Source organism: Coptis chinensis, chromosome 6, assembly GCF_015680905.1.
Source record: "Coptis chinensis isolate HL-2020 chromosome 6, ASM1568090v1, whole genome shotgun sequence".
Classification (NCBI taxonomy): domain Eukaryota; kingdom Viridiplantae; phylum Streptophyta; class Magnoliopsida; order Ranunculales; family Ranunculaceae; genus Coptis; species Coptis chinensis.
Genome location: NC_141461.1, coordinates 43,052,066 through 43,113,444, shown reverse-complemented (window position 1 = coordinate 43,113,444; position 61,379 = coordinate 43,052,066). Strand labels below are relative to the sequence as shown.

The window sequence follows — 61,379 nt, the reverse complement described above, 5'->3', positions numbered from 1 at the left end:
TTCTAATGAACTTCGAAGTAATTATCACCTATACTCGGACATAATTATTTGATATGATTTAAAAATAAATAGACTCGGAATGAACTATAGACACATTGATCACGTGCAATTACTGAAAAAAATTGAAAATCCCGATATAAATTTTTTCATAATCCAATATATTAAATAACTCGTCATTGTAAACATGAATGAGATCATAATCTAAATGTTTATCTAACTCATTGTTTTATATGAGATTAGTAGTATACAATTGAAACCGGATTTGGGGTTCGGTTTTGATCCGGGTTTGGTTTCGAGTTTTTTAGCCTTTTAACGAGTTTAGGGCTAAATTATCGGGTCGGTCCGAATTTAGAGAGTGTGACCAAACCTTATCCTATGTATTTCGGTTTGAGTTCGGGTTCGAATTTTGTCGGGTTCGATACGGGTATTTTGTTCGGGTTTTGGGCGGGTTTCGGGTTTCAGGCAAGATGGGCTATACTCGGTGCCCTTTGTATAAAGGTCGCGGCATTGACACCCCATAAAATGGAATTGGCACCTCTTTAACCAATTCAAAGGTACTAGCACCCTTCCATTAATCACACAAAAAACACTAACGGCAAGCAGTTGCCGCAAGATTGTACAATCTATGGCATCGGGTTGCCGCGAGATCTCATATCCCACAGAAGGTGGTTGTCATGGGTCCTTTTTTCTTTTAAATTTTTTTTAATAACCACCGTAAAAAAAGTTAGTTGCCGCGAGATGATTGTGTTTACTAAAATGGAGTCTTTGCTTGTGTTAATTATCAAAACTCTTCTTCATTAATTTGATCACAAAATTTTCTTATAACATATGAAAATATTTGCCACGATATAGCAAAATTATGGCTCCATTGTACTTTTTTTTTTGTCATGGTTTTGGTGTTGTTCTTGGAGTATATAAAGAAGTTTTAAAGAAGAAAATGAGGTATCCATATGTCGTGTGTGTTCAATACGCAAAATTTGAAGTGAAAAAAAACAAAAGACACAAAAAAAAATATTTCACAGCAACTGCCTGCCGTGAGATATAGGATCTCGCGGCAACCTGATGTCGTAGATTGTACAATCTCGCGACAATTGTATGCCATGGAATATGAGATCTTGCGGCAATCCGATGTCGTAGAACTATAGACATGTGGGGTGTAAAAGAACATATAAGGAATAACCATATTGTTTTATATTTTGTCAAAGGGGTGCCAATCCTATAAAGTGGGGTGCCAATACTGCGCCCCTTTGTATAAACGCACCAATATTTTTCTTTGATTCTGCTCCCACTTTAGCAACACATTAGAATTGGCCATGTTAATCACTTAATTGTTAACCGTTTCAAAAAAAAAATTACAGGAAATAAGCAAAAAGGTCCAATTTCCAATTTTAAACATAATCTAGGACAGTCGGGTTTTGAAACCATTGATAAGGATATTTTTTCGAGTATAACTACTAGAAAAACCTAATTTCACGTTTTAATTATTAATAAAGACTGACTTGACTTTTTTATATTTTACTCTTTCCAATTTTACCTTTCTCTATATTTTAATAGACTTTGTTGGATGTCATCTCAATTTAGATTAGATTTTACCCAACTGTACTTTCTCTGTTGGATTTCATCTCAATTTAACTTGGATTTTGTTAGGTTTGTCAAAGATTTGAGTTTTTTTAGTAATTGGATAATGAATTTATTGTTGGGTATTATGAGGTATGCACAAACAACCGTTCATACAAGTTTGTTGGGTAGTATGAAGGTATGCACAAACAACCATATATACAAGTTTACTATGATACTTGGTATGCACAGATATCCGTGCATACCTAAGGTGGTAACATTTCTTGTGATGTTTGGTATGCATAGACGACTGTGCATACCTAAGGTGGTATGCATAGACACGTGCAATTGTGCATACCATTTCTCATCATGCTCGTTATGTACAGTCGTTTGTGCATACCTAAGGTAGGATGCACATACACTTGTGCATACAATTTCTCGTGATACTCGATATGCGTAGTCGTTTGTGCATACCAATCTATTACGCATACCAATTTTTAGGTATGCACAGACACTCGTGCATACCAATTTCTTCTGACAATACACATGATGCTTAGTATGCACCGACACATGTGCATACAAAACATGATAAACTCACTTCTCGATCTCTTACCATCTTATACTTTATATTTTCTTTATCTCCATTATCTTCTTCTTCAATTTCATCTTCTTCACGACGATATTTACAAAGAATTGAAGCTAATTTGACATCATATCGAGATGAATTTCTTCAAAATGAACACCACAAAAACTTGATTATCTAATCTTATATTTTTAATTACAAATTTGAGGAGAACAATTTTATCTTCAACTAAAAATTTGTGGAGAAGAGATTCTATTGAGAGTTGGGCTTTTAGAATTGTAAAAAAAAATGAGTTTCTTATTATTTTGGAAATTAGGTTTCGGTTTTGAGAGTGGAGATGAGAGTTGGATGCGTGGGTTCTTATTAGTTTTAGGGTACTATTGTCTATTTTGGACAAGAGTCAATTGTTGTCCTGGATAGTGGTTTCGAAATGAAGTTGAGTTTTCTAGCTATTTATTCCGGAGTTTAGTCCTAACCGGTTTTATTCCCCAATTTCTTATTTCTACTTTTTACCCTTTTATTTCTAACTGTGCACCCCCCAATTTCTCCCACCAAAAAAACCTATAACCATAATGCAATTTTCCCCCTCCCAAAATAAATTCAAACCAAAATTTCAAATTTAGCAGTTCATTTTCTCATTTTATTGCTGGAGTTTCATAAATTTTCATATTTTATATCAACTAATTCATGAATTTTTCTTTGAGATTTTTCATTGATGAACCAATTGCAATAACAAAAAATTTATGAGGAGCCACTAATACAGTTTGGTAAATTTTAGAAATTTGGAATAAGCTAGCTGGTTGTCAACCTGTATCTAGGGTGGAGTCGAACGATGCTTCCTCTTTCTTCCAGTACTGTTATTGGCTTCCGACTCCATGAGAGCAGTCCACATTCTCCTTACCTCTTATGGGTAAGGAGTCAGAACCATGCATGGTATTATAGTAATATCAAAGTTGAAATCCTTGTTTTAGTTTCTAGAAAAAAATGCATAGATGGGTAACGAACTATACCCTTAATCAAACATTGGGGTTTAAACTTTTTTTTGAGCAAGTTTGGGTATCCATGTCTACCACGTTTTGCAACGTTTGGTTCTGTTATACTTCCATCCATTTATTTCACACGTGTCACACTCTTTTTATCTTTCTCTAATTACGTGGCCCTAGTTTCCAATGTGGCTCTTTCTTATGTGGCAAATGGGTATGATACAATACTTATAATGCAAGATTGATTAAGCAACCACACATGCACGAATCACGTGTGATTTCAAATGGTATATTTATTTATTTTGATGGTTTTTTCAAATGGTATATAGACTAAGAAATTTCAAATAAATCGAGAAATTTCAAAAATCAGAGAAATTAGAAATTTCAATAAAGTATAACTAAGAACCCCTAACTCCCCCTTAGTTCTTGCTCCACCACCCCCAAATTAGATGCACACTACTTTGACAATGTCATCTTCGAAGAACTCAGTCAATTCGCGCAAATCTTGCCACTGTGGTGCTCCTTCTCCAATACGAGTGGCTGGTCCAGATTCCCAAAATCCAGGAAAGAAGTTTTTTGGTTGTGGACGGTATAATAGGGAGACCAAGACTAGAGCATGTGGGTTCTTCGTCTGGGATGATGAAGAACAAACAAATCATGAAGATGCCCATTAAGAAGATGTTTTGATCGCTGAGAATAGACAATTAAAATTGAGAATTATGGATTTGGAGAAGATGAATGCACTTCTGTGGGCCAACTTGGAGAAGAAGAATTTCGAATGGAGGCTGAAGAAGGTAGTAGCTATCTTTGTTCGTGTAGTGATTGTATTTTGGTTGTGTTTTCTTTGAATTTGTAAGAACAATTTGTAATGAGAAGATTTCTAATGAGAATGAACGCAGTTACATGGATTTCTACTGGCTTTCTGCTTGAGATTTCTAAATAATTATTTTTCTTCATAGCATTACATAGCAAATTCCAAATACACGCATTCATCTTTAAAAAGCATTACTAGAAGAGGTTGATTCTGCTAAATATGATTGCCCATAGTCATCTACACTCCCACTGTCCAAGCTATAACAATTATCACTATCACATTGCCCACATGAACATGAACTATAGGAGGTTGATTCTGATGGAACAGAAACAAGAAGACCTTCACCAATCACCTTAGTTCCTTCCAGTTGTTGGCACACTTTTTTTCCCTCCTTGTAAACTACATTGGTTTTCATCATGTTGTTGCTGCTACCCTCAGCTTTGGGTTTTCGGTTTGCAACTCTCTCTATTCTTGAACCAGTTCTAACCCATGATGCAATGCGCCCCTTACCCTTACTAGTATTCTCCTTGTTCTTCCCCTGACCATTATTCTCCTTCTTCTTGCCAGTATCAATTGTTTTTTTTTTTTTGAGATGTTCATCAATGGTTGGTTTATTTTGGTTTTATAGATAAGATAGCATTGAAGAAGTCCACCAGTTTAGTATTGGGAAGGGAAAGATGCAGTTGAAATTGAATAGTATAGGCTAGGCAATGTATAGGCTACAGAGGGAGTACATCTTTGGGTAATTACGAGAATTTGGAATTGAATTGACCCTATGCATGGGGTTATCTAAAACAAAACTAGAAGAAAATTTCAAACTAGAAATAAAATAGAAAAGAAACCCACCAAACCCTGAACAAGCAGTAAAACAAACATTTTATAACAAGAAATAAGATCAACATGCATCAACAAACTATTTTAATGTTTTCCATGTATCCAAAAGAAACATCTAGAACAAACTCCAAAATGACCAAAATAAAGATACATTAATAAACATGAAACATCAACATAAAGATATCCCAGAACCAAGCTACAACATCAAATTTTCCACTGCTACTTCATTGCAGCAGATCTTGTCTTCACACCTGGAGTAGTTGCTCTTGCATCCATAGTTCTTTTTCTAGTTCTTTTGAGACCCAGTGTTGTAGGTTTTTTCTTGTTAGGGCTTTTTGCAGGTACCGCATTTGTAGTTGTGGAACTTTGTGTACCAAGATGAGCAGATACTTGAGTTGATGTTGTATCAGTTGTTTTCTTTGAAACTCTTCCCATTGGAGCAGTTGAAAATTGAGCTCCTGATCTGGTCCCTGATGATGGTCCGTTAGAAATTTTAATAAGTGGCCCTTCTTGTCCTGGAATCTGCATGACATAAGCATAAAACAATAAACTCTAGAAACTAAGCTTTACACTACAGAGAACCTACAGAGAATGGTAGCATTTGAGGCCCAGTGTATTACCTATAAAGAAATTTCTAACTATATATTATCTTAAGCATTTGAGGCCCAGTGTATTCAGAATAATACATTACTGTATTAAACTCATTCTGTGATGCTTTCTCTGTCCCACTAGATACTGTTGCCTTCCCCTTGTCCTTTTGAGCAGTGCTTGGTGTTGCATCTCCCTTACCCATACTAGTACTTGATGCTGCCTTCCCCCTCCCTTTACTAGTGCTTGGTGGTTTATTTGTCCCCTTGGCAGTACTTGCCTCCTTCTCTTTTCCTTTGGCAATGGCCTCTTTTCCTTTGGCAGTGGTTGCTTTCTTGGCAGTACTTGTTTCTTTCCCCTTCCCCTTAGTTTTAGTTCTTCCCTTACTCTTAGTTTTTAGCCTTGAACTTGGATCTTCAGTTGGAGTAGTTGTTGGTTCTTTTTCTTTTCTTGCTTTCTTGGTTGGCTTGGAACTTTCACTTTCAACACTTACATCCTTCTTACATGTTGTCCTATTATGGCCAAGTTCCTTGCACTTTGAACACCTAATCAATGTCCCCCTTTTACTTAACTTAGTGCTACCACTACTACCTAGTACTTCATGATACTCCTTCCTTCTTACTTTCTTAGGCATACCTGGCATTCTCCTTGAAAGAGGAGGCAAGATAATCTCTCTATTTATAACAGGCCATAACTTCTCACCATTCAAGGGTTTCATGAAGTGATTGTATGCCTTTTGGTAAACTTCAATTGTGTAGCATCTGTGTACATATATGTCGGGGTTCTCCTTCATTGCATAAATTGCAGCTCTTTGCATGACGGCAAGGTATGCCAACCAACTCCCACATCCTGCATGCACAACTCCTAGTTGCTAAGTCAACCACATACTTGTCATCTCCATGACTCACTTCAAATGCATGTTGACCACAATCTTGAGGTACCCAATACCTAGAGTGCATTTTGTTTTCCTCCACTTCACACCTTTGTTGGGGAGTAAAGGCTGTCATGCCAACCTTCTATTATTTCTCTCTTCTTTTGCATCCTAACCATTGTACCCACCCTTATATCCTCCAACATTGCAATAATATCCTTTGACCTGGCCTCAATAATCACACCATTATAACACTCACACATATTGTTTTCAACATTTTCACAAGTAGAAACAAATGAGAAATAAGATCTACTCCACTGCTGAGGATTTTGCTTCTTTAGCAAATACTCTTTTGCATCTGGATCATATGCTGCAATTTTAGACATCACCTTCTGAAACTCTGCATGAGTTGCAGCTTTACTTGCTTGCCAAAACAAAACTTTGAAATGAGCACCTACAATAAAGCATAACTCATATTAATTTGAATTTCAATTAATTTCTTAAACTGACAAAACAATAAAAACTTAATGTAAAGGAAGAATGTCAACTTACCTGAGAAAGTCTTCCTGAAATTTGCATAGATATGCCTTGCACAACATCTATGTTCTTGCAAAAAGGCAATCTCTTTTATAACTCTGTCTAACCCCTTTTGTTGGTCTGTTATCAAAGTCAAACCAAGACCTTCAGACTAAATGTAGATCATCTATCAACAAGTCAAGAAACCATCCCCACTCAGTGTTCTCTCCTTCCTTCCAATGTGCCCCAAGCAATTGGATACATCCGTTATTACCATCCCTACCAACAAATGTTAATAGTTCTCCTTTTACAATAACCCTTAAGAAAGCAACCATCTAATCCTATAACAGACCTACAACCTTCAATAAAACCTTTCCTGAGAGCATCAAAGCAAATATACATTCTCTCAAACACTGCTGGATACAAGAGCATAGGGTTCTCTGGGTTAGTGTTCTGTTGACATTGTCTCTTCACTGTAATCTTAATAGTTGAACCAGGATTCTGCTTTGATATTTCAGCACCATAGTCCCAAAGCTTAGCATACACCTTTTTTTATAACCTCATCAATTTGTCCAAAAGCATGTTGCTTAGCTCTATAATACTTGAATTTTGACACATTGAATGTGAATGTTTGCTTGACTTCTTGTACCATATCCTTCACTTTCCAATTTGGGTTCAGCAAAATCCTGTCATACAAAGTCATGCCCAACCACTTGGCATCAGCAAGTTGGATAGTCAAATCCCTAGAACAAGTGTGCACACCTTTGTTATAACTCTTTATCCGGAAGCTATCTTCTAATTGCATTTTACTTGCCCACAGCCTCCACTTACAACCCTCAGCACATTCAGCAAGTATTTTACTCTTTTTATTCACAGTCATCCAAACAGGGCAACCTTTTGCAACAACATAGTCTTTCAAAGCCTTTTTCAGTTCTTCATTAGTCCCAAACCTCATCCCTAACTAAAACTCAAAACGTTTGTAATCAATGCTTGGATTAAATATGGGAAACTTAGACTTCGTCTAAGGCTGAGATCACCTTCATCATCTTCTTCAGGGCTGTCATAGTCAGAACTATCTGGACATTCAATGTCTTCAATTGTTGTATCACCCACACTAACACAACTTGGTCCACTACCACCTTCACTTCTATCTCCAACAATTACCTCTCATTCTACATCTCCATCAGTTGGTTCAACACCTTTCTCATCACCATCAGTACCCTCAGTCACTTGTTTCTTCTTCTTATTCTTCACTTCTAGTAGATTTTTCTGCCTCACTTCAACAAGCTTTTCATCTAAATCACTTAGATGATCCAAACTTGCAGCTTCACTCACATCCTCATCACTCTCATCATCTACATAGTGTATCTCATCTTCAGAGCTAGAGTCTTCAGGTTCAGGTTTCACCAAGTCCACCATGTCCACCATCTTCACCATGTTCAATATACAGTTCAACCTTACCAGTCACCCTTGCAATTTTCATCATTTCATTTGTACTACTATCATCAATGACTAATCTATTAGAAGATGTGAAAGTCTTTCCAGGATGGGCATAGTACATCTTAATCATGTTAGAAATCCCTACAGACTTCACCATATCCAGTAGCTCAAAGAAACAGAACTTATTATAATCCACTCTGTAAAAGTATTCTAGTTTATATCCCTTATAATAAGGTATTGGCTCAGACACAAACTTCCCCCCATGGTAAAGTTCTATGCAAAAATCTGGTTCCACTAGAAATAAACCTTCCAATATATGATCCACTGAACAAAACAAACAAGACAAAAGAAAATTTTAATATTATTTGACTGAAAACATACAAATATAATTGATTAACTATTATAATATACCCCACATTAACAAACAACAAACCAAAACGTACACTTTAATATTATTTTACTGATAACCTACATAACTAATTGATTGACTGTTGTAATATACTCAACATTATTATTCAAATGAGCACTGAGAACAAAGAAACTAATTTTCTATTATTCTAGAGTGGGAATCGAGAAGCTTTATGCTAAATAACACAAAATCAACTATTATTCTATTGAAACCCTAGAAAATTGCACAAACCACAAAAAAAATTACTCAATAGAAGTAACATACTTGATTCTCTAACGAAATCACAGTCCAATTGAATATTACTTGTCCTTTCTCTTCGAATTTGTCCCCCAACGTGCACAATTTGATTTTTATTTGGACATCTCTCAAACTAGGGTTTTGTTTTGCGCTCAGACAGAAATTGGGGGGTTTTTTCGCGCTCAGACAGAAGTAGTCGGGTTGTGTTTCGGGCTTTGTTTCAGGTTTTGTTTCGTGTTGGCGTGCTACATGTCAAGTTAACATAGCCACATTGGAAACTAAGGCCACGTAATTAGAGAAAAATAAAAAAAAGTGTGACACGTGTGAAATAAATGGATGGAAGTGTAACAGAACCAAACGTTGCAAAACGTGGTAGACATGGATACCCAAACTTGCTCAAAAAAAAGTTTAAACCCCAATGTTTGATTAAGGGTATAGTTCGTTACCCATCTATGCATTTTTTTCTAGTTTCTAGGATAAACTATGTAGAGTTTTTTCATGTCTTTAAAGAATGTCATAGAGCTAGTTGTTGATTACTTAGCAGCTCTTGGTGTATCACAAGGATGTTACTAAACAACAAAATCCCCCCCCCCCCCAAAGCTAAACTTCAAACCATTGTGGAGGAGGATAGAGACGATCATGTGTATTTAAGACAATAATGAAACAGGGAGGCACTACTACAAAAATACACATATACTACGGTAGGTCTGAATTTATATATCACTGTTTTTACAAAAACAGTGACCAATATCCATATACCACGGTAGAAATTAGTTTAACTTTTTTGATAGTGGTTTATGCCACTAGTTTGTGAAAACCGTGGGATCTAATATGCCATATACACGATGTAACCTGTTTAGCTTCGATATCCCACTGTTTCATGTAAACAGTGGTTTATATTTTGACTAGAGTTAGTGGACCGTGGCGATAAAAACTTATGCCCAAATCATCTCGGGAAAAAAAGTAATATATCCACACTCAAAACCACCCCTCTTTTTCTCTGCAACTTCTGTTCTCTAGGGATTGGAAAACCTCTCAACTTCATTTTCATCATCAGATTTTGTTCTTAAGATCCCTCCTTCTACTCGTATTTCCAATCCACTCGCTGTCGCCATTACTTTCCATTACTAAATCTCGATCTTTCAGAAGAAGAATTGCGAAGAGAGAAAAAAGTTTTGAAATTTGAGGAAGAAGAAAAATATGGGAGAGAAAGAAAGGAAGAGAGTTTGAATCAAAGTTGTGTTGGTGTTGTGGTGTCTCCAACTTCTTTTACTATACTGTTTAGATTTTGGAACCCTAACTTTAACAAATCAGTTAGAGCTTCTCGATAGGTTTGTGCCTTTCGAAAATGGTCTTGCTCACTTCATTTTTTATTCTCAATTTATCTGGTAAGAATTTCTCGTTTTTACTTCGAAATTTGATGTGTGTGTGTTTTTTTTTTATTGGGATTTAAAAAAATATCAATTAAATTTATCATTTTTACTTCAAAACTCATGGTGCATAATCAGTGTTTACTTCAAAATGTAAAGTGTGAACTTATTCATGTATCTTTTAGACCACAGTCATAGGTTGATATCATCTGATTCTTTAAGTTGTTCATATGTCCTTTGCTTTATAAAATTAGTATACATAATCTATATGCTTCCTCGCCAATTCACGAAAATTCAAAGGAGCTCTTCTCTTGAACATTCTTACAAAATAATATGCTAAAGTTCCATTTAATTTCTCTTGATCTTTTTTACTTGAAAATACATATAACCGTAGCTCATTGTTTGTTCTTGTTTTGTACATATTTGAAAATGGTTACACTGTACATTAGTAATAATTAAAACATTTTGAGGACCAAGTTTTACATTTTAGGGTTTTCCTGGTTATTCTGCATATTTAGCAAAAGTTGACTGATTAGAATAAATCAAGGTGATTCAAGGGCTATGATTGTTTTAGTGGTAAAGATATGTGTCTTCATTGGGTAGAGATTTTGGTGGTAAATTAAAACACCTACCAAGATAACCATATCTTTGAATCACACATAGTTCTAATTTAACCAGCAGAATTTTGCATCATTTGCATATTACCAAGCGTCGAAAATTGTAATTTTTAACATGATTGCTCCGGAGTTTATTTGTTTTGCTAAAGTTTTGAGTTTAAGACTTCTTTACCTGTAGAACTTATGTGGTCAACGCATCAATGGTCTTTAGAGACCTGTGAAGTGCCCCAAGGTGCGAACTTTTGATAAAAATGGTTGCTATTCAAAACTCATTTTTACTGCTCCTTTGAAAAAACCTTGTAAGGCTTCTTGGCAATTAAATTTGAGAGGGTTGGACACTTCAAATGGGTCCACTTTCTTTTCTTCCTTGTTGATTTGGGAAAATTATTTGTAGTTGTAAGTCTGAAACTCATATTGCACACTCTATAGATAGCTTGTCTTGTTCCTTAATTCCTAGTTTGCTTAACTGTTTTAATGTGTTGGTTGGATGGTTGTCCATGAATTTGAGTGACCAATGATTGATTAGTTGTCGATGGTTGAATGTTTGTTTTGGAGTTTCCATTCGACGTTGATGTTATCTTGAGTTCTTGGCATCTCTTATGCCTTTGAATAATGGAATCAATCCTAGTGAGGAAACAACAAGCTAGTTAGTAGGTTGTCTGCCACCATTAGAATTTTAAACCATCTATCTTATATGAGGCTGCACATTATTCTTGAATTGAAGATGAGGCGCTCATTTTAAAATCAAGCTTTTCATCACTATATGCATGAACGTGTTATGCTATACATGGAAATTTAATTTTTCAATGTCCCTTTTGTGGGGGCATGTGAATGTTATGCAAATACTTTGATCAGTTCATTAAATGTGTATATGTTATATCATTAGTTTGTTGGTTTACTAGTTGTGGTCTGCCAGGGGCAACAGCTATGAGCAGTTGAATTGAAGCTCAAATTTGACATAGTTAGACTGTTAATTACTTTATAGGTATGCTTGTTTTACTTTCATTTCTTGTAAATTATGTTATATATGTAGACTATGTTAATTACTATTTTTCTGTATGTCTTCCCTTAACTTGCATACATACATACACATGCTCCTCAATGTAATGCTTCTAGGGTACTATGATACAAGACATTTTCCGACAGGCAGAGTTATTTGGAGATGATATTGAAAGTGATTTAATGGACATATGTACCATCGATTGTGTAGATTTTGTATATTTGGTGGCATACTTGAGGTCAGAAGATTTCGAAAGTTTTAGTATTGGAGCTATTGTTTTTGTTTAGTACCCTTTTTTTTTATTTATGATGGTGTTTTCTTTTTGTTTATTTATTTATTTTGTTTTTCATAATTCTTTATGATGAATTTGCGAGTTGTCTTCCAATTTGTCAATCCTTTATCCTTCGGGGCAGAAGGTGATGGGAATGAGAAGGTTAAAATTATTATAGAAAGTCTGTGGAATGCAACCGGAAAGAAAGTTGTTCTCATCCCTTACAACCCAGGGTAAGGATATTGATTGGTTGTACACAACTTCAAATGTTTTTATATTGTTAATTTTTTTTTGCTTGCTAAGTAAAAAGTTATATTAAGTAAATTTAATGAGGAGTGTAGTTTCTTTTTGCTTGCTAATTTAAAAAGTATATCAAGGACAAGCCAAGTAATGACTTATAGGCTTGGATCTGGGTGAAGCAAGAAGAACTGAAGGTCATACCCCAAACATCAAGAATGTACTAGTCTTAAACAATAACCATGTCTAGTGAGGATTGTTGATCAAAATTTTGTCACTAGCAGCACCATGACACCATCCCTTATCATCTACTACGCTTAAACAATAACTATGTACTATGGTTGTTGTATAGTGTTAAGTTTTTATTTCTTCTTTGCTTGATTTTCATTAACTTAACATGTTATCTTGATCTTTTACTCATTTAGATGACAAATGTAGCCCTTAAAGATACATATACACAAGATGAGCTTTATGTTGTTAGACTTCATATTATCAAGTTCATCCACCCACCCAATTTAGGTTCGAACCGGCTGAGGATGACGTTATGTCTTAGTGGATGTTTGGAAACCCACCGTCCACCCACCCACCCACCCAATTTAGGTTTGGACTATGTTCTTTTTCCCCCTAAACCGTAACTTATGCATTTAACCTAACTAGCTAGGAACACATGTATATATATAGAATCTTACCATTTGTTTATTGTTGCAGGTGAATGCTCAAGAGATGACAATTCTTGCACAAACTGAATAACCAGATTATTGGCGTAATCAATTAGGTTATTATTTTGATTTGTACGAGGTGGAACGAGTAGATTTGAAATGTCCTTTTCTTATTGTACTCTGAATAATTTGAAATATTGAAATATTAGTTTACAATGGAATTTCATGTTTGGTAGACGTCTAAATTAGTATCTTTTTTATTACTTGCGCCATGTTTTTCTTTTAAGTTGGATGTGGAATGTTATATCACAAGTCTGCAATGAACAAGATGGAAATTGGGTTCAAAATCTGTTTTGCAGGTTTGTTAGTCGGGTAGGGATTTGATTATTGAATTAAATGGGGTTTCATTTTATTTTATTTTTTTCATCATATATATATATATATATATACCATGGTTGTAAGAAGACTGTGACAATTGTTGGTTCACTTGAGCCACTGTTCTCTCAAAACCATGGTATACATTGCGACTTAGTTCAGGAAGTTATTATACCACGTTTTCTTTAAAAACCGTGGTAAATATGGATAACTTATACCACGGTTCTACTAGGATTATTAGTCACGGTGGCTATAACCACGGTTTGAAAACCATGGTTAAAACCCTTTTACCACTGTTAAAAATAGTGGTATATCAGCTTTTCCGTAGTAGTGGGGACTGAACAACCCCAAGCCCTTATTAAAAAAAAAAAACTAACTGTAAAGTCCTGAATTATTATTAAGGGTAATTGTGTAAATTTCATATCAAATCTAGGGTCATTTATGTAAATTGGTCGTCGGGTTTATGTTTCAAACGTCGTGAATCGGATGAAACTTAACTCCGACTCATAAGTCACGTTAGGTAAGCGACCATAGGCGAAAAAATTTGACCAAAAATGGCGGTTAAGCGGTTTTCTCACGCGTCTTGAAAATTTGCACGAAGTTAACGACTTACACGCATGATTGGGTCATCATTATAGCTGGTGAGATAGAATATAGAAGATTAAATTTAGCGGGATAGGCGAAAAATAATCAAGACGCTAAGTCAATTAGTGGGGGTTAGCGTTGATTAGGACCTTAAGAATGTATTGGGCTTGGGCCTAAATATATCGCCCAACTAGAGAAAAAAAAAAAAATCAAATCGCTGAAAACCGAAAATCGCTGGACTCAATTCTCTTCTTCCCAATTAAAGCTATTACTAAAACCTAGGAGAGAGAAATCTAAAATCGCCCAAATCTAATCGATTTCACCCAAAAATTCAAACACCCAATCACTAACAACACTCAATCAAGTGTGAAGAGTCAAATTGATTGGAATTCCGTCATACCGCCGCTGCCGAGTGAGTTTAACTTCGTTTCAAACAAATTTTTAAAACTTATTTCGATAGTTTGTGATGTATTACTGAAATTAATGGTAGGGGGAAAGTTTAATGGCGGCAGTAGCTTGTTTGGAGAGGGAGAGCTTGCGAAATTGGTGGAGGAGAAGCTAGAGTGGAGCGATTTTGGTGGAGCAGCAAGCTAGGAGCGATTTTGGTTGCTGATTCGGTAAGAATCTTCGGCTATTCACTCGGTTTTGAGCAGTTCATGCCAGTTTATAATTGTTTAAGAGTAGATTAAGTAATGAACGATTGATAAGGAAGACAACAGTAAATATTGCGAGAATTTAATGTGAATGGAATAGTGGAATTTGTTGTTGTTGTCGGAGTCGAGAAAAATCTTAATCGTTATTGAACGCGATATAATTGGCGTTGTCGTGTGGGCCTGCAGTGGCTCGAAATAGCCCGTAGACCGTCGAGTAACAAAGGCTTTAAATGGCCCAGAGCTCATGATAACGGTAGTTAGATAAAAATTTACCCGAAACCAAATTCGTAGTGTCGAGATTCTTCTCGACTTACGTTATATAAGAATTCTCGTTCGTTTGATAACTTCTAATGGTCGACGTATATATATATGATGTGTAGGAGTAAATACGAGGGGATTCGGTTAAGCGGGCTCGATTCGGTTAAGTGGGCTTGAGGAGAACGGAGCTTGCTAAGGTAGGAACCTACATCCCAATATATAGTATGCTTATTTTCATGCATGATTTGAATTGCTTAAATTGGAAATAGATAGTTTGTGTATCAACCATGCATGTATATATGATATTCATGTTTTGCATTGTATTTCCTCGCTATAAACTATATATATAGATAGCTTTAAATGTGAAATGAGTTTTCTGTAAAATCGGGTAGCGAGGATTGTTTCTTTGTTAAAAGTGAAAAACTGGTTTTGGGAAAGGTTAAGCGTCTCTTGTCTCGATGAAGGAGACAGAGATGGATTTTGAAATCTTGGTAAGAATTACCCGGTTGTGTCTATAATTAGGAGGCGAGGTTCCGGATTTTTCCCGAATGGGTGTTGTTATTTTACGATGATTAAGCCGTTTGGGAATCATCGGTTGTTATTTACTATGACCGCCCGTTTGGGAGTCATATGTTGTTCTACTCGAGGATGGGAAATCCGGGAACTCACACCTATATAATCAACGCTTTTAAAAGAAAAACTAGATATGTAACTAGAGTATTTGGAAACAATCGTAATACGAGTATATATATATATATATTACTATGTTTATCACGAGGGATTTAGAAAAGGAACCGTGAATTCCTATAAAGAAGAACCGTTGTCGCATTTCGGAGACGGCGCTTAAGCTCTAGGATTTCAACCGTGGTGTACACCTTCGGTGGTGGGCCACCTTTAAAGGGATGCATCACCGGATGTAGTCCGGAATTCCTTTTCTACTTTTCTAGATAACCATGCTTATGCGCGTCCGCATTGTATGGTGATTAGCTTGTGTGGGGTTACATGCTACCTCGATGAGGTTTAGACGCCGGGAGAGTGAGAGTTTAGTCCACTCTGGATGTGTGTCGGGATCCCGAAGCTGCGCGATCGTCGAGCGGTTGACCAAACCGTTAGGTGACAGCCGTATGGGGTCGTGGTCACAGGCCCATCCGAGCCCTAAAAGCTTTGGGGATTTTGTGTGTATACGAACACAACAACGGCATTTCATCTCCTGCCCGGCCGTAAAATCGGGAAAACAACGGTGCATGGTTCACACCGGAAGTAATCTTGAACCGAGATTGCCCGCGGATCGGGTTAGAGAACGTCGTTACCTCACCATTCTAATAGGATCACGGCGCCACAATAGTTGTATGATGGTTGTGAAAGATATATTTGAATATTAAAGAAGCATGCCGATATGATTTATGCTAGCTAGTGATGTATTTATATAGTCACGATATTTTGATTCAGATTATAAAACCTGCATGTTTCAAATGATTTCTATAAGTAGAATATGTATTGGTTATGTCGCGTTTCTCTTGGGCATAGTTGTTTGCTCATCCTACTTAACATTTCAGACGAACCAGTTGCGAGGAGGCTTTTCCTAACCCGACCCAAGAAGTGAAAGGGATGGCCTGGCCACGCCTTAATAATCATGGGCGGCTTCAATCGGTGTTCAACAAAAGGAATTAATCATTTTGCTTTGGTGTTGGATAAAACTTTTTAGCTGGGATATTGATCTTTCTCTTTTATTAAAATTTTTTCAAACTTAAATATTTATGATTATTTTGGCTTTCCTCTTCATCTTCCTCAACTAATCGCTTTTTTTTAGACAAAGACGGCAAATGTGGAGTTACAACATTTGAAGCTTGTAACTAGTTGTTTGTGACTCTCCACATAGTTAAAACTTCGTAAGTATCAAGCTATTTGGTAATTTTATTTGTGTTACTTATTTCCTCTATCACCGTAGGAAATGATGAAGTTTGTATCTTTAAATGTTGAAGCTTGTTTTTTTTTGGAGTTACAACAGAGGTCAAAGTGCTTGCAAATCATTCAACAAATTTCTTAAACCATTTTCACTCAACTATAGAAGGTAAAATCATATAGTGGGTTTCCTAATTTTTGTCTTTACTTTTTATTGTCAAGTGAAATATTCATGGGTCATATGTTTTTGTCCATGTCCACGTGTTTGTGCTTTATGATTATTGTAGGTTTGGTTTAGAGAATTGAATAGTATTGCTTTGTTCAAGCTTTACTGCTTTAACGGACATGTTTGAAGGCGACTTATATATAGTGTCTTGAACAACTTTGTTCTTGGACCCGACTTATATTTAATGTAATGTATAAGCTAAGCATGACACATTGACGTGATAAGTCCATCCACAAACCGAAGTACACACTTGCAGAGAGAATTATATGTTTTTAACATATCAACACACCATCCTTGAATTAGAAATTATTCATAGTGATAGAAAAGTAATTAAATTTGGTTGTTTGCACATGTGGCAAGTTGGGGCAGCTAGTATGGAGTGGCACTTGATAAAACAAATCAAGCTCTATATTTGACCCCCAAAATGGAGTGTAGTGAGTTGTCAACTTGATATAGAGTATGGGTTGGTGTGGAAAATTTGAGCTGCCCACTCTACACGTGGGACAATAGAGTAGCATTGAAGATTCTCTGAGGTATCATTGAATGCCTAGTTAAAACTTAGGATTCAATCTCATTTGTTCTCTTTGTGAGATTGCCTTAAAAGGATTTGACCACCACGACTTGTTTGAATCGTCTAATGGTTCGATGAACATGTGAGGCTGACTACATCCGAACTAAACACACAATTAAATTTGTAGAGGGTTTAGATTATAGACAAACTATAGAAATTACAAAGTATAGATTGACTATATATAAAGTTCCAACCCCTTGCAAAATTTTATTCCATACTAATCATAGTTTATGTTAATTTGTTAATCGGGTATGGTACTTGGTACTTAAATGTGTATGTGTCATTCTTGCTTTAGAAAACTGATTTTGAGCTAACGGAACTTGACTGTAAAACTTGTTTTTATCTGGTGTATGTCTTTTATATTTGTTCTAATCAAAGTATTGTACTTGAATGTGTGAATTCTTCTATTTATGTGTTGTCCTAGCTTCATTTTAGATGTTTGTGTGTTTCCCTTGTTCATTGACCTGTTTACTGCTCATGTTTGAGACTATTTTATTTATTTTTTCTTGTTGTTTATCTGCATTTTGGATGTGATTAATGTGAAATCTAGTATTTGTATAAGTTATCTAATTATCTAGGACTAATTGTGAAGTAATAAGAGAATTGAACGTTTGTTGTTTTAGCATGTTAATATTTGCTTGTGAATATTTATAAGATGCTTTTAGACTTAGTCCAAGATATATACATCGTGGTTTCATTCTGTCCTTTGGAAAACGCTACTAGGGTAGTAGGGTAGTCATCTTAAGGAACCAAAATAATATTCAACCTTGATTGGTAGAAGAAACCTTCAGGGTGTAAGGAAAACTCAACATTACAACTCCAGTCAACCTATTATGGTTGTGAACTACAAAGAGATAGCTCAAAGAGAGAAAAAAGCTCGTGAGACAACTGATGCAAACTATGTGACCGTCATAGAACGACTTGATGAAGAGTCTAGTGCTCGAAAGAAACTTGAGGAAGAAGTAGAAATAATGTGGCAAGAATCTTCTACTAGGGGCAGTTCATCTCAAGCAAATTATATATTATTTGTAATGCTAGCTTAATTTTGTCGTAATTGCTTAACAAAAGTGGACATTGGATATAGCTATCTTATAAAATAGCTTGTATTGTATGTGTATAGTCTTGGATATAGATATTATGTGATATGAGGCTACTAGGATTGGGAATGAATACAAAGGCATGTGACTACTTTAGTAGGTCATTTGAAACAAGGCATAGTTCTCTGGTATGTGTAGATGGGTTGGGCAATAGATATGGAGTTAGTTTCTAACCAAATGTTTAGCCAGTTCTTAGCTTGTGACTATGCCCAAACCTTGAGTGTAGATTCCTTTAAGATAATTCATCTCTGAAAATTAAGCCGAGTCCAGCACGGCCTAGTTTTCTGAAAGGAGAACCATCGCAGTATACCTTGATTGTGTCATTGTCAGTGGGATCCAAGTGACTTGTTTGATGGTAGTGGCTGGTTTGGGTCTACATTCAATACCAAGATGATGAAGAATGACAAGATCATGAACTAAATTGTTCTTGGTACCTTGACTTTGATCTGCATATAGCCAAGAACTAAATGTGCTCGATCTCTGTCACCTCCATTATCTAACAATAACTTACATAAGCAGTTTTATTGCATAACTAGTCATAAATTTGATATTAAAAAATGGGGACCAGTCAGAGTAGCAATTTTAGTAAATAGGTTAGAAGGTAGATTTATAGAACTACTAAGTAAGGTTGGTAAAAACTAAGGCATTGGAAGAAAATTAAATATTTTTTGCTCTTGTGTATACTCCTCTTGCTCTTGTATATATGTGCATCTCCGCTGCTGCTTCTAGCTAGCTGCACTCTCTTTTTTCTTTTTCTTTGGACTTCAAGGCTTTATTTTGTGGGCTAAAAAATAGAAAAAGGGGGAAGTAGGGTTTATTTTGTGGGCTTTATTAGTTTGGTACTCAAGTGATCTGGCACTTATCAATCCTTCGTTTATGGGTGTATTTGAAATATGTAGGGTTAGATGGTTTTGTTGAGGTTGTTCTGGTAATGTGGAGATGTATGTATGTTAGTTGCATTGTATAAGTCGTGTATTAAGGTTTCTGGGATGTGTGTATATTTTATAGTTTTCTTCTTATTCAAGGATTAGTTACTTGACTTAACTAGCATTGGTCGAGATGGTTAAGTAGCCGGTTCTATGAATCAATATATCTTTTAGTAGTTGAATTTATGACTGAGGTATGAGGTTTTATATTTGGTTTGGATGTATTCTTATTAAATTTTTAGGTTATGGCCGGGTTTTATATTTATGAAATGTTGAAAATATGAGAGGGACTCATTTAATTTTTTTTCTAGGAAAGTCACGTATATTAGGTATATAGTTGCTTGAGATTTGGGGCGTTACAGAGGTGGTGTCATGACTCATGACATGATTATGTTGTTCTATGGGACATGTTGTAAGATTGTTATCTGTCTTAGTTGTTCTTTCTTTCTTTCTTTCTTTATGTTTTTTATTGTGTGGGGATGTGACCATGTGCCGTTTGGATTAAGTTAGGAATTAATAATAATATATCTTGCACGTTTTTACGCATAAAATACTTTGCGGCGTGTGTATCATTGTATTGAATATTGATTGTATATTTGTCCTTAGAGAGTTATTGTGTTATCTTAATGTATGTAGCAACCAATGCGATGTCCACCAGTTCGTGAAGAGTCACATGTAAACCTTCCTCCATCCGCTAGTTGTCTAGTGAGAAGTTTCGTAACAAAAAGAGTGGTAGCACTTGGACAAGTCTGTACCGATATGGCATCATATGCAGCTTCCTATAACATCCGCATTGATAAGATACTTGACTACGATAGTCCGCTTTATGATAGAGATGGAACGCTAGGAGATGTCGAGCCTGATGATATCATCAGTTGGTCAAGGTTGTATGTACTTATTTCTTGATTAAGCCCCTTGAAGCTCCTGCCATAGAAGTGAGTTTATTTGGTGCTTTTTTGTTACTTTTGAGACGTCAAATACATAGGATAATGTTACACCTCACTCTACTCACACTCTCTTTCTCTAGGTCTAGCCTCTCTTTTCACAATGAATCCTCCCCTTTTCTCTCTCTCTTTTCTTTCTCTTTATACTCCTCTCTTCTTTCCCCTAGCCATCCATCTGTCCCTTGATCTCGCGACACGCCTTCTTCCACGTGTAGGGTTGCCGTACAGTAATTTCAATTCCACAGACCGATCATGTGCACCACCCCTCCGCAATATATATTACTTCGGGTTCATCTCACCGTTGATATATCACATCCCAGATCCTACCACTTCACTGCCCCTCTCGAGGGCCGCAATACTTTCGGTGATCGGGGGTTGAGTCCCCTCACTCTCATTCTTCGATGGTCGCGGTCCACGTCACCCCTTCTATACCACTGGGCCACGCATGTTCAGCACGCGTAAGGGGTCAGTGCTCCTTCGATTTCTGTGTATCCATGTGTCACTTTTTGGCTGGTCCTTTTTGGTGTCTCCTCGATTTTAGCACCTCCGAATTACGGTTTTACCCCTCCCCTTATAAAATCCCGCTCAAACTTCCTTCTCTCTCATTCAAACTCTTCTTCTCACGTTCTGCTTCCTATCTGCTCCTCCCCTTACCTTCGTTTCTCCGATTGGTGGTTGTTGCTCTTTGTGCTTGTTCCACTGCTTGTGCTCCAGCACTGGACTGATTTTTTAGCATTTACAGGTTGGTCTTCTTCTCAAGCTCTCTCTCTCTTACACTATTTTCTTTTGTTACACTGTTTCTATTTCTCTTCCCCCTTTTAAAACTATCCATCTTCTTTTTCGGCCTCTCTTTCTGATGTCAGACTCCGATTCCGGCCACTCTTACACCTCTCCTTCTAATACGGTGGCCTCACTCCCTCCCCTTGATCCATCCGAGGCTCCTTCCACCTCAGGGCAGCAATTTGCTCTTCCTCCCCCACCTCCTCGTAGTCGTAGACCTAATTTAGAGGTGGTCAAGGCCACTTATGGCATCCTCGCTAATGTCATCCTGGAACACGAGCCTGACCTCACCTACTTTCCACACTTAGTCCCTTACAAACTGGGGTGTCTTGTAGCCACGGTCGAGCAGATCGTCGCTGGCCTTCGTTCCCTCCTTGTCAAAGTATCGGTAATTTTTGGCGAGTCATGTACGCCGCGAACCACTACAATAGCTCCGGTGTGCCCAAAATAACATGTCGCGATATGGTCACTCATTACTATATAAAAAGAAGCACCAAAGATGTCGATTGTAGGTTATCATTCCTTTTGTGTCCGTCCTCTAAAATGTCGTTTATCCTTCGCGTCACCTCTTCGGACAAGACGTGGCACCACTATCCGCTTGTACATATCTGGAAACTTTCTGTCCGCGGATCTTCCGGCCCCCTGACTTGACTCTTAATCATCTCACCTTTCTGCCCAGTGGTGAGTCTCCCTTACATCTTTCCCCTTGTATGAGCAATTCGTTATATGAACCCTAATGTTATGTTTTCCTTTCTCTACGCTCAAAGGTTGGAGACCGGATTCAAAATTGCGCATTTATGTTGACGTGAACTCTACCATCTTCCAGAAGCTCCACGATTTAGGACCTTCTCAAGCTGCGGTACTTGGAGTTGACCCCAACACTTGCACTCCGTTGCTATAGGACCCTCAACTGCAAACCATCGGTGCTTATAGTGCCCCCTTTTACCGTCCACCCCTCCTAAAGAACGCCAAACCTCGGGCTTCTCCTCCAACACAATGGCCCCACACCAGAAAACACCACCCACTCCCGCTAATACTCGCGGTTTGCGCATCCCACTCCTCCTTCCCCATCGCCCGCCCTTCGATTCTTGATCCTATCTCTGGTTACTTGGGAGGACCAATACCTTTCCCCTCTCTCTCCCACCACGGACTCCCCACTGCTTTCGGATATGAGCGTCTCCAAGAGGAAGTTGTTTGGCAAATGACTTCGGATAATGATCACGGTGATGAAGTCATTCCTACCGCACCCTCGATCCACTTCTCTATCTGGACCACTTCTCAAGCGTCCGTGGACCTCTGCGTCTGATGAACCAGTCTCAACTGTCAATGCTCCCCTTCCCACCACTCCTGCTCCTCCTGCTCGCCATACGTAGTGGCCTGGAAAAGAGACCGCGGAATCCCCCACTGCTTTCCGCCCCATGTTCAAGGTCCGCAGCCGTACCGTCAATGTTAATGACTCGGCCTTGGAGAATCCGGTAGTGGCCTCCTCTCTGTTCTATAGGTCCCACCTTCCCAAGGACATGGCATATGCATAAGAGGGCACATTTGATCAACACCGGACCTCCTTCTACACTGGCTAGGAGAAGGTGCTCTTCACTCTCGTCTTTCTCTTTGTTTTTATTTTCACCCTAAGTTGTGTTTAACCCCTCTCTTCTTCTTAGGTGAGCCTGGATATCTCTTACATGATCCGCGGCCTGTTCGGCGCTAGATCCAAGGTGGAATCACTTGAGGCGGAAGTCGCTCACCTGGAGGTCGCGGCCCTGGATAAGGTCAAGGCTCAGGATGAGCTCAAGTCTGCTGAGGCTTCCCACCAGGCATACATGGACAAGGTCAATGATCACCTAAGCCATCAATGAGAGACACTCTTTCAGCAGCATACCGAAGCCATGGCCACCCTCTCTCAGCAGCACAAGGACGCTACTGCGGCTCTTCTCCAGCAGCATGAGTCGGACATGGATAAACTTCAAGAGTGCTTTAAATCCCTGGCAGACAAACGGGTGGCTAAAAAGATCAAGGAAGAACATGACCGCCTTATCAAAGAGGGTCATCTGCTTCCTGAACAGCCTGCCCACGTTGATGGATCCGCGGTTGCACTAATCCCCGGGATCCGATCCCACCTCTTTGAGGCCTCGAATCTGAAACTCTTCGCGACAATGTGGGTAGGCTATTGAAAACAAATTGCGGATGTGGTTATCGAAGAAGCCGCGGATGCCGTGATTTCTGAAAGTGTTTAAATGTTGCACCTCTTGTATTTTTGATCCATTTTGCTACTATGTATTCCCTGGTAACCTTGTCGTATTTCGCTACTATGTGTTTAAGAAGTGTCAAGTTTTTTACCTTCCCTTATGCCGCTGTCTTTCCTTTGTGCTTAACTCTTTTGATGAAAAAATTAAATTCACTTGCGTTGCTTTTGGATATGTTGTTTTATGGGCTCGAGCTAAGGCCATTGTATTGTTCTCTTTGCTTTGGGGGACCTTTATGCTCCACTCGGACCCTCATGTCAGCGAAAGGGGAACTCACCTTGTCCCTAGTTCGCTTCAAACCTCACGTCCGAGGAGGGACAACTCGTCTTGCCCCATTTGGTGATTGGACCTCTTGTCCGCGAATGAGGCAACTCATCTTGCCCCGATTCGATCTGGACCTCACGTCCGTGAAGGGCTCATCCCCCTCACAGTCTCTATTCTGATGCTAAATCAAAACTCAGAGCAACATTGTTCTCTCAAAAGTGTCATGGTATTATATATTTATAAATAGCTTAAGTCTCTGGTGACAGACTCGTATTACATTCAATTATGAAACTTTTTCAACAGTCTCACATTCCAAGGCCTCTCTATCAACTTTCCTTCTATGGTTTGTAATTTGTAGGTGCCTGCCCCTCCAACGTCTACCACATCATAGGATCCCTCCCAATTCGGACCCAATTTCCCATCGTTTGCTTTCTTGGTATTGGGGGTCACTCTGCGAAGCACTAAATCCCCAACTTGGAATCGTCATGGCTTAACCCTCTTGTTGTACTGCCTTTGGAGGCGCCGGTGATACTCTTCCAGCCTTATGCGCGCGGAATCCCTTCTTTCTTCAGCCAAATTCAAGTCCCTAGACAATATGCCCTAATTCAACCCTTCTCCGATAGCCCTTGTTCGGGTTGTAGCCACCACCATTTCTGATGGTATCACTGCCTCTACGCCATATGCTAATGAGAATAGAGTCTTCCTGGTGGTTGTCCGTGGTGTAGTTCGGTAAGCCCATAACATATGGTTCAACTCATCGGCCCACTCCACCTTCTTATCTTCCAACTTCTTCTTGAGATTGTTTAGTATGATTTTGTTGGAAGATTCAGCCTGTCAATTACCCTCGGGGTTGTAGGGGGCCGAGAATCCATGTTTCACATGATAGGCTTGTAAAAAATCCTTCACCTTGGACCCTGTGAATTGGGTTCCGTTGTCCGTGATGATAACATACGGCAACCCAAACCGGCATATGATGTTCTCCCACAGGAACTTGACCACTTGCTCCTCCTTCACCTGCTGCAATGGTACGGCCTTAATCCACTTTGTGAAATAGTCGGTGGCCGCCAACATGAACCTCCTCTTACCGCTAGCCATGGGCAGTGGACCTACTATATCTAGGGCCCACATCACGAACGACCATGGGCTAGACACATTATGCAGCGGCTCGGCCAGAGCGAATATCAATTGGGCGAACCTCTGACATTTCTCACATTTCTTAGCAAATTCTATAGCATCTCTCTTCATGTGAGGCCAAAAGTAACCCTGTGTTAATAGCCGATGTGCTGTGGTCCTTCCCGCTGAGTGACTACCGCAATTAATCTCCCCCATGCAACTCCGCTAGCACCTCTTGTGCCAGCCTCGGCCCTAGACATTTCAGTAAAACCCTACCTTTGTGAAGTTTGTTCTAACCTTCTCCTTTCATTCTTCTCAATCACATCTTGTCCAGACAAAAAGTGTTTGATAGGCTCCATCCATCCCCCATCCTCTTCTGCGGTATGCAACACCTCCGTAGGTTCCTCAGTACTCGGTCTGACCAACCTCCCTACTTTGATCGTTCTCTCCTCTGATCCCGGCATGGCTGCGGCTACATAAGCCAGGGCATCTGCATGCCAATTCTCCCTGCGATTCAAATGTACAAATCTGACCTTTGTGAACTTCGCAGCCCACCTATGCAAGACTTCCAAATACTTTGCCATTGAGGACACCTAGCTGCAAATCTGCCGTTCGCTTGGCACACCACCAGATTTGAGTCTGAATATATCGTAAGTTCCTTCACACCCAAACCCTCAGCCATCCTCAAACCCGCTATTACCGCCTCATACTTCGACTCATTATTAGATGCTGCGAATCCCAGCTTCATGGTTTGTTCTATTATATTATTTTCCGACGTAACTAGCACCACCCCAATTCTGCTGTCTGCATCTGTTGCAGATCCATACGCGAACACTCTCCATCCGTTCCTCTCATCCCATGGATTTAAGAGATCCTGTTCCACTTCTCGTTCGGGTTCTAGGACCATCTCTTCCCCCCACATGGGATCCTCGGCCGAGAACTCCGCTACCGCCTGAGCTTTCTCCGCTGTCTTGATCTGATATTGGATTTCATATGAACTTAACATCACGACCCATTTCAGCATTCTTCCGGACTTTTCGGCCTTCAGGGCTTGTTTGAGGGGCAAATTTGTCACCACCACCACCGCATGAGCTTCGAAATATGGTTTCAACTTCAAGGCTGAGAATATTAATGCCAAAGCATACTTCTCCACTCGATTGTACCTCGTCTCAGCATCTAACAAAGTTTTACTCTGGAAATACACTGGTTTTTCCATCTTATCCACAACACGAACGAGGACCGAGCTGATCACGTACTCCGTAACCTCCAAATACAAATACAGTTTCTCTCCTATTTCGGGCTGCGACAACAATGGGGCCTCACCAAGATACCTCTTTAATTCCTGAAATGTCTTCTCACATTCCGATGTCCATGCGAAATCCGTGGTGTTTCTTAACAACCGATACAGCGGCCTACACTTATCGGACGATTTTGAAATGAATCTGTTTAGTGCCGTGACCTTTCCTGCCAGTTGTTGTACTTCCTTAATAGTATGAGGTGAGGGTATTTCCACCATGGACCTTATCTGTTTGGGATTAGCTTCTATCCCCCGCTGAGTAACAATATAACCTAGAAATTTCCCCGTGGTCACTCCGAACGTGCACTTCTCCGGATTGAGTTTCAAATTGTGTGCTTGCAGTATACCGAATGTCTCCCTTAGACCTTCCAAGTGCTCTTCCTCTGACATACTCTTTTCCACCATATCATCTATGTATATCTCGATTCCCTTTCAAATTTTGTTCTCGAACATTTTCTCCCCCAACCGTTGGAAGGTAGCCCCTACGTTTTTTAACCCAAATGGCATTCTCGTATAGCAGTAGGTACCCACCTTCCACCACGAAGGACGTCTTTTCCTGGTCCGGTCCATACATCGCCACCTGATCGTATCCCATATAGGCATCCATAAATGAAAACATTTTGTATCCCGCGGTTCTATCCACTAGCTCATCTACTCACGACATAGGATAACTATCTTTAGGACATTCCAAGTTGACATCTGTAAAATCAACACACATTCGAACCTTGCCATTTTTCTTCGATACCACGACAACATTAGACAACCAGTCCGTGAACTCCACTTCTCTGATGATTCCCACTCCTTTCAACCTGGCAACCTCCTCACGAATCCCCTCCGCGTACTTCGGCCTCACACTTCTCATCTTCTGTCTTACTGGTTTTGCACCTTCCCTCATATGCATATGGTGGCACGCAAAACTGGGATCCAACCCTGTGATATCCTCTATTCCCCACGTAAAAACATCCCTGTTCTCTGACAGATACTGTATCAACTTGCTCTTCCACTCCTCAGGCAAATTGGACCCTACCGACGTAAATTTCTTTTCTTCTCCCACCCCCAGATTCACTACCTATACCTCGTCCAGGGTCTTTGGTCCCATTATTACCTCCGTCTCTCCTTCCACGGCAGCGCACTGTGATTGCTATGCTTGCCTCTTCCTAGGGTTACACGATTCTCCTCCAGGTCCGCGGACCATCCTCTTAACTGTATCCTGATGGCTATTCTTAGAAGCCACTTGATCACCACGGACTTCATACATTCCCGTTGAAGTGGGGAATCGAATTACCTGATAATAGGTTGATGGCACCGCTTTCATCTCATGGATCCACCTCCTTCCCAGAATCGCATTGTATTGGGAGTTAGAATCTACCACCATAAATCGAGAGAAAACCATCACCAGCCCTGTCGTCATGGGTAGCAAAAGCTCTCCCATAGGCTCTGTGACACTCCCATTAAACCCATACAAGTTGGACCGCAGTAGCCTAAGCTTCCCCGGGTCAATTCTCATTTCATCTAAAGCTCCTAAACGAGCAAGTCCACTGCACTGCCACTATCAATCAACACCATTTTGACTATCTAATTGCCCATCGCCACAGTAATGACCAACGCATCCTCATAGGGAGTATCAACAGCTCGGAGGTCCACGCTGGAAAATACAATCCTATCTCCTCCGTCCGTTGACCCTGAATTGGATTGCGGACCTCTTGACTCATTGATCTGTTGTATATTTACAGTTCTTCTCACCTTTATCTCTATGAGTGTTATGACTCATAACTTCTCTGCTGAAAATAACATTAATAGTTCCCAATATCCTCCCTTAAGCTGGCCCCAGCTCCTCATTGGGGGCCCCGGCTACAAATTCTCTCATCATTCCCTTCTCTACCAACCTCTAAATTGAACCAACCATTTCAATGCATAACAATCATTAGTCTCATGATTGCATACTTGGTGGTACACACAATACGGCTTGTTCGGCATCTCGATCGATGTATTTCGCGGTCCCTCATATTCCTGGACGTTCTTGATCAGCGGCAATATCTCACTCAATGGCCTGTTCAAAGGCGTATGTTCGAGCTCGCGGTATGGCTTTCTTTCCCTTTGTTCCCTCCGCGCTCCCTCTCTACTCCTTTTTGGGCGCGATGAATATCCGTGATACCCTCTATTGCCTCTATCCGACGACTCCGTCTTTCTGCGATCCCCTTCCTTTTCCACAGATGACACTGCCTTCGCTGACCTTTTAGAATCCTTCTGCATTGTGTCATCATATCTAATGTACTTTTCTACCCGCGGATACAACTCGTGCAAGGTCACAATCTCATTCTTTGCAACGGATTGATGGACCCCCGTTCTAGGCCACAGACCTCTTTCGAATGCTATCACTGTCGTTCTTTCATCCAAGTTCTCCACCTTCAATGTCTCGGCCTTGAAGCGACATAGATAATCCCTTACCGATTCCGTAGACCTTTGCCTGACATTGAACAAGGTCACGATGTCCACAACCCACCTCTTTTGATGTATAAAGTGGTCTATAAACGCCTGCTCCAACTCTTGGAAATTAGTTATACTCTTCGAAGGCAACCTATAATACCATTCCGATGCTCCCCCTTTAAAGCTAAATGGGAACATCATGCACCGCAACCCATCATACCGCGCTTCTTGCCAGAGAGGCATTTGTTGCCTAAAATGATGAATGTGATCTGCTGGGTCTCCCTTACCATCGTACCTTTCAAACCTTGGCTGGTTAAACCATTTCGGCACCTCCGAAGCCCATATCGCATCCGCCAGCGGATTGAGATTCAGACCAGCCACCACCTGACTAGCCGCGCCCATTTGGGTTTTTGCCTTTTGCAGATTCGCCTCCCGGTCATTGTTTATTATTTCCTAAACTTGCTCTATTGTAAGACCTGCTACTGGATTCTCGACAAGGTCCGGCCCCTCCTCTTCGTTGTCGGACTCCTCACTCGCTTATGCTCTCCCTTCCTCCTTTGCCATTTCTCTTTCTTTTCTTAGTGCATCATTCTCCTCTCTCAATCTCGCGATCTCTTCCTGCATTAGTCGTGTCTCCTCCGAGGCCGACCCCGCGGATGTCTCCTCTCTTTGATCTCCCTCTTCATTACTTACAACTTCCACCTCCAACTCCTGCGCCACCGCCTTTCGCGGTCGGCCTACTCCTCTCTTTCCAATTGTAGCCATTTCCACGTTGCTTTGCTCTCTCCCCACAGACGACGCCAAATGTTACACCTCACTCTACTCACACTCTCTTTCTCTAGGTCTAGCCTCTCTTTTCACAATGAATCCTCCCCTTTTCTCTCTCTCTTTCTTTCTGCTTTATACTCCTCTCTTCTTTCCCCCTAGCCATCCATCTATCCCTTGATCTCGCAGCACGCCTTCCTCCACATGTAGGGTTGTCGTACAGTAACTTCGATTCCACGGACCGATCCTATGCACCACCCCTCCGTAGTATATATTACTTCGGGTTCATCTCACCGTTGATATATCACATCCTAAATCATACCACTATAGATAACTACGGTCTTGTAAAGGAAGGAAGTATAGATGTGGTGCTATGGAACTTATGTACGTAAGGATGTCACTTTAGAGATTAAACACCTACTAGCTAGATCTCTATTTTTTTTGCTATCAAGCTTTTGTAAATTTCAACTTATGTATATATGGAAGTTTTTGGGAAAATGAATATGTTGTGAAGTAGTTTTATATGTGATTTTTTGCCGCAGGTATACTTATCAGGTTTGTTTAGAAATATTTTGAAAAACAAATTTTTAATTTTTTTAAAAAAACAAAATTATAGAAAAGGACAACCACTAACAGTTGTTTCCCAAGTTTTAAATATCTTTTCTTGCAAATAAAAAATACAGTCAACAGGAGTTTAACATTAGGTATATTTTCATCAATAAGTATTCAGGGTGGTATGTATCGATACACATGACATATATCTGAAAGAAGAAGAAAGAGAAGAACACTAAATTGAAGGGTTAGTTAGTGTGTTACCCCCACTAGATCTCGATGAGCCAATTAGGATCCCCAACTAGATGGGCAATTAGGGTCCCCCCAAAATACACAAAAAAAAAATACGGTGACAAATAAAAAATACAGTCAACAGGAGTTTAGCATTATGTATATTTTCATCAATAAGTATTCAGGGTGGTATGTATCGATACACATGAGACATACATGAAAGAAGAAGAAAGAAAATAACACTAAATTGAAGGGTTAGTTAGTGTGTTACCCCCACTAGATCTAGATGAGCCAATTAGGATTCCCACTAGATGGGCAAATAGGGTCCCCCAAATTACACACAAAAAAAACACGGTGACAAATAAAAAATATAGTCAACAGGAGTTTAGCATTATGTATATTTTCATCAATAAGTATTCAAGGTGGTATGTATCGATACACATGACACATACATGAAAGAAGAAGAAAGAAAAGAACACTAAATTGAAGGGTTAGTTAGTGTGTTATCCCCACTAGATCTAGATGAGCCAATTAGGATTCCCCCACTAAATGGGAAATTAGAGTCCCCCAAAATACACACAAAAAAATACGGTGACAAATAAAAATACAGTCAACGAAGTTTAGCATTATGTATATTTTCATCAATAAGTATTCAAGGTGGTATGTATCGATACACATGACACATACATGAAAAAAGAAGAAATAGAACAACACTAAATTGAAGGGTTAGTTAGTGTGTTACCCCCCACTAGATCTAGATGAGGCAAATAGGATTCACACCCACACACACACACACACACACACACTAGATGGGCAATTAGGGTCCTCCCAAAATACACAAAAAAAAAACACGGTGACAAATAAAAAATACAGTCAACAGGAGTTTAGCATTATGTATATTTTCATCAATAAGTATTCAGGGTGGTATACACATGACACATACATGAAAGAAGAAGAAAGAGAAGAACACTAAATTGAAGGGTTAGTTAGTGTTACCCCTACTAGATCTAGATGAGCCAATAAAAAATACAGTCAACAGGAGTTTAGCATTATGTATATTTTCATCAATAAGTATTCAGGGTGGTATGTATTGATACACATGACACATACATGAAAGAAGAAGAAAGAAAAGAACACTAAATTGAAGGGTTAGTTAGTGTGTTACCCCCCACTAGATCTAGATGAGCCAATTAGGATTCCCAACCCCCACTAAATGGGCAATTAGGGTCCCCCGCAAAATACACAAAAAAAAAATACGGTGACAAATAAAAAATACAGTCAACAGAAGTTTAGCATTATGTATATTTTCATCAATAAGTATTCAAGGTGGTATGTATCGATACACATGACACATACATGAAAAAAGAAGAAAGAGAACAACACTAAATTGAAGGGTTAGTTAGTGTGTTACCCCCCACTAGATCTAGATGAGCCAATTAGGATTCTCCCCCACTAGATCGGCAATTAGGGTCCTCCCAAAATACACAAAAAAAAACACGGACAAATACAAATAAAAAATACAACAAAGAGTTTAGCATTATGTATATTTTCATCAATAAGTATTCAGGGTGGTATACACATGACACATACATGAAAGAAGAAGAAAGAGAATAACACTAAATTGAAGTGTTAGTTAGTGTGTTTCCACACACACACAATTAGGGTCCCCCCAAAATACACACAAAAAAAAACACGGTGACAAATAAAAAATACAGTCAACAGGAGTTTAGCATTATGTATATTTTCATCAATAAGTATTCAGGGTGGTATGTATCGATACACATGACACATACATGAAAGAAGAAGAAAGAGAAGAACACTAAATTGAAGGGTTAGTTACCCCCAACTAAATGGGCAATTAGGGTCCCCCGCAAAATACACAAAAAAAAAATACGGTGACAAATAAAAAATACAGTCAACAGAAGTTTAGCATTATGTATATTTTCATCAATAAGTATTCAAGGTGGTATGTATCGATACACATGACACATACATGAAAAAAGAAGAAAGAGAACAACACTAAATTGAAGGGTTAGTTAGTGTGTTACCCCCCACTAGATCTAGATGAGCCAATTAGGATTCTCCCCCACTAGATCGGCAATTAGGGTCCTCCCAAAATACACACAAAAAAAAAACACGGTGACAAATAAAAAATACAGTCAACAGGAGTTTAGCATTATGTATATTTTCATCAATAAGTATTCAGGGTGGTATACACATGACACATACATGAAAGAAGAAGAAAGAGAATAACACTAAATTGAAGTGTTAGTTAGTGTGTTTCCCCCCCCCCCACACACACACACACACACAATTAGGGTCCCCCCAAAATACACACAAAAAAAAACACGGTGACAAATAAAAAATACAGTCAACAGGAGTTTAACATTATATATATTTTCATCAATAAGTATTCAGGGTGGTATGTATCGATACACATGACACATCATGAAAAAAGAAGAAAGAGAACAACACTAAATTGATGGGTTAGTTAGTGTGTTACCCCCCACTAGATCTAGATGAGCCAATTAGGATTCCCCCCCACTAGATGGGCAATTAGGGTCCTCCCAAAATACACACAAAAAAAACACGGTGACAAATAAAAAATACAGTCAACAGGAATTTAGCATTATGTATATTTTCATCAATAAGTATTTAGGGTGGTATACACATGACACATACATGAAAGAAGAAGAAAGAGAAGAACACTAAATTGAAGGGTTTGTTAGTGTGTTACCCCCACTAGATTTAGATGAGCCAATTAGGATTCCCCCCCACTAGATGGGCAATTAGGGTCCCCCCAAAATACACACAAAAAAAACACAGTGACAAATAAAAAATACAGTCAACAGGAGTTTAGCATTATGTATATTTTCATCAATAAGTATTCAGGGTGGTATGTATCGATACACATGAGACATACATGAAAGAAGAAGAAAGAAAATAACACTAAATTGAAGGGTTAGTTAGTGTGTTACCCCCACTAGATCTAGATGAGCCAATTAGGATTCCCCCCCACTAGATGGGCAAATAGGGTCCCCCAAATTACACACAAAAAAAACACGGTGACAAATAAAAATACAATCCAACGGGGAGTTTAGCATTATGTATATTTTCATCAATAAGTATTCAAGGTGGTATGTATCGATACACATGACACATACATGAAAGAAGAAGAAAGAAAAGAACACTAAATTGAAGGGTTAGTTAGTGTGTTATCCCCACTAGATCTAGATGAGCCAATTAGGATCCCCCACTAAATGGGCAATTAGGGTCCCCCAAAATACACACAAAAAAAAAAATACGGTGACAAATAAAAAATACAGTCAACAGAAGTTTAGCATTATGTATATTTTCATCAATAAGTATTCAAGGTGGTATGTATCGATACACATGACACATACATGAAAAAAGAAGAAATAGAACAACACTAAATTGAAGGGTTAGTTAGTGTGTTACCCCCCACTAGATCTAGATGAGCCAAATAGGATTCCCCTAGATGGGCAATTAGGGTCCTCCCAAAATACACAAAAAAAAAACACGGTGACAAATAAAAAATACAGTCAACAGGAGTTTAGCATTATGTATATTTTCATCAATAAGTATTTAGGGTGGTATACACATGACACATACATGAAAGAAGAAGAAAGAGAAGAACACTAAATTGAAGGGTTAGTTAGTGTTACCCCTACTAGATCTAGATGAGCCAATAAAAAATACACTCAACAGGAGTTTAGCATTATGTATATTTTCATCAATAAGTATTCAGGGTGGTATGTATTGATACACATGACACATACATGAAAGAAGAAGAAAGAAAAGAACACTAAATTGAAGGGTTAGTTAGTGTGTTACCCCCACTAGATCTAGATGAGCCAATTAGGATTCCCAACCAAACTAAATGGGCAATTAGGGTCCCCATCAAAATACACAAAAAAAAAAAACATACGGTGACAAATAAAAAATACAAATTCAAGGGTTGAAGTTTAGCATTATGTATATTTTCATCAATAAGTATTCAAGGTGGTATGTATCGATACACATGACACATACATGAAAAAAGAAGAAAGAGAACAACACTAAATTGAAGGGTTAGTTAGTGTGTTACCCCCCACTAGATCGGCAATTAGGGTCCTCCCAAAATACACACAAAAAAAAAACACGGTGACAAATAAAAAATACAGTCAACAGGAGTTTAGCATTATGTATATTTTCATCAATAAGTATTCAGGGTGGTATACACATGACACATACATGAAAGAAGAAGAAAGAGAATAACACTAAATTGAAGTGTTAGTTAGTGTGTTCCCCACACACACACACACAAATTAGGGTCCCCCAAAATACACACAAAAAAAACACGGTGACAAATAAAAAATACAGTCAACAGGAGTTTAGCATTATGTATATTTTCATCAATAAGTATTCAGGGTGGTATGTATCGATACACATGACACATACATGAAAGAAGAAGAAAGAGAAGAACACTAAATTGAAGGGTTAGTTACCCCCAACTAAATGGGCAATTAGGGTCCCCAAAAAATACACAAAAAAAAAAAAAAAAAACGTGACAAATAAAAAATACAGTCAATAGAAGTTTAGCATTATGTATATTTTCATCAATAAGTATTCAAGGTGGTATGTATCGATACACATGACACATACATGAAAAAAGAAGAAAGAGAACAACACTAAATTGAAGGGTTAGTTAGTGTGTTACCCCCCACTAGATCTAGATGAGCCAATTAGGATTCTCCCCCACTAGATCGGCAGGGGTCCCTCCCAAATTAGGGTCCTCCCAAAATACACACAAAAAAAAATACGGTGACAAATAAAAAATACAGTCAACAGGAGTTTAGCATTATGTATATTTTCATCAATAAGTATTCAGGGTGGTATACACATGACACATACATGAAAGAAGAAGAAAGAGAATAACACTAAATTGAAGTGTTAGTTAGTGTGTGTTTTCCCAATAATACACACACACACACACACAATTAGGGTCCCCCAAAAATACACACAAAAAAAACACGGTGACAAATAAAAAAACAGTCAACAGGGAGTTTAACATTATATATATTTTCATCAATAAGTATTCAGGGGTGGTATGTATCGATACACATGACACATCATGAAAAAAGAAGAAAGAGAACAACACTAAATTGATGGGTTAGTTAGTGTGTTACCCCCACTAGATCTAGATGAGCCAATTAGGATTCCCCCCCACTAGATGGGCAATTAGGGTCCTCCCAAAATACACACAAAAAAAACACGGTGACAAATAAAAAATACAGTCAACAGGAATTTAGCATTATGTATATTTTCATCAATAAGTATTTAGGGTGGTATACACATGACACATACATGAAAGAAGAAGAAAGAGAAGAACACTAAATTGAAGGGTTTGTTAGTGTGTTACCCCCACTAGATTTAGATGGGCCAATTAGGATTCCCCCCCACTAGATGGGCAATTAGGGTCCCCCCAAAATACACACAAAAAAAACACAGTGATAAATAAAAAATACAGTCAACAGGAGTTTAGCATTATGTATATTTTCATCAATAAGTATTTAGGGTGGTATCGATACACATGACACATACACGAAAGAAGAGGAAAGAAAAAAACACTAAATTGAAGGGTTAGTTAGTGTGTTACCCCTACTAGATCTAGATGAGCCAATTAAATTTCCCCCACTAGATCAAAATGAGCCAATTAAGATTCCCCTGCTTCGTACCCGGAATGGCCGGTGAATTGGAGCTTCCATCATCATAGTGCGGGAAAGGAATCACAAAGCCAACTCTGATCCTCTGTTCAGCTACTTGGAATAGTATCCAAAAAAAAAAAAAGCTGCTTTGAAAGTTTGAATATGACATGCGGGAATAGAGCTAGAATCATATGCAATCATGTCAGCAAACGTCCGTTAAAACAAAATTGTATAAATCTTGGATAGATGAGTACGAATTACTACTATTGAAGGTCGTGCAGACAGCTACTTCATCCTAGGTAGATTGTGGTTGTCCGCTACATTCAGATTTTTATAAAAAAATCGGAAGAAGCTGATGATGATGTCACATCCCATCAATAAAACCTGTGCAAGTTTAGATACGAGTCTATTCTTCGAGTGGCAGAATGCTTTCTCTTATCAATAAAAAGAAACAACTCATGCGCTGAGGCTTGTGCTACAGATTTACAACGCTCGTACGGAATTGTAACTAGAGTAATTCCCGTTATATGTACCATTGAAAGAGGAGATGCTTAAATATACCTGTTGATTTAAGATGATTGGTTTGATTGGTTTTATCTTGGAGTACCTTGGTTTGATTGGTTTCCAAGTATTGAAAGGAATTAACACGTCTTGAAAGGAGTTGCTACAGGTCATCAAGAAAGTCAATTCACTTGGTCTCTTGGGGCACGCTCAGAGATTGGCAGAGATTTGAGTCGAAAGTTTTAGCACCGAAAAAGGATGCTCAGCTCATCCCTGTTGTTCCTGACATTTATTTTCAAGAATCTTAGCTAGATATATATAAAATTTTCAAATCTTTGGGGTGTGTCGCCAGTTCCATACTACCATCCTTGGGTTGATTGATATGTCAGTAGAGAATGACAAAATTATTTCCGCATGTTACTTTTCATTAATAAACTGAGGAATGAAACGATTTCTACCATCCACGAACGCCATTTACTTCCTTCTTCCAATTTTGCCTTGATTAGAACATATTGAGCATATGTTTCGTCATATTGAAAATAAGAGATCCACTACATTGGTGACATCCATATTTCGGGATTTGAATAGATGATGTTACAAATCATTTTAGTTTACTTGACAACAAAGTTAAGCCTTGGACTTTTTAAAATCGACCAACTAACCACACTCAGCTCGATCACAAGATAACAAAACCAAGTGACTACATCAAACCGAGCTTACTCTCCCTAACTCAAAATATAACAAAACCCAAGCCTTAAATAAAAGAAAGTGTAGTGACTAGAAGATGGGAGAATTCATGGATGTACTAGTTTGCAATTAGCTTTGCACATGTATTTGCAGTCATAAGAGCAAGATCCACCACAATGAAATGGACACTCCAATTTCATGCCCCTACAACGTCCTTTGCTTAAACAGTGAGCATATTCCTCTAGTTTAAACACACCTTTGTTGTTGCTATGACCTTCTCTTCTCCTGTGCTTGTTATGATGATGATGATGATGATGATGATGATGATGCGTTCTCTTTCTTCTACCTCCTCCACCACAACCCCAACCCCAAACAACTCCACCCCCACCCCCACCACCACTTCCACCTCCACTGCCACCTATACCCCATCCCCAGCCCCAACCATAACCACCTCCTCCTCCACCTCCACCTCCACCGCCACCGCCACCGCCACCACCACCTCCTTGTCTCCCTCTTTTATGTTCATTATGTCTTCTTTCCATTTCATTTACACCATTAGATCCTCCTTCAGTACTATCTTTGTTCAATAGAACCACACTATGCGAAGATTCATCACCATCTTTCTCGCTTAAACTATGAACCCACCATGGATATAATAAACATGCAGAAACAAAGAGCAAAAACCTTAAAGGTCTTACTAATGTAGTCATATCTAAATTTCCGAAGTGAAAGCACTCGTAGGGGAGAGACTCACCTAGCTCTTCTTATATAGTTATATCTATGTTTTAAATTTACTTAGAAGTGAATGTTTAGTACTTAGAAGCATGGCCATTTGGGGACTTTAATTGTTTAACTAAAAAGGAGACAGTTTAAGCTTTTAGCCAACCCGATTCTGAACACTTGAAAGCTGCAAAAAGAGATGGAATGAGAGGTGCCTTGCTTGGGGCTTACTTTGTCCCTACATATGCACTTGCAGCCCACCAAATCAAGCACGTTGTGCACTCAATAACAATAACCGACTCTCAGCCCACTTATCCTCACGCTTGTACATTTTTTGATTTCAGCATTGGGGATTCGTGATTTCAAATGGAATTTCGGAATTCCGTAGAATACTTCAGTTTTTGAAGATATCGAAATAACAATATTAAAGTCGAAAAATGTAAATCTCAAATTTTGGTCGGAATTCTTGATGGAATTTTGGTTTTCGGAACTTTCGGAATTGCGACAACTCCGAAATCCTGAACTCTCCGCCACAAGCCTATATCATGATTGCACCAGCAATCCAACCCAAAAATAGGTTGCCTTGAGGTGGAATCCAGGGACGATCAATGTGGAGACCCAAAATTTAGCCCAATGGCATTTTGTATTATCGTCTTCGTTTTTACGCAAGCAGCCATGGGCCTACTACAACACTTGGTTGGGCCTACTATGGGCCTGACATGCCCCCAATCAAGTGAAACTTACGGAGGTTAGAAACATGTAACATGTACGCGCACCAACCAAATGGTAGTGTCTGTTTCTTCAAACAATAGATAAATTAGGGAGTGACTCTCAAGGACAAAACTGTCGAAAAAGTAATTCTCAAGAATATATTTTTTTTTTCATAACTCACAAGGATCGGGTAGATAAAAGGTCCCTTGACGCGAAATAAAAAACGGATCGGGTAGATGAAATGTCTAGTATACTCCTGACGCGAAATAATTAACGGCCCGGCCCAAACGAAATGACCCGGTGTATTTAGTATGAACATTGAATGTTCATAGTCCTTTATGTATAAACATTCGATGTTCATAGTCATTGGGTATGAACATTGATTGGGTATGAACATTCAATGTTCATAATCCTTTTTTTTTTGCTAAAGGTAATTGTATTAATAAAATAAAGATTACAAAATACAAAAAATCGGATAGGATTGATAGTAATCACTATCTCACAGCAGTTAAGCTCAGTTTACAAATCTATAGTATGTGGCGTTCAGATCCTCAATTCTATGCAAAGAATGGCGGCCTGCCATCCCACCACTTCTTCTCTCCCTTAACCAGGTTAGTTGCTTCTTTGGAACAAATGTCCACGCCAGAATTAACCTCCCACCAGGTGTTAGTCACTATTATCCAGTCCGCTAGCCCTTTCACTTTGTCCCAAGCTGCCCGAACATGCCAATGGACTTGATCCTTCTGAAAAGATTTTACTGCCACAGTAGAGTCGGATTCCACCCAGATTAGTTTCCATCCCAATTCCACCGCTTTTGCGATGCCCTCCACTATCGCAAAACTCTCAGCTATAAAATTTGTTGCAATACCCAGACCTCCGATATATGCGCCAATAACATTACCATTGCTATCTCTAAGGAGCGTGCTGACCCGAAGTTTACGAATTACCTCTAGAGCAACCGCCGTCGATTTACTTTTATCATGTTTGTTGGCAGAGCCACCCAATAACATTCAAAAGTGCGTGGAGCCTTCCTTAACTTGGCCGGTAGCTGTCAAGCCTTCAAGACTGCCAAGTCTCTAGTAGTGTTGTTCATGGGATTCTTCGATCGATCATAAGCTCTCGTAACTGCTCCATAGACTTGGTACATGACGGAACTGATGCTCGACTTCTTGCTGCCATACATGACTCCATTTCTATTCCTCCAAATCGCGACCAAGCAAGAAATAGAAACTGCTTTCCACAAATCCTATAAGAGAAGGCTGTCATTTCTACACTTTATGAACATCTCTTCCCGATTAGCAATCCTCCTATGATGATGCATCTTGTGCACTATGAGTTCCCAGCATCTCTGCGCAAAGCTACACTCAAATAAAATATGATCTTGTGTTTCCTCTGCCACCGTACATATACAACAATGAGACACCATCTTGAAGTTCTTCCCCTTTAATTTCTCGTCAGTATGCATGGCACCGTGGAGAATTTTCCATCCTGTCCCAAGAGTCCTTGGCAGCACCTCTGCTGACCAAAGAAACTTTGCCCACGGCAGCACATTCGCCCTTTTTCTAATCGCGTCATAAGCCGATCCCACTATGAACAAGCCATCAGTGGATTGACGCCACACTCTGCTGTCCTCTCTCTACTGGTCTGGGGTCTCCGATTTAAGCTGATATCCACCCCTAGGTTACATAAAATCTATTTCATAGTTTCAGAGAAAGTCCACTGATTCCCCTGAATGTAAGCATTGAGTGGAGCTTTGAGTTTATGTAGGAGCCTTTTATCCTGGATATAGTTACCAATGATAACGTCACCTATCCAGTTATCCCTCCATAAACTGATACTCTCTCCCTTACCAATGATCCACCCTTGATGAGTATCCATCTCTCTTAGAGCCCATTGTATCCCGGTCCACACTGTAGAACTCTTTTGGCTAGCCCAGCCCCCTGCTTTGTTTCTGTATTTTCCATTCATAAACTCTGACCATTCGATAGTCCTTTGGGTATGAACATTCGATGTTCATAGTCCTTGGGTATGAACATTGATTGGGTATGAACATTCGATGTTCATAGTCTTTTGGGTATGAACATTGATTGGGTATGAACATTGAATAATCATAGTCCTTTTGGTATGAACATTCAATGTTCATACATCAATATATTGTATAAATATTCACCTATTTGAATATGAACAATCATTGTTCATACACCAGCAGAAGGTATGAACACTCATTGTTCATAGTAAAATGACAGAAAGGGTAAAATTGGAAAATATTTATTTTAAATCTGGGCCATTTGTCCTTGATGGTTATTTTCACGGAAGGGTATAACTGGCATTTAAAAAAAGTAAAAGGGTCGGACCAACTTATTTTGTCCTTGAGGGTTCCAAATTTTGAAATAGTGGGTTCGTGAGTTACTTTTCTCCAAAATTTGTCCTTGTGAGTTACTCACAAAAAACAGTGTCCTCTAGAGTTACTTTTTCCCCAAATTGGTCCTCTGGACTATTTTCTTGTAGATAAATCCAAGGGTGGGGGGCAACCTCCAAAGATATGGAATTTTTTTTTAATATAATTAAAAAAGCAATAGTAATTTGCAAGAAAAATTACCAGACTATATAAAGATTCTTTTACAATATCATAAGTTCTATTACCGTGCCCCCTAGTTCAAGTACTGTGTTGATTACTTGCACCCACAAGAGGTTGAATCTGGTTTCTTTTGTGTGCTATGTCTACTAAATTAATCAGGTATTTGTGTTTAAAACAGAAACCCTTAAAGTTTGGGGTTTTTTGCCTTAGCCTCCCAAAGTTTGTACCCACTTTTGTGAAAACCCCCCATTTTCAAAATCATTAGTAAATGTCTCCTACTCTGTCAATTTTTCTGTGTAACAGACATTGGTATTTTGTATATTGACAAATTTGCCTCTAATTCAAATTTGTAAAAACCCTCCATTTTTAACATTTAAATTTGTAAAAACCTTCCATTTAAATTTGTCCCATTTTTCAATCTCTCATTCATTTTTCTCACCAATCAAATTTAACAACTCAAGAAGCAAAACAACTACCAAACAATTAGGACAAACCTATTTTCTTTATTTTCTAAGTGTAAACTATAAAATATACAACAAAAAGTATCGGAATTGATTTCCATTGAGTCAACTCAGTTTAACCAAAGTTGGTTTTAACTCAACTCATACTCAGCTAAAAAATTGCTCCAAATTTTACAAAAATGTAAAACAATCCAACAATTAGGACAAACCCATACACTTCCTCCAGTTCTTTCTAACCTTGAAGATGCTGAAATAATTAGTGTTGGACGAAAACAACTTTACTAGCATCTTACCATTAACCATTGGATTGCTCAGAGACCTTAGAGAATTATCAGTATACGCTAATTCTTTATTAGGAAGTACTCCGGCCAGTAGAGCTTGTGAATTTACAGAATTGAATTGGAGTTCTGGACCTCAGTGTAAACTCTTTCTATGGGAATCTAGCTTCCATATAACACCCCGTCTTTTTTCTTTTATTTTTCTAGTATAATAATAATAATAACAATAGATAAAACAAAATAAAATAGGATAGATATTAATCATAGTTCGTGATTCCGAACGAAACTTCAGAATTTCGCTTGGAATTTCGATTTTTCAAAAAACCGAAATTCCAAATATAATAGGGTTGAAATTTAATGAATTTCGGATTTTGGATTTGTCGGAATTCCGAAATTCCAAACTATGATATTAATAAGGATAGGAAACCCAGTAGGGTTGGGAGATAAACTTTCCTTCCTTGTTTTTAGGAGAGTTTGAAAACAAAAGGAGTTCACACAGAGTTTTAAAAAAAACAGGGAGAGAAAGAGAGAGAGTTTTAAACATAAAGGAGAAGGGAGGCTTCTTGCTGGAAATTTTCTGATAGCTAGCTGATAGCAGGAGTGTATCACGAGTGAGTAGATTAGTTTTATATTTCACGTTTAACTTTACTATTCAAGGTTTCCGCTCATATTTTCGGCTCATTCTTTTGTCATTAGTATTCGTCCTATCGTTGTTAAACTGGTTAAACTGTCTGTTGAAACTCGAAAATCGACATTGAACTGTCGAAGCTTGATTGGGCCCGTTAATGGCGACGCGAGCCCAAACAAACATTTGTCCTGTATATTGTTTGAAACTGTTATACTGTGTTGTTGTGTGGGTTGATTTCGGATTGGTGGTCGAACTGTCGGGGTGTATGAGAAGTCGGGTTTAGAATCGGTGGTTGGGTGCTGCCGGGATTGAAATTGGGTGGGCTATTGAAGCTTGGAAAAAGCTTGAACAGCTATTAATGGCGGCATTAAGAAATCGCCAGTAAAATTTATGTGAACTGATATTATTGTTTTTGTTGTTGATTGAAGATGGGTGGTAGTAAGGGGTTGATGTTGGTTGTTGATGTTTGGTTGGGGGTGTCGTTTGAAGCTTTGGATCCGGTGTTAATGGAGGTCGCGATTGAGATCTAGTTTTTTTATGTTAATTAAGTGAGTTTTTGTGTTTTATAAAGTTGTAGGGGTTTTTGCAAAGAGTGAAACCGATGTGTTGATAAAGTGAGGGGTGGTGGCCGGAAAATTTGGGCTGGTGGTGGAGAAGAAGACCTGTTGATGTGGTTGGGCCTTGGGCCAAAACCTATTAGGGGTGCTTGGGCCTTAGTTGGTTTTCTTTGGGCCCGATCTTTTTAGTTTGTTTCTATGGGCCAGTTCTATTTTGTTTGGTTGGGCCAGTTTCATATCTTAGATATTTGGGCCGAAACTCATTTGTGTTGTTTGGGCCGGACCACATTAGTTGTTGGGGCCAGTTTATATTTCTTTTGTTTGGGGCCAGTTTCTATTTTATTTTGGGCCGACCCACTTGACTTAAAATAGATCCAAGTGAGTCTTTAAATGTTTAGACTTTTGGGCTTTGATTATGGACTTTTGACTGTTTAATTGTACTACGTTTTATGTTGTAAATTGTATGGACAAATCTAATGCTAAAATATTGCGGAAGCATGTATAATTGGTTCATCATTTTCTAAGAGAGAATTGAAGTTGATATTATCAAATTTTAGACACGTGACGAGATTTATATTTTTTTAGAGACATAGACATAAAGTCCTTTGACTTGGCTATGATTAGGTCTATTGGGATAGGTGCTTGGCTTTAGGCTAAGACCTGTATATATATACGGGTGTACGTGTATTAACTACTATGTGATATTTCAATCTTTTATGATATACGACGCTATGACACTTAGACATCGATATATTAATAACACGTAAACAATAATACAAGAAACAAGATACTCCTCCGTTCTCTGAAATAATATATGCAATAAAGTTCAATAATGCGTAAACAAATTTACCACCCCTTTTTGAATCTCTCCATGCCTCAAGTTTTGGAAATGAGATTTTATGATTGATGATGTTATATACTATGTGGGCATTTATTGAATGTGCCATAAATGGTCCGTTAGTGTTATAAAGGGGTATTCATTGATTGTGCATGAATGACCAGATTGTTTGGACTGCCCTAGAGAGAAACTAAGGTATTCGCCTTGCGGGTTAGTTGTATTTCTTGAGTGTACGGGAATGTAGGGTTGGGTATTCCTTGAATGTGGCGGGAATGACCTAAGGTACATAGGTACTAAATAGTGGGTGTATAAGAAAAATAACCGATTAATTAATAAGAGAAATTGATTTAATGGTGCGAGTGTGTTTGGACTTGCATTTGAATACTTATAGGATATCTACACATGTTATATAAAATTTCTAACTTTCATTTGCAAGAGGGTAGGACTTAATAATATTTTGTGCAAGGACGCGGTCCTACCCTTATACCGAAGTGGATATCGGTGAGATTTAATTCAATTATTAAGTAATTAAGATGGGTTATTATAATGAGTTAATAGAATAGAAGTCTTGCTTGGGAAGAAACTATGCCGGTTGAAATGATGGAACTACCTGTTTTCCAAGCTGAAAATGATTAAGTTATGGGAAAATATAAAGTGATTGTTTGGATAATTAAAGTATGACATTGTTTTTATGTGGTTAGTCTACTCATACCAGCAAATTTCATTTTGCTGACCCATGTTTGCTTTGTTTTGGCAACGTGGGTGTGTTCTTGGGAACATAGGTGGAAGGCAATGGAACCACGACATTTGATTTGGATTCTTTCCTGGAGTAGTCCGTTAGTTCTTTTATTAGGTATGATCTTTTTGGAAGTATATAATAACGTAGTTCATATTCATATGACATGAGAATATGATGTTGAAGACCTTTTATTCTTAGAGTTTTATATTAATGATTTTTGGACGGAAGATAGTCTTTTAATAAAGTGATATGGTTGAGAAATTTTGGAGATATTTTGTTGTTAAGTTGATTCTTTTATGATGTGGGTTTTCGGTTTTGGCATGAGTTGTATCCACCCCGTCATAGCCTGAGTTTTTAGACAATTGAACATAGTGATGTTTGAGATATTTATATTTCAAATATTCACTTTGTAATTGTTTAGAAATTTGGGCTGTGACATTTTTGTATCAGAGCTTAGGTTAGCCTAGATAGTGAAGGTCTAGGTGATCCTCGAATTGTGGTAAATGGGTAGTAGGAGTGTTTCTTTGTGGTATTTGGTTTGGCTTGTTGTTTTGTGTGTACTTTTATAGTGGAATGTTGGGATATGATTAGGAAAATAAAATGTTTGTTGTTTTAATGGTTAGTTTCTTATGAAATTTATAATCGAAATTTTTCAGCATGTTATAGTGTTGTTTTCCTAATGGAGTTTTCTATTTTAGGTAAGTATTGACTAAAGAAGAAATTGTTATTTTAAAATTTCATATTTGAGTAAATTGGAATTATCCAAGGAATAAAGAAACCCTTTTAGTAAAGGTTGGATTTGAAATTATTGATATTGTCCAAGTTATGTATATCGTTGGTGTGTGATCCAATATACATAACATCTCTCTGTATACATCGTTGGAGTTTGATCCAGTGTGTACATGTACATCATTGGAGTGTGATCCAGTGTGCATACCACACATCGTTGGTGTTTGATCCTATGTGATAGTAGAGAGCTAGTATGCATCGTTGGTGTGTGAACCAGTGTATACTTGCACATCGTTGGTATGTGAGCCAATGTGCATGCATCACATTGTAGGTGTTTGATCCTATGTAATAGTGGACATAATATAGGTCGTTGATAATATGAATCAGCACCCTAAGAGAAAGGTTAATTTTTCTTTACACCAAGATGGTGGATGGAATTTGTGAGTTTTTAAGCGAAAAGATTTGACTGGGAAGATTGTTGGGAAATGAAATTATTAGATGTATATTAAATGTGGAACGCTTGGACTAGTTGGGAAATACTAAGAGAGGAACTGATTGCCTCGGTGTGAGAGGAACTACCTTGCTTTTTTAGTATGATTTAACTCGAAAAATATGAATCTGTTGAACTATGAAAGAATTATTTTAATTAAGTGTTGGCAATTGAAGAAACTAATTACGTTTATTCTTTTGAGTTGTGTATGCTAGCGTATACACGTATTTCTTGGGTTCTATACGTATATGGACACACTTTCAAAGTATGTGATTTGCATATTAGTATGCCTATCTATATGATATTGTATATGTGTATTATTTTTAAGGTGTGTATAATTGCGTATACACGTATGTCTCATTTCTTATATTGGTTTACTATGATCATTGGGTGCAAGCTGTAAATGATGTGTTTAATTTAATCTCCCTGCCGACATATTCTACATTATTACTTAAAGTTTAGTTGTTGGGATATAATCTGTTAACTTTATACTCTATAAAGATTTATTGGTTGACGTACTGTTTGTTTGGTTAATCTACACTCTACCTTGAATCTCGGGACAAGATCCTTTTAAGGTGTGTATATTATAACACCCCGTCTTTTTTCTTTTATTTTCCTAGTATAATAATAATAATAATAAATAAAACAAAATAAAATAGGATAGATATTAATAAGGATAAGAAACCCAGTAAGGTTAGGAGATAAACTTTCCTTCCTTGTTTTTAGGAGAGTTTGAAAACAAAAAGGAGTTCACATGAAGTTTTTAAAAAAAACAGGGAGAGAGAGAGAGAGAGTTTTTACAGAGAGAAGAAAAAAGAGAGTTTTACATATAAAGGAGAAGGGAGGATTCTTGCTGAAAATTTTCTGATAGCTAGCTGATAGCAGGAGCGTATCACGGGTGAGTAGATTAGTTTTCTATTTCACGTCTAACTTTACTGTTCAAGATTTCGGCTCATGTTTTTGGCTCATTCTTCTGTCATTATTATTCATCATGTCGTTGTTAAACTGGTTAAACTGTCGTTGTTAAAACCATGGACCAAAATATCGCCGATATTCCAATATATATCCACCGAATATAAAACTCTTTTTTCCCCGATATATATCGGAAAAAAACTTTATATCGCCGAGATAATTGATATATCTGATATTTACGATATATATCGTTTGACTTATTGACCATTTTTAAATATAAATCCGATATTTCCAATATATTTCCGATATTTTTTATATTTTAAATAGTTTGGACTGGTAAAAAAAATGGATATATCCGATATATCCGATATATATCGGTTTTTGGGTACACCGATATATTAACCAATATCGATATTTTGGTCTTTGGTTAAAACTTGTTAAACTGTTTGTTGAAACTCGTTGAAACTCGAAATCGACATTGAACTGTCGAAGCTTGATTGGGCCCGTTAATGGCGGCGCGAGCCCAAACAAACATTTGTCATGTATATTGTTTGAAACCGTTATACTGTGTTGTTGTGTGGGTTGATTTCGGATTGGTGGTTGAACTGTCGGGGTGTATGAGAAGTCGGGTTTAGAATCGATGGTTGGGTGTTGTCGGGATTGAAATTGGGTGGGTTGTTAAAGCTTGTAAAAAGCTTGAACAGCTATTAATGGCGGCACTAAGAAATCGCCAGTAAAATTTATGTGAACTGTTATTATTGCTTTTGCTGTTGATTGAAGATGGGTGGTAGTAAGGGGTTGATGTTGGTTGTTGATGTTTGGTTGGGGGTGTCGTTTGAAGCTTTGGATCCGGCGTTAATGGAGGTCGTGATTGAGATCTAGTTTTTGATGTTAATGAAGTGAGTTTTTGTGTTTGATAAAGTTGTAGGGGTTTTTGCAACGAGTGAAACCGATGTGTTGATGAAGTGAGGGGTGGTGGCCGGAAATTTTGGGCTGGTGGTGGAGAAGAAGACCTGTTGATGTGGTTGGGCCTTGGGCCAAAACCTATTAGGGGGGGCTTGGGCCTTAGTTGGTTTTATTTGGGCCCGATCTTTTTAGTTTGTTTATATGGGCTAGTTCTATTTTGTTTTGTTGGGCCAGTTTCATATCTTAAGATATTTGGGCCGAAACTCATTTGTGTTGTTTGGGCCGGACCACATTAGTTGTTGGGGCCAGTTTCTATTTCTTTTGTTTGGGGCTAGTTTCTATTTTGTTTTGGGCCGAAACTTTCATTTGCAGGAGGGTAGGACTTAATAATATTTTGTGCAAGGACGCGGTCCGACCCTTATACCGAAGTGGATATCGGTGAGATTTAATTCAATTATTAAGTAATTAAGATGGGTTATTATAATGAGTTAATAGAATGGAAGTCTTGCTTGGGAAGAAACTATGCCGGTTGAAATGACTAACTACACCGCTTCCAAGCTGAGAATGATTAAGTTATGGGAAAATATAAAGTGATTGTTTGGATAATTAAAGTATGACATTGTTTTTATGTGGTTAGTCTACTCATACCAGCAAATTCCATTTTACTGACCCATGTTTGCTTTGTTTTTGCAACGTGGGTGTGTTCTTAGGAACATAGGTGGAAGGCAATGGAACCACGACATTTGATTTGGATTCTTTCTTGGAGCAGTCCGTTAGTTCTTTTATTAGGTCTGATCTTTTTGGAAGTATATAATAACGTAGTTCATATTCATATGACCTGAGAATACGATGTTGAAGACTTTTTATTCTTAGAGTTTTATATTGATGATTTTTGGACGGAAGATAGTCTTTTAATAAAGTGATGGTTGAGAAATTTTAGAGATATTTTGTTGTTAAGTTAATTCTTTTATGATGTGGGTTTTCGGGGTTGGCATGAGTTGTATCCACCCCATCATAGCTTGGGTTTTTAGACAAATGAACATAGTGATGTTTGAGATATTTATATTTCAAATATTCACTTTGTAATTGTTTAGAAATTCGGGCTGTGACATTCCATATTGGTGAATCAGGGCTAGCTGTCATACTTGGATGCTACTCAAAACAAATTCACTGGACCTATCTTTCCGGAGATTTAAAGTTTGGGCGGACATGATCAATACCATCAGAAATGGGAAGATTGACTAGCCTATATGATCTCTAATAATTGGAAACAACAAGCTCAATGGGGGAATACCAAAGACAATTGAAAATTTGGAAAAAAAAATTGGAGGAACTTAGTGCGGTGGCGGTGTAATAGAAACTGCAAGGAATGGGGGAACCTGATTGCCTGTTGGTGGCACCATCGAAGGTGTAGTGATAAGGTTAGTAGGAGGTACAGTTACGGGTGTGGTGATAATTGGTGTGGTGGAGGGGAACTGCAAATGGGTTTGTTGCAGGATTCATTGGTGCAAATGGGGCAAAGACGTATGGGTATTTCGACTTGTCATAAGCTGGTTCTTGAAGTTCATTTAGCTATTAAAAACATTTTAATTCTTCAATGGCCTAATGAAGATACGCAAAATAGTATAAAACTTACTGAGTTGGTGAATTTAATTGGTGAGAAGAATGAAAGAGAGATTGAAAAATGGGGTAAATTTGAATGAGAGTTTTTACAAATTTGAATGTTAAAAATGGAAGATTTTTACAAATTTAAATTAGGGGCAAATTTATCAATATACAAAATACCAACGTCTGTTACATATAAAATTGACAGAGTGGGAGGCAACCACTAATGATTTTAAAAATAGAAGATTATCACAAAAGTGTGTACAAACTTTGGGGGGTTAAGTAAAAAAAAACCCTTAAATTTTAAATAAGCACATTTTAATTAAAGGTATTTGTTATTGACAGACCCCATATTGTGTTGGGCAGACCCAAAAAAAAAACAATTATTACAAGTGTGTCATTGGTTCCAAAAAGTCCAAAAAAAAAACAAATATTACAATGTGCCATTGGTCCCAAAAAATTGAATTCGAAAACCCAAAACTTAAATGACCCGGCTAGGTCATTCATTGTGCAAACCCAACGGTGTGGCCACACCGGTCAAGAGTCCAAGAAACAGAACTTTATATTTTTTTCAAAGTTTAAGTCCAACTTTGAAAACAATATAAAGGTTCTCGCTTTCTTAACTCTTGACCGATCGCCTCACCCGTTAACACCATCTCAAACGTTGTGGCCAAATCGTTTGGGACTTAGTCCAAACGGCCAAGAAACAAAACTTTATATTTTTTCAAAGTTCAAATCCCAACCGGTGTGGCCACACCGTTTGGACTAAGTTCCCAACGATGTGTCCACACCGTTTGGAATTTGAACTTTGAAAAAATATAAAGTCTGTTTTTTGGCCTCTTGGCCTGTGTGGCCATACCGTTTGGACTAAGTCTCAAATGATGTGACAAAGTCGTTTGCCACATCGTTTGAGACTTAGTCCAAACGGTGTGGCCATATAATTGGGTTTGCATAATGAACGACCTAGCCAGATCATTTAAGTTTGGAGTTTTCGAATTCAATTTTTTGGGATCAATGGCACACTTGTAATTTTTTTTTTTTTTTTAACTTTTTAATACCAATAGCACACTTATAATAATTGTTTTTTTTTTTTTGATCTGCCCAACACAATATATATACTCGTGCATTTACTCTATCTTTTCCCACTCGGGGTCAAAAATCACTTTTTTTCAATAAACTATAACTCACAATAACATTGTTCAATTAGAACTCGAGCTCTAATTTTACTTAAATTAGTGGTGCAAAGTTCCCTAAAATTAGCAGTTTGATATGAATTTACCATTAAATCGATTGGAGAATTTCCACAAATTGACACACCCTTAGCTCGGCCAGAATCATATATATTATCCAGGTGCAAAAGCAGCATGTTTGCTTCGTCTAATCATCTTACTTAGGGATGGGGATGCGGGATGCCATATTCAACACGTTGGTTGCCATATTCAACACGTACTAAGGTTGTTGGTGTGGCGTAGGAATTTGATCTAGTCCTGAAGGGGTAGGCCGGTTACCGGTAGGGTGGGACTTAAATGGACTAGGAAAGGGTGCCAATTTAGGTTGTGCTTTAAGGACTAGTACGTACAACAAACACATGCACCCATGGGTGGTGTCCGGTTAGGAAGAATGTTCTTTAGTGGTGTCTCAGCCTCCAGCATCTAATTAAGGGTCCCTCTAATTAACTATAGAATGGAGTTAGTCTACATGTGTTCTCTAATTAATGTTCTACCAAGAATAGAACACACTATTTCAACGTGCCAGAAGAAGTCAAAAACAAGTAATGGCAGGGTTGACTGGTCACGTTATTTTGGTCATCCATGTGACCATGTGGTATGGTTTTTGACTTCCTCATTTTCGATCAATTGAAAGACTTGTGAATTTGTGATCCCTGCAGTTGTAATGTGCATGTATTTTTTTTTTTTTGGTTAACTAGCATTACCCTACAAGATGAGCCAATTAGGATTTCTCCCAACTAAATGGGGAAATTAGGGTCTCTCCCATAAATACACACAAAATTAGGGTTGACCATATTTTTTTTTGTGTATACTTAAGGAAGAGACCCTAATTTCCCTATCTAGTTGGGGGAAATCCTAATTGGCTCATCTAGTAGGCGAGTAATACTAGTTAACTTTTTTTTTTTTTGCTAAAATGTGCATGTACTCTATACATGTCCCCATATCTATATCTTAATATTAAAGCTCCTACAAAGGGTATTTTTCGAACTCTATTAACATTCCACATCATCATCTCCTATTAAAACGAGAATTCATTTCTTATTTATTAGACACTTCTAATTAAAACGGGAATCAATTTCCTATTAAAACAGAAATTCCTCCTCTATTAGAAAAAAGAAATTATAATATTTCTAATTAAAACGAGAATCTTTTTCCTATTAAAACGGGAATGCATTCTCTATTGAAAATGAAAAATATAGCATATCTAATTAAAACGAAAATCATTATCCTATTAAAACGGAAATCATATTTCTAAATTAAGTCAACTATTAAAATAGGGTTAAAAAATGGATTTATAAAACTTAATTAAAACAATTTGTTAAAAAATTAAAATGGACTTTTAAAACATAATTAAAACGATTTGTTATGAAATTACAATAGGTTAGTAACTAAAACGGAAATCATGATTTGTTAGAAAATTTCTATATGTATATAGTTATGATTGTTGAACATGTTTTCAAAAGAGCCGGTGCGTATGCACGGGCCTACTTTCTAGTATATATATATACAAGCATGTTCTGTTTACTATACTTTTTATATCGTAGTTTATACCACACCCCCCTACAAGATGAATTAAGTACTAATAATTTGTGGATATGATATACTAACCATACATAACATCTCCACAAATATTCATCTCATTTGAAAATCTCTAACCTAGTTAAAAGTTGTTGTAAACTTTGAATTTTTTTTAACGATTTAGATTTTTTGATTTAGCAATCATTTTTTGACAAAGTTAAACGTTATCAAATGAGGTGAAATTTTATAGAGGTGATCTTCATGGTTAGTTGAACACATCCACAAAAAACTATGTTATAATTCATGTTGTAGGTAAAGTTGTGGGGCATGGTATAAACTATGGTATAAAAACTGTGGTAAACGGATCCCTTCCCTATATATATATATATATATATATAGGAAGGGATCTGTTTTACTATGATTTTTTATACCACGTCTCTTTACAAGACGAGAGAGCTAATATTTTGTAGATATGATCTACTAACTATGAATAGCTACTCTACCAATATTCGGCTCATTTGGAAACCTCTAACCTAGTTTTTAAAAAAATGCCAATTAATTTTTTTTTAACGGTCCAAATTCTTTGATTCTGCAATCATCTTTTGACATTGTTAAACACTATCAAATGAGATGAAATTTTGTAGAAGTGATCTTCATGGTTTGTTGGACATATCTACAAAAATTAGGTTCTAGTTCGTCTTGTGAGTGAAGTTGTAGGGCATGGTATGATGATATTGGAAAAATGGGGATTACAAGCAAGACACCCAAGAGCTCAAAAAATTAGAAACTGTAAGTGGTACCCACCTAACCTCGACATCATTAAGATCAACACAGATGGTGCGTCCAAAGGAAACCCCGGTGAAGCTAGTTATGGTACAATCTTTAGGAATCCGAACTGCGAAATCCTACAAGTTTTGTGCAAAAAAATTGGTTTTAACACTCGCTATATAGCTGAAATCCTGGGTATTCTTGAGGGTATTGAGGAGGCAGTAAGCAAGGGGTGGAATAAAATTCTACAGCAGCAGTCATGGCCTTTGGAGAGGATCAACTTCCCTGGTTCTTAAAACAAAGGTGGAAGAGAGTTCAAAGAAGCTTGTTTCACTGTCAGATTACAAGCATTTGGCGGGAAGCAAACGTTGCAGCTAACTTAGCCGCAAATCATGTGCTTTCACTCAATTGAACGGATCAAGTTTTGTATGAGGAAAGACCCTACTGGCTTACTAGATGGGAATCTCTCTCGGCGACCTATTATAGGTTTGATTAAAGGTGGTTAGGGGATGTACAAACCCAAATCAACTTCTACGATGTAATTTGTACCTCCTTTTCCCATACTAATACAATTTTGCTAATTTAGGGGAAAAAAAAAGCCATGGTATAAACCATGGTATAAAAATCATGGTATATTGATCCCTCCTATATATATATAAACAGTTTGGTTTTTAAGCGCTTTGTGTGTAGCTCACATCCGACGGCTAAAAGTTTATATAATTAGTACATCTGACGATTAATATAATACAATTAAGAGTTAATAGTAAGTTGATTTTAATTAAGAAACAAAGACCCTCACAAAAAAAAAAAAACCCTTCGTTTCAAACTTATGAAAACATACTAAAAAACCCTTCGTTTGAAACAAACGTACATGAGACTCCACCACTAGAAACTCAACAAGGGTGCTTTTTCTTCATTGTTCCAAGTTCTCTCCACCGCTCCAAGCTTCTTCAACAGGTGTAGTGACGTGATTTCACATATTAAATTGTATTCTCCACTAATTTTTATTAATGTGTATGCCTTTAACACTCAATCTTCTCTGTATATTGCCTATTGCAAAAAAAAATCCCCGAAACAATTACCGAAAAAAAGAGGCCAAACTCTTCAATAAACTCCTTCATATTGTCGTTTCAATTTGAACAAAGGCCAAACTCTAGTGACGTACTCCTCAACACTGGCTCCTCACTTTGATTGTGTTGTAAGAAAGAGGGTTACGGAAGAAAACCATTACTATACTATGTATTTTACATTCGATAGTATATCTTACCCAATCTCCAACCGATATTGACAAGTCTTAATGGGAATGAGTTTTTTGGATATCAGCTTTTGTACACTATGAAAGAAACATAGCTTTTCATCACAAATTCACATATTGGGAATTCTTCTCTTTATTGATTTTTAAAGTAGGGCTCAACTGTTTTGTTAATGATTGTAAACACTGCAATATAGTAGGGCATCTAGTGGCAGAATGTAGAAGAGTGAACAGAGGTGGTAATGCAGAGTCACAGCAAGGGGTACAACATAATGCACAGAGGCTGGATAAGGAATCAGCCGTACCAGAATCACAAGGCGCACAAGATACTAATGTCAGGATTTCTAAGAGTCAGCAAAGGAGAAATAAGAAGAGAAATAAGGCAGTAGAATGGAGGCAGAAAATTTCTGAGGAAACTGATAGTACCATAATGAGACAAACTCGAGTGCAAGACAACAACACCAATAATAATGAAAGGAATGGAGGCAGAGAGAGAGCAGATAATAGGATAAATGGAGGCCATAATGATAGAGCACTAGAAGGCCATCAAGAGGCACAGAGTAATGGGGGTCCGACTACTAGTAGTAATAGTATGGTGGTATGGCATGAAACTCGTATGAGTGCTGAACCTACAGTAGAGCAAGATATTGTATTATCTGAAAAGGAGCTGAGTGCAGACTTAGTTCAGAGGATAGAAGAGGAGTTGCTGCAGGCGTTTAATATAGAAGAAAGTAGATTCCACATGTTGTTGGACATTAATGAGATGGAAGAGTTTATAGAATAAGAGGTCATGGATGGGGATATGGATTTTTTTCATGACCAAATAGTTGAACCTGATAGTGAGATGTTACTACGCACACCAACTACAGAGAAAACCAGTGGGATGGTGACAAGATCAAGTAGAGTGTGCGGTGAGAAGTCGAGTCAGGAACATTCACCCAAGACTCAGAGCAAAGGGAAGAAGGGAAGGGGCAGACCTAAACGCTCCAAGAACAAAAATCGAAGATGATAACATCCATGGGCTTTTGGAATGTCAGAGGTACGAATGACATAGAGAAGGCGAGGGAAATCAATAAAGTCAGAATAAATAAGAAGCTGAGTGTTTTCTGTTTATTGGAAACAAAAGTGAGACGGGAGAAGTATGATTTGATTAGGAACATTTATTGTCCACTCTGGGCACACACAAATAATTATAATAAGGATCCGGCAGGTCGAATATGGGTGTGTTGGGATCCATTCAAGATAGATATAGTAAAGTTGCATGAATATGATCAACTCCTACATTGTCAAGTTACATTTAGGCCAACCAATGAAGCATTTTTACTGACGGTGGTGTATGCAAGGAATTCAAAGATGCTCAGGCTTGGGCTATGGAGGGAAATTACTGCGATACACAATACAATCACGGTGCCTTGGACTATGGTGAGAGATTTTAACAACATTTCTAAAGCCGAAGAGAGAGTGGGTGGCAAACCGGTACATCCGAGTGAAGTTGTGGATTTTGTTGATTGCATCCAAAGCGCAGGATTGTCGGATCTAAGTTTTAATGGGTTTTTCTACACGTGGAATAACAAAGTGGTGGGAAGAGGAAGGATTATGACCAAAATCGATAGATGCTTGGTTAATAGTCTATGGAATGATATATACCCTACTTCAAGGGTGGAGTTTTTGCCGCAAGGAATTTCAGATCACTCTCCAGTGTTACTTTACTGGTATGATTATAACAGTAAAGCTTTGCCATTCAGATTCAAAGCTTTTTACCAATCTGATGTATCTATTGATTCAAAGCTTTGCCATTCAGATTCAAAGCTTTTTACCAATAACAGTAAAGAATTTCAGGAACTGTTGTCGGAAACATGGGCAACAAAGCTTTTTACCAATCCGATGTATCTATTGATTCAAAAGCTTAAACTCTTGAAGGACAAAATCAAGCCTTGGGCTAGGAGGAATTTCTCTGACATCCACACAAGAGTGCAACAGGCGAGGGACGTGCTATATGATTTGCAAAGGCAAGTGCAGAACAAGCCTTGGGACTTGAACTTAGGACAAAATGAAAGGATAGCTCTGGAGAAATACAGTGAGCTAGCAAGAATAGAGGCTGCGGAGATTAAGGAGAAATATGATGAAGCTTGGGTAAGGGAAGGAGACAAGTGTACGGCTTTTTTCTTTAAAGCTTTAGAGGAAAAGAAGGCCAAGAGTGGCATTTGGTGTCTGCAGAACCAAAGTGGTGATTCTGTGACTGGTCAAGCAGAGGTGAGCAAGGCTTTTTTGGAATTCTATGGAGAGCTGCTGGGGTCTGAATCTGAAGAGATAAGTGGCAGAGGCTTCTTTAACAGCTTAAAAGTCAAAGCAGTGATATCACTGAACATGGCAGCAGAGTTAGGCAGTGATATATCACCGGAAGAAGTGAAAGCAGCTCTCTTTGGCATGAATACACTACTACAGAATGACACTTATACCACTGTTTTTAAGTGTGGTATAAATATATTTACCACTGTTATACAACCGTGACAATAGGTGGTGTGGTATATAATAATAGCAAAACTGTGGTATATATATTTAACGGATACCACGGTTTTTCAAAGAACCGTGGTTTGTAATGCCCATTATATACCACGGTTGTCAACATAACCGTGGCATATAAGCTATTAAAACCGTGGTTTATATTAGTGTATGTGTTATAATACCGTGGTATATAGTTATACTAAACACTACGGTTTATGCCAAACCGTGGTGTATATATATATATATATATATATATATATTTAATAATAATGCTAGTAACAATATTCCACTTAAAAACCGAACCTGCATAACAAAATTTACGCAGCCTGCCTGCATATAACATTTCCATCTTCCCAACAAATTCCAAAATGTACAATAAACTATCAAACATTGCAAAAAAAGATAATAATAATAATAAATAAAAACTTTCATTAATTTTTTGAGTGCACTAAGAAAACAAACTTCAAATTCCTTTTCATAAATTAAAAAGGTAAGACTCATAAATTAAACTGGAGGGGTCCGAACATAACTAAAACTCATCCTCATTCACTTCCGACTGAAACACCCCATTTTCCTAGATGAACTGAATAATATCGAGTCGAACACCGTCAAGTTCATCTTGCGTGTATGTCTCCTTCAGTTCTAAATTTGTTATCTGGATGAGTGAAAGCACGACATGTGGAGTTACTATATAAGAATAAGGCAAAGTCGTTGAGCCAAATAAAGTGTTTGCCAAAACTTTCGAATACCTTATTTTCAAATGATCCAGTTGAACAAGCTTATTTTCAGTGATAAGCACACTTGTTCCCTGTAGACTTCTTTGCTTTAGAACTCCTATAACGACGACGCTTCTTGCTCGATGAATCAAATTCAACATCCGCTTCTTCATCTTCTTCACCTGAAAATAAGAAGCATACTGATATCAGCTTCATACTAATAAAAAATATACGAATAAAATACATAAAATCCGTTCACACAAGAGTTGATATAAACAAGTAAATAACGCAAGCTAGAGAAACATTTTGCATGTTTTTACTGTTTATTTTATTATTCTTTTGCTTTTTGTTATTGATGAATAAGCATCAATATTGGCTAGGATAAGTCACAAAAGGTCATATGCAATAATTATAGGCTGAATCATGTGAACTAACAAAAGTTGAAGAGAGTTAAAATTATGAGGGAGAGATAATGAGCAGATAAAATCAAAGTATCTCTTGAAATGGACTGTATATAACAACCTAAAAAGCCAACATGAAAATCGAGCTTCCACGTACAAGAGATGAAGCTTACCGTCAAGCCCTCCATTTTTGCTAGGTTTATGCAGAGCACGATATGATGGATCACAAGCTGACATGCAACCCATGATCCGATGCCTCGAGAAGTCCGAATTCTATCAATGATCCGATATGGAAAGAATACAAATTAATTTGTCGCCAGTTTCCTCCTCGTTAACAGAAAATCACAGGAAAGATGAAGGAGGAAATATGGAGATCGACAAATGAAAATTATTTGAACTAACAAATAAGAAGCTAAGGAAGTGGCACACACCTCTTCCTTATATAGCTGCTTTGGCATGTCATGGTGTGTCATTACTACTAGAGTTGCATGGGTGGACTCCAAAGCGTAAGTGACCATTGACACGACTTACGAATCGATGAATCAAAAATAACACATAACTTGTCAATGTACCTACCGTTTAAGTTTTCAATCTGCATAGTAATTAGGACTATATTATAATACTCGGATAAGAGTGATACAGACTCGACACACAAGGACACACCATTTTACACAAGAATGGAACATCCGACACAACACTACACTCTCCTTACTCTTTAAAGTATCGGGGTCTCATGTATAAACCCTCTACTAAACCAATTGCATCATTAACCTATTTTTCTTCCTCATTTTTTTGGCCCAGTTCTGAATTAAATGAAGGAATGAAAAAAAGGTATTTGATAGTAACAATGCACAGGAAACACCTGACAATGTGGTGTTTCTGCAGTACAACGCTGAAACTTATGGCCCACATTTTGTTTTAGCCTTTTGGGTCATGCATTGGGTATTCACAAGAGAGGGATGAACCTTCTCAAATGAGCTCCTTCTGACTACTTGCCTACAAGTATCCTGATAGTGTGGCACTCCGCACACAATATGGACAATACTGTCCGTGATCCAAAGAAACTAATTAAAACTACAGCTATTTTAGCTGGTATTAGAGTGGCCTGAGTGTTTATCATTTCCACTTATAATTTTCATTTTCCAAGGACAAGACACTAAGAGATTTACTAAAGCAAAAGGAACTCTTAAGTCTTAACAGAACACCCTAGGGTCTGAATAATAAAAGGAGAAACTGTCTAAGAAAGGATGTAGCTTACATTTTCATTGTCATCGATGGACAAACCCTCAGCGAAACAAATCTGACGATCTAAGACATTTAATAGCCTTACAAGGATGTCTACAGGAACCAAGTGCATAAATTTTTTTGCACGGATGGACATTATTTCACTGACAAGCATTTTAAGATCAGTAGATGACATTGGTTGTGCATCTGCTTCATCCTGATCTTCATTAAGACATTCCACTCTACTACATAATTCCTCCACCACCTCATGAAAGCATTCAACAATGCCATCTAAAGTTTCCAATTTAACCTTTTAGTTCTTAAAGTAAGAAATAAAAAGCAGAAAATAGCGAGGACAAAATATAAATAAAACCGACACTAACTTTGAATTTCAACAGATCCGCCCGGGAGGCATAGAAACATCCTCACTTTCTTTTTTCCTAACTTTAGGTTTTCTTGAAGAACTAGAATCCTGACCATTCTGCAATTCAGATTGACAATTCTTCTTTAGGAGGCAAAAGCTAAGTTGAATTATGCATCGCTTTGAGGGAAATGATTACCTACCTTAACCAGGTTTCCACCTGAATGATGATAAGAAGTTCCTCCCAACTCTCTTTGAACATGGTAGTAACTGGTACATTTTGTTCATAGAGCTTTTTTTCAGAAACAACGCTATTAGAACTTTGTTCCTTGATAAAACCTGAGAAACTTAAACAACACAGTGTACAATAAGCACATTAAAAAATAGCGATTATGTTCTGAATATACCTGTCCAGATTTCAAATTTTATTGTTTTAAAATAGCGACTCTGTTCTGATTGAGTTTTAAATTTTATTGTTTTTACCAACTATATCAATTCCCTATTAAACTTAAACAGATTTTATCAATTTTATCAATTCCCTATGAAAAAACGTAATATACCTATCCAGATTTCAACATCTTCTGCCAGCTTTTATCAAGGAACAAAGTTGAAATCTGGACGGCTGATATAGCTGGTAAAAACAATAAAATTTAAAACTCAATCAATAAGAAATTTATAAACCCTAGAAAACGAATTCAAGAATTACAAAACCAAAATAGCGAAAGACAAAATTAAACTTCGTCGAAAGTAGTAGTATGGATACCTTAAAAAATCGGAAAGATGGTACCTTTGTCTGAGATGAAGAAATTGATATGAACAAAAACTGCTTCCTTTAGTTCAATTTCATCGAAATTTGGGGAAGATGAACGAAAATGAGGTGGAATTCGAATAGATCAAGAAACATGGAGAAAACATCATGCGGAGTTAAGAGGAAAAGGTTTCTCTTTGTTGTGTTCTTGAGTAGAGGTTGAGAAGAAATCCAATTCTTTGCACTGTTATGGTGTAGTGACGGTGGGTTTTCTCACTATTACAGGAATCCTAAGAGTCGTAGAACTGTAGAAGTTGTGGGGAGAGACCGAGAGAATAGCGGGAATCCAATTTGAATAAGTTTCGTATTGTGTATTTTTTTTTCCACGTATTTGACTATTTGGTATAAAGTCATAAACCACGGTAGAAAGTGGAAATTTTATATACCACTGTTTATGTTTAAGGTAGTGGGGATGTAGAGTACTCTCATGCTGAAAAAAAAAACTAACCATGGTATATGGCCCAACTCATCCCATGGTTTTCATGTAACTGTGACATATACTAGTAAACCAATGACCAAAGAAATTTCCGCCGTGGTATATAAGTATTTCCCACGGTTTTTGGAAGAACCGTGGTATAAACGTTCTTATTGACCGTGGTATATGTGTCATTCTATAGTAGTGATAAGAAGGCAACCCCGGGACCAGATGGTTTCACCCCTTTCTTTTTCATGAGTTGTTGGTCTGTTGTAGGGAATGGCTTTACTAAGGCCATTCTCAATGCTTTTAAATTTTGTAAATTTCTGAGAGGTGTTAATGCCACGTTTCTTTGTCTTATTCCTAAGGTTCACAACCCCACAAAGGTTGAGGACTTTAGACCTATTGCGCTATGTAATACGGTGTATAAATGCATATCTAAGATCATAGCAAATAGGATTAAGAAGGTGATCAATGATATTGTACATTCTAACCAGTCCGCGTTCATTCCTGACAGATCTATACAGGACAATATCCTTCTGTCTCATGAACTTCTCAGAGGCTATGACAGGAAGTATGGTACTCCCAGATGCTCTATAAAGCTGGATATAAGGAAAGCGTACGACTCGGTGAGTTGGGAGGCTATACTAACGATGTGCAGAGTTTTCAATTTTCGTGAAACAATGGTTAAATGGGTAGAGATGTGCATTGCGACTCCTTCATATTCTATCCTTATCAATGGAGCTCCGGAAGGTTTCTTTGCTGGAAAAAAAGGAATTCGCCAAGGTGACCCATTATCACCGTATCTCTTTGTGTTGGTGATGGAAATCCTAACTGGTATCCTGATGCAAGGCTTCAACAACAAAGATATCCTTTTTCATTCCAAATGTAGCAAGGTGAGGTTGTCTCATCTAGCTTTTGCAGATGATGTTCTCATGT

The 61,379-nt window shown here is 37.8% G+C and overlaps 4 protein-coding genes and 2 long non-coding RNA genes across 6 annotated transcripts; 2 read left to right on the top strand and 4 right to left on the bottom strand.

Annotated features, from left to right (window-relative positions):
• The first annotated feature begins 14,216 nt into the window (after window positions 1-14,216).
• Window positions 14,217-15,205, top strand: LOC147493083 (uncharacterized). The gene is made up of 3 exons (XR_015200383.1): window positions 14,217-14,358; window positions 14,437-14,563; window positions 14,980-15,205. It is a non-coding gene; the product is annotated as an uncharacterized LOC147493083 (long non-coding RNA).
• A 12,831-nt stretch (window positions 15,206-28,036) lies between these two features.
• LOC147493082 (uncharacterized) lies at window positions 28,037-29,049 on the bottom strand. The gene is made up of 2 exons (XM_086567741.1): window positions 28,165-29,049; window positions 28,037-28,108 (listed from the first exon to the last, which is right to left on the bottom strand). The coding sequence occupies exons 1-2, from the start codon at window positions 29,047-29,049 to the stop codon at window positions 28,037-28,039; spliced, it is 957 nt and encodes a 318-aa protein (XP_086423867.1).
• Window positions 29,050-36,902: 7,853 nt separating this feature from the next.
• LOC147493081 (uncharacterized) lies at window positions 36,903-37,801 on the bottom strand. The gene is made up of 2 exons (XM_086567739.1): window positions 37,422-37,801; window positions 36,903-37,358 (listed from the first exon to the last, which is right to left on the bottom strand). The coding sequence occupies exons 1-2, from the start codon at window positions 37,799-37,801 to the stop codon at window positions 37,199-37,201; spliced, it is 540 nt and encodes a 179-aa protein (XP_086423865.1). The 3' UTR covers window positions 36,903-37,198.
• Window positions 37,802-39,079: 1,278 nt separating this feature from the next.
• Window positions 39,080-39,532, bottom strand: LOC147493080 (uncharacterized). Its single transcript, XM_086567738.1, has one exon. The coding sequence runs from the start codon at window positions 39,530-39,532 to the stop codon at window positions 39,080-39,082; it is 453 nt and encodes a 150-aa protein (XP_086423864.1).
• Window positions 39,533-55,015: 15,483 nt separating this feature from the next.
• On the top strand, window positions 55,016-56,400 carry LOC147493079 (uncharacterized). Its single transcript, XM_086567737.1, has 2 exons — window positions 55,016-56,263; window positions 56,347-56,400. The coding sequence occupies exons 1-2, from the start codon at window positions 55,016-55,018 to the stop codon at window positions 56,398-56,400; spliced, it is 1,302 nt and encodes a 433-aa protein (XP_086423863.1).
• Window positions 56,401-56,870: 470 nt separating this feature from the next.
• On the bottom strand, window positions 56,871-57,903 carry LOC147493078 (uncharacterized). The gene is made up of 3 exons (XR_015198026.1): window positions 57,806-57,903; window positions 57,265-57,413; window positions 56,871-57,170 (listed from the first exon to the last, which is right to left on the bottom strand). It is a non-coding gene; the product is annotated as an uncharacterized LOC147493078 (long non-coding RNA).
• Between the last annotated feature and the right edge of the window lie 3,476 nt (window positions 57,904-61,379).

Bases quoted from the DNA above. Each gene is read 5' to 3' on its own strand.
- LOC147493082 (XM_086567741.1), bottom strand. From the start codon at position 29,049: ATGGGCGCGGCTAGTCAGGTGGTGGCTGGTCTGAATCTCAATCCGCTG. The intron at 28,109-28,164 runs GTATGCAATCAT...GGTTCAATTTAG, and splicing joins CGTATTGTGTGTACCACCAA to AGGTTGGTAGAGAAGGGAAT.
- LOC147493081 (XM_086567739.1), bottom strand. From the start codon at position 37,801: ATGACTACATTAGTAAGACCTTTAAGGTTTTTGCTCTTTGTTTCTGCA. The intron at 37,359-37,421 runs GCATCATCATCA...AGAAGGTCATAG, and splicing joins GGAGGTAGAAGAAAGAGAAC to CAACAACAAAGGTGTGTTTA.
- LOC147493080 (XM_086567738.1), bottom strand. From the start codon at position 39,532: ATGTTATTGGGTGGCTCTGCCAACAAACATGATAAAAGTAAATCGACG.
- LOC147493079 (XM_086567737.1), top strand. From the start codon at position 55,016: ATGATAACATCCATGGGCTTTTGGAATGTCAGAGGTACGAATGACATA. The intron at 56,264-56,346 runs GTGAGCAAGGCT...CTTCTTTAACAG, and splicing joins CTGTGACTGGTCAAGCAGAG to CTTAAAAGTCAAAGCAGTGA.